Source organism: Curcuma longa, chromosome 8 (assembly GCF_044706935.1).
Source record: "Curcuma longa cultivar G26 ecotype Majalengka, Jawa Barat chromosome 8, ITB_CL_G26_1.1, whole genome shotgun sequence".
In the NCBI taxonomy this organism is placed as follows: Eukaryota; Viridiplantae; Streptophyta; class Magnoliopsida; order Zingiberales; family Zingiberaceae; genus Curcuma; species Curcuma longa.
The window spans coordinates 11,673,720-11,745,808 of NC_133868.1; the positions used below are offsets into that span (position 1 = coordinate 11,673,720).

Sequence of the window (72,089 nt, forward strand, 5' to 3'; positions counted from 1 at the left end):
CGAAAACCTTTTTCGTTGCCAAATAGCAACGAAAATGATTTTCGTTGCAGTTCTGCGACGAACTGGTTTGTTGCAAATCTGCGACGAAAACCATTTTCGTTGCAAATCTTTAATCGATCCCCGAATCGATTACCAGACGTTCTGTAAAAATCGATATGATTTGCAAAGTTGGCGACGAAAATAAATTCGTTGCAAAATTCGTCGCCAATTAGCAACGAAAACCTTTTTCGTTGCCAAATAGCAACGAAAATGATTTTCGTTGCAGTTCTGCGACGAACTGGTTTGTTGCAAATCTGCGACGAAAACCATTTTCGTTGCAAATCTTTAATCGATCCCCGAATCGATTACCAGACGTTCTGTAAAAATCGATCAACCGATCGATTACATTGAGGCTTAATCGATCATCCGATCGATTAAACATTCTGCGACGAAAAAATTTCGTTGCAAAAATTCCCCCAAATTTTTGCCCGGGATAAATTTTCCCCCAAAATTTTTCAATTTGCGACGAATAGATTACTTCGTTGCCAATTTGGCGACGAAAGCTTTAATTCGTTGCCAATTTGGCGACGAAACGTCTAATTCGTTGCCAATTTGGCAACGAATTTGGCGACGAACTAGATTTCGTCGCCAAATACCCTAACTTAACCATTTGCCCCAATCCCCTTTTCTTCCTTCGCGATTTCCCTTCTGCCTTGCCCGCCGCGATTTGCCCCCTTCTCCTCTCCGATCTGTCCTCGTCGATGCCATAGCTGCCGCCGCCCGTCCTTCTCGCCGAAACGCTGGTGGAGAGAGAAGAAGGTCGTCGCTCGAGCCTTCTTCCATTCCTCCTCTCTTCCTCTTCTTGTTCCATCGCTTTCGATCGAAGAGCAGGAGGGGATAGACGCCGAAAAAGGGAGCTATTTTTGGTTCTCTTCCGGAGGGGAAATGGCGAGGCTATCGATCGGAATCCTCGGGCTGACGGAGCTCTTCGTCAGCGCGACGGTGCACCTACTCTTCGGCCTCTACATCTTCAGCGCCGCGCTAGCGTCCGACCTGTCGCAGGCTGTCGCCGACTGCCTGCGGCCTAATGTCTTCAACCTCGGCGCCGGGCAGAGGGAGGCGGAGGGAAGGGGCCAGCCGCCGGTGGTGCTCGAGGGCTCGCCGCCGCCTATCGTGTTGGTGCACGGTATCTTCGGATTCGGAAAGGGGGTAAATGTCTTGATCGGTACTGTGATTTTACCTTTTCTTTCATCGATATCGCATTAACTCTGGCTTTTGTTTGGGTTGCAGCGACTTGGCGGTTTGTCCTACTTCGCCGGGGCGGAGAAGAAGGATGAGCGTGTTCTGGTCCCGGATCTGGGATCCCTAACCAGCATCCATGACAGGTGCTTCTTCTCAAAATCATTGGTTCCGTTGCTTCCCTTCTTTTCGGAAAATCTGAAGAAAAAAATTTGATTTCCCCCTCTTTGGATTTTTAAAACTCGATATACCTTTGGACACAGGGCAAGGGAACTGTTCTATTACTTGAAGGGAGGGCAGGTGGACTACGGAGAGGAGCATAGCAGGATCTCTGGACATTCACAGTTTGGGAAGATTTATGAACAAGGCAAGCTAAAACTGAAATCATGTTTGCTCATCCTTTCTTGCTTGTTTGGATCAATTCCTGTTTGGAAAGAATTCCTTTCTTGCTTGTTTGGATCAATTCCTGTTTTAAAAATGATACTTTCTCTTTTTTATTTTTCGTATACAGGAGAACAACAGATAGTGACGGAGAAGGAAGTAGAGTCTCTGGAGCACGATGATGGATTTTCTTCTATTTGTTGTTACCTCTCTTCATCCTTTTATTATCTGATGATGTATTAGGATTTATATGACTGATGTAGCTGTTTAGACTTTAGGTTTTTATTTGGATTTATTACTTGTTTGTATGATGTTGATATTTGAGATTGATGATTGTATATGGAGTATCGATGTTGATATGATTTACATGGTTTTACATGATTTGGATTGATTTGTAGATTCTATATATATTGTTGATTGTGTGTGCAGGTATATTAATTATAATGTATGTATCCTTCGGGATGAACAACAAATGAATATGGCATGGATTTTTTTTTTTAATTTGCGACGAAATTTGCAATGAAAATCAAATTCGTTGCAAATCTGCGACGAATTTTGCAACGAAAACGTAGTTGTCGCAATAGTATCGTAAGTTACTGTGTATCGATATATTGCGACGAAAATATTTTTCGTTGCAAATTTCGTCGCCAATCGGTGACGAATAAGTTTTCGTTGCCGATTGGCAACGAATTATTTCGTTGCCAATCAGCGACGATAACTTATTCGTTGCCGATTGGCGACGAATAAATTTTCGTTGCCAATCGGCAACGAATAAATTTTCGTCGCCGATTGGCAACGAATAAGTTATCGTCGCTGATTGGCAACGAAATAATTCGTTGCCAATCGGCAACGAAAATTTATTCGTTGCCGATTGGCGACGAAATAATTCGTTGCCAATCGGCAACGAATAAATTTTCGTTGCCAATCGGCGACGAATAAGTTTTCGTTGCCGATTGGCAACGAATTATTTCGTCGCCAATCGGCGATGAATAAATTTTCGTTGCCGATTGGCAACGAATTCGGCGACGAATTAATTTTTTCGTCGCTATTTTTAGCAACGAATCTTGGAAATTCGTTGCAGAATTCTGCGATGAGTATTTGGCAACGAATTTGAATTCGTTGCCAAATTCGTTGCAAAAAAATTTTGCAACGAATTTTTTTGAGAAATTCGTTGCAAAATTCGTTGCAAAACCCTGGTTTTTTTGTAGTGATGGATGACAATTGGTAGTGTTCAATGATTTGGTGGATCGAAAAGCAATGATGTATGGATAAACTCTTGATCCACAGAACGTGGAGGGATCAACTGAAAAGAAGTGTTAGCGAAATGATCTTGGAGGGCAGCATTAGGGAAATCTGGCATCGGTGGGAGGTTGTGGTCTAGGAGATGGTCTAGGTGGAGGTGGTGGAGACTGTGAAGGACCCTCACCAGAGGGGTTGGTTTTTGATTTCTTCCTACTGTTACACAGATCAACCAACACATAAACCCAATCAAGAAAGGTCACGGGACAACCAACAACAACACGGGACAACACAACAATGCCAACATAGGCAAACCAACAAACACAAAAACAACCACAACAAAGATAACATCATGATCAGTATGACTATCATAGCATAAGCAATCAAAATCATGATCAAGGAATTAATAAGGAAGAAGAGTTTTTGAGTCTTACCTAGGTCTAGGTGCCATGGTCAGCGTCGGTGATGAGCAGAGAACAGAGGAAGGAGAAGAATGCCGCAGGAAGAACAACGCCGGGAAGCAGAACCTTGAGAGGAAGAGATCAAAGGAAAAGGAGAGGCGTCGGCGAGGGGAGGGTTTCGGCGAGGGTTTTGAGGGAGGTTTAGGGTTTAAAACGGGTGGGTGAATCGATCACCTACCCAATTTAATGCACCTTAATCGATCAACCGATCGATTAAGTCAACCTTAATCGGCTAATCGATTAAAAGTCATTCTGTTCGAATTTGAGGAAATCACCCGATCGATTAATGCCCGTAATCGATCAGCCGATCGATTACACTTAATCGTAGGCAATCGATTCAATCGATTCTGATCGAATTTGAGGAATGGTTAGCAATCGACCGTAATCGATCAGGCGATCGATTACCCTAGGTCTTAATCGATCAGGTGATCGATTACAATCGGTTCTGTGGATTTCGGCAATCGACCTTTAATCGATCAACTGATCGATTAAGTATGGTCTTAATCGATCCAGTGAATCGATTACGAGTGAATCTGAGAAATTTCTCGTCGCTTTCTCTTAATCGATCAACTGATCGAGATCGTAATCGATTGGTGAATCGATTACGGTCTGTTCTGATCGATTTAGATTGGTAATCGATCAATCGATCGATGAATCGATTACGGTCTGTTCTGTTCGATTCCTAGTGGCTTGTAATCGATCAATGGATCGATTATGAAACTGTAATTTGCTGAAACTTCAGTTCGTATCAGTTTCTGAAATAGGTTGGGTTTCTGATAAATCAGAAACTGGAAGTTTCTAAACCTATCCTAACCATCTAAAACCATAAACACAACCTAAACCAAATTCCATTTGCCAATTTCAGGTTTGTGCTATCCAAGTTATTCGGTTTTGAAAAGTACCGGTTCAAAAACTGACTTTCAGTTTCTGAAAACTCTGAAACTCTGAAATTTCTGAAACTCAGAAAGTTTCTGAAACCTAAACCAAAACCAAAGCTTTGGTTTGTGCCAAAATTCTACCTTCCCAAGTCATGAATAAGGGTTAAATTGAAATAATGCCAAATCAAAGTTTCCAAATCAGTTTCAGAAACTCTCAATCATAACCACAACCTTTATAGTTCTGAAACTCTCTGAACTTAAATTGTATCAGAACATTCTAAACCCAAAATTCTCAATTCTACAATCCATTTCATTCCAAGAAAAATACCTAAGTCAAAACAGATCTCACATTCCAAGAAATTGACCCCATATTCAATATTGAAACTATCTTGGTGTGCCAAATCAAAAAGGAAACTGTCTGAAACTGAAAATCAGTTTCTGAAAATCACTAAATACCTAAACACATCTTCCAGCTCCAGTTTCCTTTGCTCCTACCAACCTATAGTAGACTTTCCTAGGGCAAATTCAAATTCTAAATTCCAAATTCTAAATTGATTCAACTAAAAATCTCTAAGATGTGAATCCTTCATTTTCCAAACATATTGATTCATGTTAGGCCCCTTTTCACACTTTTCTATGGTCCAATTAAGCTTCCTAAGCCAAACTTACATCTTATGTGCCAAACGTGCCAAACATGCGAAATGTGCCAAATGTGCCAAATAACATGTCTTGTGAGCCAAATCAAGCAATGTGAGGTTCAAACACAATAAACAAACCACAAGACTCAAACAAAGCATTCAACTAAATTAGACACATCTCAAAATGATTCCAGCCAAGTTTCCTTGACCGGAATGTACAAGTATGATTTAGAAACCAAATGCACATCAATTATACATTGGTATTCCCCATACTTGATTGATATATCGTCAACCTCATTATTCAAGGGATGCATGATACATTTTGAATAATTTGGTTGATCCTAGCATCTCACCCCATTTCTAGCAATACAAAAATATTTTGTTAAACCTTATAGTTTGTGTGAGATGTCCCCAAGTTACCCAAACAATTTAAATGATCATGAAGGGTTTTTAATTAAAGAAAAACCTATGGTGCGGTGCACATTCCCAACTCCCTTCTTAAAAAGCTAAATTCATTTTCGGGGAGTGGTTTAGTGAAAATATCCGCTAGGTTTGACTTTGACTCAACATGTGAGAGTACAATATCGCCCCTAGCCACATGATCTCTAATAAAGTGATGTCTCACTTCAATGTGTTTGGTCCTTGAATGATGGACCGGATTTTTCGTAAGGTTTATGGTGCTTATGTTGTCACACAACACTTGCACACCCTTGTAGGATAATCCATAATCCTCTAACGTGTGTATCATCCACAACAATTGTGATACACTCTCTCCCATGGCAATATACTCCGCTTCGGTCGTGGAGAGAGCCACACAATGTTGCTTCCGACTTGACCAACTAACTAATGATGATCCTAAAAATTGACAACCCCCACTAGTGCTCTTCCGATCCAACTTGCACCCAGCATAGTCGGAATCGGTATAGCCTATCAAATCAAATGACTCGGTACGGGGGTACCAAAGACCTACCTTAGATGTGCCCTTAAGATATCTCAAAATTCTCTTAACTGCAATTAAATGAGATTCCTTGGCACATACTTGGTATCGAGCGCACATACCCACAGCAAATAATATATCAGGTCGACTAGCTGTGAGGTATAGCAAACTCCCTATCATACTTCGATATTGAGTTAAATCTACGGGTTTCCCACTCTCATCATTATCCAAACGAGTGCTGGTTGCCATAGGAGTGGTTACCTCCTTTGAGTCACTCATTTTGAATTTCTTGAGCATCTCTCGAGTATATTTAGATTGATGCACATAAATCCCTTCTCTTGTTTGTTTGATTTCAAGTCCAAGGAAGAAAGTCAATTCTCCCACTAGACTCATCTCAAACTCACTCTCCATGTGCCCAATAAACTCATTCAAATAGCCCTTATTGTTAGACCCACAAATTATGTCATCAACATAAACTTGGGCTACAAATATATTTTCACTATCTCTCCGTAGAAATAGTGTAGGGTCTATTTGTCCTCTCACAAACCCTTTTTCGATTAAAAATGTTGACAACCTCTCATACCAAGCACGAGGTGCTTGTTTTAGCCCATACAAGGCCTTCTTTAGCTTAAACACGTGGTTTGGAAATTCAGGATTTTCAAACCCCGGTGGTTGTTCAACATAGACCTCTTCCTTAATAAAACCATTTAGAAAGGCTGATTTCACATCCATTTGATAGAGCTTGAAACCTCTATGTGCTGCAAATGCAAGCATCAAACGAATGGACTCTAATCGTGCCACGGGAGCATAAGTCTCATCGTAATCAAGGCCTTCAACTTGACTATAGCCCTTGGCTACTAAACGTGCCTTGTTTCTTACGATTTCTCCCTTATTGTTCAATTTATTTTTGAAGACCCATTTTGTTCCAATAATGGTGGTCTTCTTGGGTCTAGGGACTAAATCCCATACTTGACTCCTCTCAAATTGACCTAACTCATCTTGCATTGCAATAATCCAATCGGGATCATGCAATGCCTCGTCAACTACTCTAGGTTCAATTTCGGAGATCAAAGCGACCTCATTAGCCTCATTCCTAAAGAATGATCTAGTTCTAACCCCATGATGGATATCTCCAACAATTTGGTCTTGGGGATGACTAGAGGCTACCCTAGATTGCCTTGGTGTTGGAGGAGCTTCTTGGATAGTCTCACTAGGCACAGGATCAGGCTGAGGGTCAGACTGTGTTCCTTGTGGCCTAGGCTCATCAATGTCAGAGTCAAGCTCAATATTTCCAACACTTGGACTTTCACCTAATCCTAACCTCCTGAGCTCAAATTGAACTCCTTCTACACCTACTGATTGATCAATTGATTTTGGAATTTCTTCAAATGCCACATCAGATGACTCCTCAACTAATTTTGTTTTCTTGTTGTAAACTCGATACGCTTTGCTGACAAGAGAATACCCGACAAGTATCCCTTCATCAGCTTTCGCGGTGAATTTTCCAAGATGATCCTTGGTGTTTAGAATGAACACCTTACACCCAAACACCCGAAGGTGTCTAACCGTAGCAAGCTGTGTTCACAGCTTCAGCCCATAAGTAGCTCGGTAAAGAGTACTCATTAAGCATGCTTCGTGCAGCCTCTTGTAAGACTCGGTTCTTCCTCTCTACAACACCATTTTGCTGTGGTGTTCTAGGAGTGGAGAACTCATGTCTATATCCTTTTTCTTGACAAAATTCTAAAAACCTATGGTTTTGAAATTCATAAACCATTTTGTAAGGTTTATGGTGCTTATGTTGTCACACAACACTTGCACACCCTTGTAGGATAATCCATAATCCTCTAACGTGTGTATCATCCACAACAATTGTGATACACTCTCTCCCATGGCAATATACTCCGCTTCGGTCGTGGAGAGAGTCACACAATGTTGTTTCCGACTCGACCAACTAACTAATGATGATCCTAAAAATTGACAACCCCCACTAGTGCTCTTCCGATCCAACTTGCACCCAGCATAGTCGGAATCGGTATAGCCTATCAAATCAAATGACTCGGTACGGGGGTACCAAAGACCTACCTTAGATGTGCCCTTAAGGTATCTCAAAATTCTCTTAACTGCAATTAAATGAGATTCCTTGGCACACACTTGGTATCGAGCGCACATACCCACAGCAAATAATATATCAGGTCGACTAGCTGTGAGGTATATTTAGATTGATGCACATAAATCCCTTCTCTTGTTTGTTTGATTTCAAGTCCAAGGAAGAAAGTCAATTCTCCCACTAGACTCATCTCAAACTCACTCTCCATGTGCCCAATAAACTCATTCAAATAGCCCTTATTGTTAGACCCACAAATTATGTCATCAACATAAACTTGGGCTACAAATATATTTTCACTATCTCTCCGTAGAAATAGTGTAGGGTCTATTTGTCCTCTCACAAACCCTTTTTCGATTAAAAATGTTGACAACCTCTCATACCAAGCACGAGGTGCTTGTTTTAGCCCATACAAGGCCTTCTTTAGCTTAAACACGTGGTTTGGAAATTCAGAATTTTCAAACCCCGGTGGTTGTTCAACATAGACCTCTTCCTTAATGAAACCATTTAAGAAGGCTGATTTCACATCCATTTGATAGAGCTTGAAACCTCTATGTGCTGCAAATGCAAGCATCAATCGAATGGACTCCAATCGTGCCACGGGAGCATAAGTCTCATCGTAATCAAGGCCTTCAACTTGACTATAGCCCTTGGCTACTAAGCGTGCCTTGTTTCTTACGATTTCTCCCTTATGGTTCAATTTATTTTTGAAGACCCATTTTGTTCCAATAATGGTGGTCTTCTTGGGTCTAGGGACTAAATCTCATACTTGACTTCTCTCAAATTGACCTAACTCATCTTGCATTGCAATAATCCAATCGGGATCATGTAATGCCTCGTCAACTACTCTAGGTTCAATTTCAGAGATCAAAGCGACCTCATTAGCCTCATTCCTAAAGAATGATCTAGTTCTAACCCCATGATGGATATCTCCAACAATTTGGTCTTGGGGATGACTAGAGGCTACCCTAGTTTGCCTTGGTGTTGGAGGAGCTTCTTGGATAGTCTCACTAGGCACAGGATCAGGCTGAGGGTCAGACTGTGTTCCTTGTGGCCTAGGCTCATCATCAGAGTCTAGCTCAACATTTTCAACACTTGGGCTTTCATCTAATCCTAACCTCCTGAGCTCAAATTGAACTCCTTCTACACCTACTGATTGATCAATTGATTTTGGAATTTCTTCAAATACAACATCAGATGACTCCTCAACTAATTTTGTTTTCTTGTTGTAGACTCGATAGGCTTTGCTGACAAGAGAATACCCGACCAGTATCCCTTCATCAGCTTTTGCAGTGAATTTTCCAAGATGATCCTTGGTGTTTAGAATGAACACCTTACACCCAAACACCCGAAGATGTCTAACTGTAGGTGGTCTTCCAAACCAAAGTTCATATGGAGTCTTTTCTAGAAATTTACGAATAAGGACTCGGTTTTGCACGTAGCAAGCTGTGTTCACAGCTTCAGCCCATAAGTAGCTCGGTAAAGAGTACTCATTAAGCATGCTTCGTGCAGCCTCTTGTAAGACTCGGTTCTTCCTCTCTACAACACCATTTTGCTGTGGTGTTCTAGGAGTGGAGAACTCATGTCTATATCCTTTTTCTTGACAAAATTCTAAAAACCTATGGTTTTGAAATTCACCTCCATGATCACTCCTAATTGTTTTAATTGTTGTTGATTTTTCATTTTCAGTTCTTCTACAAAAAGAAATAAAAATGTCTAAAGTTTGATCCTTATGTTTTAGAAAATAAGTCCAGGTATATCTAGTATAATCATCAACAATCACAAAACAATACCTACTTCCATTTAATGAAATTATGGTACTACAATCAAATAAGTCCATATGCAGTAAATCAAGTGCGGTAGAGGTACTTACAGCGCTTTTACCTTTATGAATCGCTTTTGTTTGCTTACCCATTTGACATGCATCACAAAGTTTTTCTTTTTCATATTTGATGTTTGGTAAATCTCGTACAAGTCCCTTCGTGGCCAATTTTTGAATATTCTTCATGTTCACATGGGCCAATCTCCTATGCCAAAGTTGTGACTCTTCTTCTCGTGACATGAAACACTTAACAGAACCATTAATAGCACTTTTAAATGATACTTGGTAAATGTTATCTACTCTTGTGCCTACTAGTACCGTGTCAAGTGTGTCATTGTGTCTAACTAGACACTGACTTGGATGAAACTCAATTGTGTAACCCGCATCACACAATTGACTGACACTTAGGAGATTAAAGGTCATCCCCTTGACTAGAAGGACATTCTTGATCCTAAGACACTCGGATATTTGAATGTCACCTATTCCTATAACTTTGAGACTTCCATTATTACCAAAAGAAACATTACCTCTACTTTTCTTTTGAAGGGTTGTGAATAGCAATTTGTCCCCGGTCATGTGTTTGGAGCAACCACTATCAACAAACCATGTTGATAGATGCTCCCCCTCAACCAAAGCCTACATAACACGAAAGATGGATGATTTAGGTACCCAAACCTTGGGACCCAATGCATCAACAATGAAAGACTTAGGCACCCATGCCTTGGTCACACCCTTCTTTGTTCCATTAACCCTAGAAACATGTGATGATGATGGGTAGCTAGTTCTAGACATTAATGAAATAAAACTTGATTCCTTAGGTTGGTAACCTATGCCGGCCTTGTTGTAGACCGCTCTTTGGGCATTAAGGATCATGTCCAAAGTTTTAGAGCTAGTTGAAAATTTCCCAAGAAGACTCTTGAGCTTTTCAACTTCACTCTTTAGGGCTTTGTTCTCATCCTCAAGTAATTCAACATGCAAATCATCAATTTCATCAATCTTAGATGTTTTCAATTGTTCTACTTCCAATTTTAAATTCTTTACTTTAACCTTAGATTTTTTAAGCATGGTAGTAAGGCAAGCAATAGTTTTATAGCATTTTTCTAATTGAGGAGAGGTTACCTCTTCATCATCCGAAGATGATGAAGCCGCGGTTGAGCTTGATTCATCCAAGCTTTCGGAATCGGATTGTTCTATCGCCATGAGAGCCACGTTCCTTGTGCTCTTTTCTTCCTTCTCCTCTTCCGATGAGCTTGATGAAGTTTCATCCCACGTTGCCTTCAATGCCTTCTTCTTCTTGGCTTTCTCCTCCTTCTTCTTGAGCTTGGGACACTCGCTCCGGTAGTGTCCTTTCTTGTTACACTCATAACAAGTCACGTTAGATGTATCAAAATTACTATCATTAGTTTTACCTTTACCTTTACCCTTGTATCGTCGACTCTTCCTCATCATCCTTCTCACGAAGTTGGCCATCTCGCTTGATGATGAGGAGTCACTCTCGTCTTCGGATTCGGAAGATGAGGAAACCTCCTTCTTCTTCTCCTTCTTCTTCTTCTTCACATCCTTGCTCTTTTCTCCTGCAACAAGAGCTATACCCTTCTCTTTTTGACCCTTGTTAGCAAGTTCATGCAATTCCATTTCACAAAAAAATTCATCTAACTTAACTATTGAAAGATCCTTGGATACTTTGTAGGCATCCACCATGGATGACCACAAAGCATTCCTTGGAAAGGCTTTTAGAACATACCTTACAAGGTCGCGGTTCTCGACCTTCTCGTCGACGGTGTGCAAGCCATTGAGGATTTCCTTGAAGCGACCATGTAGTTCACTTACCGTTTCACTCTCCTTCATTGAGAGGTTTTGGAGTTGGTTCAAGAATAGATCCCTCTTCGCGATCCGGGAGTCTCGGGTTCCTTCATGAAGCTCGATGAGCTTGTTCCATAGATCCTTTGCGCTTGTGAACGGACCAACCTTGATGAGTTGATCCTTGTTGATGCCGCATTGTAGAGTCACCACCGCCTTGGCATCGGCTTGTCCTTTGCGCGTTTGCTCCGCGGACCATCTTGATGAGTCGAGTTCCTTACCTTCTTCGTCCCTTGGTGGTGTGAAGCCTTCCTTGACGGAGAACCACATGGAGATGTCGGTCTTGAGGTAGTACTCCATGCGGCTTCTCCAATATTGAAAATCAGCTCCGTCGAAGAATGGTGGTCGGTTTGTGCTGAATCCTTCCTTCATGGCCATCTCTTTAACTCTTTAGGGTTGGAATCCTTGCAAAGAGCCCAAGCTCTGATACCACTTGTTGAAGATCGTGAGATGGCTAGAGGGGGGGGGTGAATAGCCTCCTTTCGAAAATCGAACGTTTTTCTCCTACAAAATGTTAGTACGCAGCGGAAAATATAAGAAAAACAAAATAAAAACAAACAATGCAAACACAAGGATATACGAGGTTCGGGGATAACTTGCCCCTACTCCTCGGCGTGTCCGTAAGGTGGACGATCCCTTGATCTTCGGTAGATCACACCCCGGATGAAACCGGCTAAATGATGTCTCCTTCTCGGTGGAGTGACCTCTCCACAACCAATCTCAAAGATAAAATATTAAGCACAGAGATTATAGAAGGAAACTCAAGATTGAGGCAAAAACAAATAAAACTTACAGCACAGCCTCAATAAATGATGGATCAACAACCTCAAGCAGAGCTTCCCGAGAGCAAGCAGGCAACTCCTTGCACCACCTCAGGAGAAAGCTTTCAAGAAGAGCAGAAGAACGCGAGCAAGCGAAGAACTCAACCAGCACAAGCACACACAGCTTAGGGTTTCAGAGAGAGCTCTTCTCTTCTCCTTCCTCTCTTCCTTTTAGCCTCCTTGTTCAACGTTCTCTGAGTCCACTGCACTGATCACCTGAGCCATCCTCTACCAGCTCCACGCTCCTCTCAGCCCACTCACTGATCACCCTGATCATTCCCGTGCAGCTCAGAGCTCGCCGTTGTCTTTTACCTGAAAACAAGGTGAAACCAAAACTCGACAAACCCTGCACAATAGAAAGCAATCCCTTGACTCTTCTTGTTCTTCATCAAATTCAAACTCCACCTGCAAAGCTCAGAGATGATTAGCACAGCAATATCAGACAATCAGAAATCAGAGCAGAAACCTGAACACGATCAGAAATACCTTAATCGATCAAACAATCGATTAAACTTCGTAATTCTTTCCTCAGTAAAGCGTGTAATCGATCAACCAGTCGATTACCCATGCCCTTAATCGATCACCTGATCGATTAAGGCATGGTAATCGATCAGGTGATCGATTACCAGACGCTAACTCGGTTTCTCAATAAAACATGTAATCGATCACCTGATCGATTACAGTTCACCATAATCGATTGCCCAATCGATTATGGTACGTTCTGTGAGTTTTGCGAATTGTCACAGAATGCTCTGGTAATCGATCATCAGATCGATTAACAAACTAACGCTGGTCTCACAGAATGATCTGTAATCGATCACCAGATCGATTAAAGGTCTGTAATCGATCATCAGATCGATTAACCAACTTACCCTTGGTTAATCGATTCACTGATCGATTAAACCAAGCTAAACTTTAAACCCTAAATCAAGACTTGATCAGGTTAACTTGGGTCTCACCCGAGCCAACCGCGCTGGATCACGTAATCAGAGAACAAGCTCCCAAGCCTCCTCTGATACTGATCCGGTCCGAAGACAGGCTACCATGCCTTCTCCGACCATAGTCCGGTACAGAGAACGAGCTACCGAGCCCTCTCTGACCTAGTCCGGAGAACGAGCTACCGAGCCCTCTCCGACTCATCCGGTCCAGAGAACGAGCTACCGAGCCCTCTCTGACCTAGTCCGGAGAACGAGCTACCGAGCCCTCTCCGATCATCCGGTCCAGAGAACGAGCTACCGAGCCCTCTCTGACCTAGTCCGGAGAACGAGCTACCGAGCCCTCTCCGACTCAATCCGGTCCAGAGAACGAGCTACCGAGCCCTCTCTGACCTAATCCGGAGAACGAGCTACCGAGCCCTCTCCGACTCTATCCGGTCCAGAGAACGAGCTACCGAGCCCTCTCTGACCTAATCCGGAGAACGAGCTACCGAGCCCTCTCCGACTCTATCCGGTCCAGAGAACGAGCTACCGAGCCCTCTCTGACCTAATCCGGAGAACGAGCTACCGAGCCCTCTCCGATCTCATTCCGTCATCGATCAATCTGAACTTAATATACAATTAAAATGAACTTAAATCGTTGTCAACATCAAAACAACAATCGGGACAAAACTGCATCAACAGGCTTACATTGAAGGTAACCTCGATTCCAGTAGATAGAATCAATAAACGAGTATGATTTTTCGCGTGGATCTTCTGAAGAGATCCTTTTTCCACTGCGTTTATGCGGTTAAAATTGCTTTAGGCGCATATAGATCCCTACAATGTCAAATACTATTGTCGGGAAGTTTGTTCAATCCATAAATGGATTTCTTGAGCTTGCATACCAAGTGCTTATCATTATTAGAGGAAAATTCTTCTAGTGTTTCATATAAAATTCTTCCTCTAGATCTCTATTAAGAAACACTATTTTCACATCCATCTATTGCAACTCTAAGTCAAAATGTGTAACCAATGCCATAATAATGTGAAAGGAATCCTTCTTCGAGACAAGAGAAAATATCTCTTTGTAGTCGATTCCTTCCCTTTGAGTGAATCCTTTAGCCACACATCTTGCTTTATATCTCTCAATGTTGCTCAATGAGTCCTTTGTTTTGAAGACTCATTTACATCCTATGATTTTTGCACCATTAGGCAACTTGACAAGATCCCAGACTTCATTCAATGCCATAGAATTCAATTCTTCTTTCATATCATCGTATAAAAATTTTGATTCACTACAACTCATGACTTGTGAAAATATTTTAGAGTCTAACATTAAAATTCGATTCTTGTAGATACACAACATAGTCACTAGGTATTGTTGATTTTCTTATTCTAATAGATCTTCTTAAGTTATCCTCTTGAGGAACTTGTTGTTCTATTGGTCAAATAATTTCTTGTTGTTCCTCATTATTAGTTTGATTGACTAGATTTTCATCAACATTTTGTGAAATCTCCTCAATTGATTGTTAACACCCATTTGTGCTTGAAGGGTATGAATGACAACCCAACCATAACTTGAACAAGGTGGCTGATCATTAATGTGATATTTCTCAAAAGCTATCTTGAGAATGATCACTCTCACTAGTAAGTCATTCTCATGTAAGTTTGCATTTCTTGATTCCACAATTCTAGTGCTGTGAGATGGATAGTAAAATTTATATCCTTTGGATTTTCAACATATCCAATGAAATACCCACTTATAGTCATTCGGTCAAGTTTCTTTTCTTGTGGGTTATAAACTCTTACTTCAAATGGACATCCCCAAATGCATATATGTTACAAACTTAGTTTTCAATCTTTCCACAACTCAAATGGCATCTTTGAAATAGCCTTGGTTGGAACTCAATTTAATATCTATCGTTTTAATAGCTTCAGTCCACAAGGATTTAAGAAGTTTGGAGTTGCTACGTATACTCCTAACCATGTCCATTAAAGTTCTCTTTCTTCTCTCAACCATACCATTCTGGTCTGTTGAACCATACATGGTGTATTAGGCAACAATCTCATTTTCTTGAAGAAACTTCACAAATGGACCAAGTGCTTGTCCACTCTTAGTGTAGTTACCATAGTATTTCTACCTTTATCTGTTCTGATGATCTTAATTTGTTTTCCACACTATTTTTATACCTTTGTCTTAAATATCTTAAAGACATTTAATGCTTCACTCTTATTATGAAGCAGGTAAATATACATATATTATGAGTAATTATCAATGAAAGAGATAAAGTATTTCAGATCATGTATATCCATGTCTGGACTACATATATCTGAATGTATGATCTCCAATATTTTAATACTCCTCTTGGCACCCCTTTTGTTGTTGGTCTGCTTTCCCTTTATGCAGTCCACATAAGTCTCAAAAATAACAAAATCTAAAGTACTAGGTACTCAATCATTTACTAATCTTTTAATCCACTTTATGGAGATATGTCCTAATCTCCTATGCTATAAAGTAGAGGAATCCTCATTTATAACACATCTTTTAATATCCATTTGAATATACATAGTGGTATTGTTATTATTTTACAAATATATTGAATAAAGACCTCAATCATTGTACCATTTTCAACAAGATTGGATTTATACAATAAATTCATAGAATTACTTAAAAATCTAAAAGAGTATCCAAATGGTACAAGTCTTTAAATATAAATTAAATTTCTTACAAAATTAGGAATATAAAATATTTTTTCCAATTTCAAAACAAAACCACTATCCAAAATTAAAATGCATGTTCCAATTGCTTCCATATGTGAGCATATCTTATTTCCAAAATAGATGCTCCGCTCACATCCTACTGACTTTCTTAGACTTTGCATACCTTGCAAGGTATTTTTGACATGGATTGTAAAACCAGAATCAATCCACCAAGTGTTATAAATCATACTGACTATATTGGATTCATAACAGACGAATGAGATAGGAATACCTTTCTTTTCAAATCAATCTTTAAATTTGAAACAATCCTTCTTCATGTGCTCCATTTTTTATAGAAGAAACACTTGTATTCATTTTGATGTCAGGTTGAGGTGGAATCTTTCCTTTCCCTTTTCCCTTGACTTTAGCTTGTTGTTGTGGCTTCCCTTGTGCAGTCATAAGAACATTATCACTCATTTCATCTACAACTTTCGTTCCTCTTGTACACATATGATCATTAACTCATTGATTGACCACTTATCCTTATGTGTATTGTAGGAAATTTTGAAAGAACCATATTGATGAGGAAGAGTGTATAAGATATAGTGCACAAGGAAAATTTCAGATATTTCCACCTCGAGTGTCTTCAATCGAGCCACTATATCCCTCGTCTTCATAATGTGCCCTCGTACACCTTTCACTTTAGTGAGCCATAAGAATTTCATTATTAGGGTGCTAGTAAGAGCCTTGTCAAAAGTTGCAAATTGTTCATGAATTGCCTTAAGTAGGTCCTTGACTTTTTCATGCTCCTCAACAGAACCACGAATACCAATAGAGGTTTTGGTCTTTATAAACATTACACAGAGACGATTAGATCACTCCTATTTTTCATGAAGGCCAATCTCATCAGGAATCCTAATTTCATTAAAAACATGTGGTTCATCTTTTCTTATAACATAGTTAATGTCCAACCACCCAAATAAAGGAGAATTCTTTTTGTCCAGACTTTATAGTTGTCACTCTTGAGTTCGGAGATACCACAATGCATATTAAAGAAATTCAAAGATTATGTTGCATAAATTAAATAGATGCTTATTAACTTTTTTTTTTAAAAGAATATGTCATATTTTACCAATGTAAATCATATTTAGAGAAAAATCTAGTGGCATAAAACTTACTCGTGGGCTAAAGTTTTAATTCAATTAAATTTTACTATAACTTTATAATAAAATTATCAAATTATATTTTCTATAACTCTCCTATGGGTAAATTAAGAAAATATAATTTGATGTTTTATTCTAATTAATCATATAAATATAACAAAGATCCATATGGGGTAAAATTTGTTATGTTTATATAATTAATTATAATTTATGTCCATTATGTAATCCTAATCTACTTAATATATAATTTTACATAATTAAGGGTGCTATGGCCAAACCTTAATTATTTAAAATTATATGATTCAATAGATAAAATTTTGACTTTTCTTAATCTTTATATAATAATTATTTATTGACAAATTAATACTTTCCAAGAGTACTCTTAAGAAAGATTGGTAGGGCTTGACCTCTTTAAAAACCAACCTCCTTAGACAGAGCAAGTTACTAGGCAAACTAGTACCTCAAGCATTAACCCAAGATGGGAGCAACAAGACTAGTCTATGAATAACTCCTTCGGATGATGTCTTCTGACATCACCTTATAATTCCTATTAAGCTTAAATATTCAAATAATGAGTCAAAATTTTCAACTTAATTTACATGTATAATTTGTGAGCGTAATATCAAATCATATATATATATATCAAGAAAAAAATTCATAATAATTGAATATCATATGTAACTTTATTCTAAGAAAATATTCATAATTTTGGAATGATAATATTTTCAAATACCAAATTTAGAAATTTCAAAAAAAAAATTCAAACAACCCCTTAAATTGAAAAATCCCCAAGGCTCATAATAGATTATACAGACTTAGGGCCCATAATATAATTTTAAAAAAATTATAGGTTGCGAGATCATGATATCTGATTTCGACCAATGATGACTTATGGCGGTCGATTACCCCAACCAATACGTTGAACATACTTTAATTGACCATTCTTCTCGGTTACCTTCTCTTGAATGGCCAAAAATCAAACCAATTTGTCGGAAAACGGTGGCCAAATTGCACAAGGAAAGTTATGATTTTTTAGATCAATTTTTTTTTACAATAAATTTTGACCAACAGTGCTTAATGGTCAACCCGACGTGTGCTTTCAATCGACAAATCCAAGCGAAGAAAAAGGAAATCATGAACATATTTTTTAAAAAAATTTATTTGATTAAAAATTATATCAAAGCGAAGGTAAAAGTTGCTCTGATAACAACTGTTAGAAATTTAAATCATGCTTTGTATTAAATAAACATGATACTTGAATGCTAAAAATGATTGATTGTTACCTCCAGCCATTGATATTTGAAGAACACTTTGAACGCCACTTTAATCCTGCTTAATACTTTAGAGCTTTCTAAACACTTCAAACTTATAGATGATGCTATTATTCTTAAGGCGTGTATATTTAGGGATCCTAAAGACCACTATTTATAGGAGACTCATTATCATCATTGAGCCAATCCTTAAGATTGTGATAAATCATGACGCCCCCGGGGTATAGCTGAGTTGGTTACGACGTAACAGACTTGCAAAAGAGGACAAGGGTTCGAATCCTGGCGAAGCGAGGCAATACCCCCCTACGTTGTGACCAACTGCAGTTTCTCGATTTACCTCCTCACAGATGGTCGTGGGGTCGCTAAAGTGACGGATTTCACATAATCAATATCCAACCACTCAAATAAAAGAGAATTCTTTTCTTTCAGATTTTATAGTTATCACTCTTGAGTTCGGAGATATTATCACAATGCATATCAAAGAAATTCGCAAGATGTGTTGTATAAATTAAATACATGCTTATTAATTTTTTTTTGAAGAAAATGTCATATTTTACCAATGTAAATCATGTTTAGATAAAAATCTAGTGACATAAAATTTATCTATGGGCTAACATTTGAATTCAATTAGATTTTACTATAACTTTATAATAAAACTATCAAATTATAGTTTCTTTAACTCTTGTGGGAGCAAATATAATTTGATGTTTTATTCTAATTAATCATATAAATATAACAAAGATCCATGTGGTGTAAAATTTATTATATTTATATAATTGATTACAATTTATGCCCATTATGTAATCATAATCTACTTAATGTATAATTTTGCATAATTAAGGGTGCTATGATCAAACCTTAATTATTTAAAATTATACGGTTCACTAGATAACATTTTAACTTTTCTTAATCTTTATATAGTAATTATTTATTAACACAATCAATACTTTCCAAGAGTGCACCCAGGAAGTATTGGTAAGGCTTGACCTCTTTAAAAACTAACCTCCTTAGACAGAGCAATGTTCCCAAGTAGACTAGTACCTCAGGTGTTAGTCAAGGTGGGAGCATCAACAAGACTAGTCTATGAATAATTCTCTTGGATCATATCTTCTGATGTCATCTTATAATTCTTATTAAGCTTAATTATTCTAATGAATCTTCATAAGTCAAAATTTTTAATAATTTGCATGTATAATTTGTGAGCATAACATCAAATCATATGTATATCAAGAAAAATTCACAATAATTGATATATCATATATAAATTTACTCTAAGAAAATAAATATTCATAATTTTGGAAGGATAATATTTTCAAATATCAAATTTAAAATTTTCAAAAAAATTTCAAACAACACCTTAAATTGAAAAATCCCTAGGGCTTATAATCGATTATAAAGACTTAGGGCCCATAATGTATTTTTTTTGAAAATTATAGGTCGTGCGATCATGATATCTGATTTCGACCAACGACGGCTTATGGTGGTCGATTACCCAACTAATACGTTGAGCATACTTTAATTGACCATTCTCCTCGATCACTTTCTCTTAAATGGTTGAAAATCGAACCAATTTGTCAGAAAACAATGATCAAATCATACAAGCAAGTTGCAATTTTTTCAGACCAATTTTTTAAATTGTGTGCTTTCGACTAACAAATTTAGGCAAAGGAAAAAAGAAATCATGAACATATTTTTTAAAAAAATTTATTTGATTAAAAATTATATCAAGGTAAAAGTTGATACTAATTGTTAGAAATTAAAATCATGTGCCACTACAAGAGAGTACATGATCTCGATTTTGTCGAGATTTGATCATGTCCACTGCAACAAGTCTGCTCCACATTAACGAATTCAACCATATCCCGGTGTAACAATTATGCACTCAATAAAAAATATAATATACACATTAATTATGTACTTACCACTTAAATAAAATAAAAAATTATGCATAATTAAAATTTCAACAAATATATATCACTTAATAAGAAATAATTTATAATTAAAATAAAATCTTTACAATACATAATTAAAATTTTAATAAATATACAATGTCAACTTAAGATAAAATTTATAACCAAATAAAATCTTTTCAACAAAAGAGTATTTCTACAGCAGCAGCAGCAGATTAAAACTAAATTAATAATTTAAACATTAAGTGCATTTTTCTTTGCTAGAAAAGACTGCAGAGATTACAGAGGCTAAAATTAAATTTTCTCTAGATCGAGAGTAGGGATAGGAACAGGCTACAGGAGTCGCCGTGGACTCTGCTTATGTAAATCAATAGAAAAGAATGCGATCGATAATCAAGATTTTTGCTGACGTTGAGTTGAGGGTCACCAAGATGGCGCGACGTCATTCTCCAGGCAGGGCGCCGTCCGAACCACCGCGGCGGTGGGCGCCCTGACATGACCCACCATCGACACCTGCAACGCCTCGTCCTCGTACGCCCTCCTCTCCATCTCCGCCGTCCTCATCCTCTTCCGCTGCGCCGTCACCACCGCCACCACCACAAGCCCCAGCAGCACCGAGCTGAAGGCGCCCGCCGCCACACTCACCACCACCACCTTCCACCCGCTCAGCTTCATCTCCATCTCCATCTCCCCTCCACTCCCGCCGATGCCAGCCGACTCGACGACGAGAGCGAAATGTCCCTGGGTTCGCGCCCTGCACACGGTGCCGCCGCGCGTGGCGTTCGATAGGCTCAAGTTGCCGTCCGATTCGAAGAGCGCGCAGAGCACTCTCGACCCCCGCGAGCAGCGTGACAACCCGGAGAAGTCCACCGTGATGGGCCCCCTGGTCGCCAAGATTTCCAGCTCCGGCGGGACGCTGGCGTTGCGCACGCTCGCCGCTCTGTAGAAGAGGAGGCCCAGCACCGGCGAGACCAGGCGGAACCCTGAGATGTTCCTGTAGCCGTCGTAGGCAGAGGAGAGGTCGCCCAAGTTCTGCGCCACCACGACGAGCCTCCTCGAGCGCGGGCGCACGACGACGCCCGGCGCGACCCGGAAATCCCCGACGGCGGCTCCGTGCCGCCGCAAGCTGCCGGTCCTGAAGCGCACGGTGGCCGCCTCGACGCCGGCGACGCTGGGAGGCAGCGAGACGTTGTAGACAACGGCGGTCTTCTGGTGATCGACGAGGTAGGACCGGAAGGCGGAATCCCGGACGATGCGGTCGATGAGGCCGGGGTCCAACTGGAGTTGAAGCGAAGGGGGAGGGACGAGGACCTGGATGAGGAGCAGGAAAAGGAAGCGAGGACCGAGAGGAAGAGCCATTCACGAGGTGGTTCATCAACTCTTGGCTGAGCTAGCTGGCTATATGCATGGTTCACTCACTCACTCATTCGTTCGTTCATTAAGTCTAGCTAGGCTCCGGCAACCATGAACGTGGTGGAGATGGAGCATGATGAGGAGCTAGCAGTGGCGTTCCACTTTTGCAAAGGACATGAGAGGGATGAGGCCGGCGACAACGTGGTTAAGGCCCTTTGAAGAAATTGATTAATGAAACGAGGGCGAAAGCTCTCCTTTTGAGCAAACCAGACAGTTTTGGAGCTCAAACATTATGATAATGGAATGGAATGATTGTGGGCGAGGCATGCCGGCGAGGTTGGTGGTTGTCTTGAGTATTCCTTGCGGGGAATGTTGGGTTGACTAGTAGCATAATCACGTAAGCAGTTCCTCTGTGTTGATTGATGTTTTTGTTTATAATTTGGATGATGCTCATGTTTTTTTTTGTTTTTTTTTTTCAATGTTTTAAAACATGTCCTTATGATTGAGAATTATAAAAAATATCACAGGATATAGGTTGTTAGATTTTTATATTAAAATATTTCTTTTTAAATATGGGAAATCATCCATATTTTAAAATTTATAATCATTCGTGTTTTTTATTTTTTAACATGTAAAAAAAAGAAAGATAGCGTTTGCTTGAATTAAAAAAACTCTTTTAGATAAACAAATTTGAATGTGTTCTGCTTGGAGTGTTGTGTTTAAAAGATCATGATGGTCCGAGCCAACCAGTTTAACGCTTCAAGTCAATTATCAAATTAGCTTGTGTGCTAACAAGATTGATAAAATAAACAAGTGTTATTTGAATTTTGATTGTTATTAATTGATATGGTAGAATTTAGAAGCTTTAGCACTTCTTGGATGTTGGTGGCAAGGCACTCCTCATCTTCTCTATATCGAGTAGAAGAATTTTTACTCAAAGTCAATATAAAGTCAGAGGGTGTCGGTTTAGTCCCGACAAAGATCCTCTGATATTTAAGTAAGATGACGAAAATAAAAAATAATAGAATTATAGTAGATAAATGTATGAAAAAGCAAGTATATCTATTTTCTGATTATCATGCTTCTTTTATAACTTTTATCATGTAACGTCATTCTTTATGATGTGTAAATTCATCTATTGCAATGCGTAAATTCTTTATGACTCTAATTCTTGAGCATTGTAAGCCTCCGAACCTGATTCCTAAGTGCCGTGAGACTCTAAACTTGATTCCCGTTCACCGTAAGACTTCAAACCCACTTCCCGAGCACTGTAAAACTCTGAACTCGCTTCTCAGGCATCGTAAGATTTCAAACCTGATCCCCGACCGCTGTAAGACTACGAACCCGATCCCCGAGCGTCGTAAGACTCCGAACCCATTTTCTGAACACTCGGGTTTGTGTCTCATATAGAAACCCATACGCCAAGCCCAAGTTTTGATGGACGCGTCAGTCAGACAGAATATCACGAAGAGTCTACGAATAAGATCTGCAGTCGAGCATTCATTGGGCTCTTCTGTGCCGAAATCCAAATTCAATTAAAAATCTAAACAACTATGTATTTATCTGGCCTCTTTGCCCCAGAATCTGAATTCAATTAAAACTGAAATAGTTGAGTGTTTAGCGGGTTAATCAGCATAGCGAATCCGATCATACCGCAACTTACTTTATTATCTGTGCTTCCTATAAATCTTTACCCTCAGATAAACTCAAGATCCACGCAACTCGCTTGCACGTTCCGACACATTCCTCTTCTTCTTCAAATATCCCAACCCTAACTTCTCTCGTCCACTGCTTCTCTGTTTAATTTCCATTCTCTGCTTCTTCTCCAACGACCACTCTTCTCCTCCCCTTAGCAAGTACACTTCTTCATTCTACCCATTTTCTTCCCCTATTCCTATGGCCTCTTCTCACCCAAAAATCAAAACCCTCACTATTTCTTCTTCCTGGTTTGAAACTACTGAGAGCAAAATGAACTTGACATTTCTTTTTTCTGTCCATAATAATGAGTACATTGAGGAAGGAATCCAATTGATGCTTACTAAATCCTCAAATCTCTCCCATCAGCCCCCTCCAATATTGCTGCTTTCTTTGTAGGCCAATTCGAAGTGGGGCTTTGTCTTCCAATCCCTTCTATCTATATCCATTTGACTGTCATTTTCAAAATCCATCTAAACCAACTAGCCCGAGTCGCCTCTAACTCCTTTTGAATCTTAGCCAAGACTATCATCATCTTCAAACACATTGACCTCCCATTATTACCCCTTCTGTTTCATTATTTTTATCAACTAAAAATGGAGGAGCCAGGGGTGTTTTATTTCATGGTCCATCCCGACTGTCAATTTTTAACTGATATGTCCTCTTCCCGCAAGGGATGAAAAAACATCTTCTTTGCACACTTGAACTCCCCTCTTCCTCTTTCGTCCACTTGGGTGATGGAACTCCCCCCTCTTCCTAATGTGAAGATCACCCGAGCTCATTGCCACTTTATCTCCACCCTCTGTCTCTGTTCTCCTGAATGATCAACTTCTATCCCACTTAGAACTCTCTCCCTCCAAATCTATTAACCTAGAACCTATAGGTGCTTTATTAATTGTCATTGTTAACATTATTTTGCTCCTAACTTACAACTTTCTTCTTTGCTATAGAAAACATAATGCAACCTAGTCGATCGAGCAAACGTCCATCCCCCACTAGCCTATCATCTGAACCAAGTGTCAAGTCTTCTTCAAAATTTGTCCTACCTTGCATGCGCATGAAACAATATGAACGTTCCCCAACCACTTCTCAACCTTCACAATAACTTTTTGTTGAAAATCCCGAGCTCGAGATAGTGATCGAACAACCTGAACAACCCCCATCATAATTCATATAGATCACATTGACCTGTCTCCTACTACTTTTCCTCCTTTTGACTTGAAAGAAGCTAATCCCATTCTAATTGAGTCTGCTTCTGTCCCCACCTAGTCAGTCTTTTCTTCCGCACCTCGACTACCAACCCGACTCATTCTCAATTAGACTCTTCATGTGAGGACCATCGTACTTTGAGATCCCTATTATCCAAAAGTTTTGAGCCAAAATCTACTTCCCCCAAGACTTTGATAATTTTAGAACAAACACCAATTTTTGACTCAATAATTCCCTAAGTCCATGGTCTCCGTTACCGACATTGTCATCTATTCACCTCCCCAAGAGTTACCTACCCATGTCCTATCTAAAATACAATATTCTGATCCCCGCGAGCATTTTACCCATCAATCCCATGACGAGTTGTGCATACAACACCAAGAAAATCTTTCCCCACAACAGAGCAACTCTACTATGGTCTGAATTTGGTAAGGAATGTCTTGTAAATGATTGCCCTCATTATTATTTTTTTAAAAATTATTTTCTATTTCATAGGCACTGGCGGGTCACTAAGAATTCTTACGTCATTTTAAGATCTTCCAAGCTGGAGCCATCAACCGCCATATTGATTTGGAAAACCATCTAAAACGAGAGCTATCCAAGCAGTGAGCCCAAGAATTGGAATCGAAGAAGCTGATCAAAAAATAAGGGTTTGTCAGGTCCATTTCACTTGGAGCCTAGGATACCTTTCTATTCTTAAAAACCTATCAGTAGAAGTGTCCAAACAAACTACTAATAGCTTTGATTCCTTAGTCTCTCAACTCCGAGATGCCAGTCAACATATAAGCATGTTGGCCCATGGCCTCCTAGAGTCGTCTAAGGAAACAGCTATTGCGAGTGGGAGTTAAAGGAACTCAAGTTGACCGAGGGAGAAAAATGGAAGGTTCAATAAGAACAACTGATCGAGAAGATGGCGACCAAGACCAGAGTCTACTTCTAATTGGGCTTTCAAGAGGTAGTAAAACAATTTAAGGATCAAGAATATACTCTTGCTGGCCAACCTGATAACGTTCTGGACTATGAAGAAGTCTTACTCAATTATCCCCCTAAGGCCTTTGAGGTGATCAAGTCCGATTAAGGCCTTTTAATTTTTTTTATGTAATATTTTTAAATGGGTACTACAACCATGTTTCCTTTCTAAGTATTTATGACGATGCTACCATATCAAACTTCAAAATATTTTCCTAGATCTCCAAACATATAAATTTCTCACAGTTTGCTAGAAGGTATTATATATTAAAATTTAAGTTTTGTCGAGTCCAAATATCCAAAAATTGTAACTGTCGGGATACCAAACGATCTATATATTATCGAGCTTAACATTTTGAAAGAATCACTATGTTCATGATCCAAAAAATAATCAATTTGTTAGCAACAAGGGGAATATTGGATATGTAACCAAACACAACTTAAACGCTTATTGAACACCATTTTGAATTTGAGCCAAAGGTTTGATAGTATCCCCGAGCAAAAATTTGAAAAGTCACTAGCATGGGATTGGTCCTTCAAATGCTTAACTAGAGCCGAACTTAGTATTAAAGACGCAAAAGGTTATTGAATCAATTTAGATTGATAACTGCCCAACCGAGTCCAAGGCTTGGGAGGTTGCCGACCCAGTTTAGACTTAACTTTGTGCAATCGAGACAAAGACTCAGGGTCTACATAATCAGTTTGATTTTATTACGGAATCGAGCCAAGGACTCAAAAAGTTGTTGACTCATGGTCAGGCTTTACTACGCAACCGAGCTAAGGATTGGAAGGTTATTGAGGTAGTCCGAGCTTATCTTTGTGCAATTAAGACAAAGACTCGAAAGACTTGCCGAATCAGTTTGGGCTTTAATACACAATCGAGCTAAGGGCTTGGAAGGTTGCCGACTCAAGGTCGGGCTTTACTATGCAACCAAGACAAGGACTCAGAAGGTTATTGATATAGTCCGAGTTTATCTTTGTGCAACCTAGACAAAGACTCGAAAGGCTTGCCGAATCACTTCGAGCTTTAATAAGCAATCGAGCCAAGGACTCAGAAGGTTGTTGATTCAGGGTTAGGTTTTACAACATAATCAAGCCATGGACTCAAAAGGTTGACGATGCAGTCTAGGCTTATCTTTGCGCAACCAAGTCAAAGACTTAGAAGGCTTGCCAAATCAATTCTGACTTTATTACACAACTGAGCCAAGAACTCAAAAGGTTGCCAACTCAGGGTTGAACTTTACTATGCAATTGAGCCAAGGATTCGGAAGGTTGTCGATGTAGTCCGGGTTTATCATTGCACAACCAAGACAAAGACTAAAAAGGCTTGTCGAAGCAATTTAGACTTTATTACACAACCGAGTCAAGGACTTAGAAGATTGCTGACTCGGAGTCGGGCTTTTTATAATGGACCCTTTCTTTCTTGAACTTTTTCTTGGAATTGGGATTTGCTAAAAACATACAAACACTTTTAGGAATATTAGAACATGAGAAACTGAATGGATGTAATTAACAAATAAGGTCGTAGTTGTATAATATTTCAGGGTCTAGGCAACATTTTCCCTTGATCCCCCTGAAGATAATAAGCTCCTTCAACCACCTTGCTTACCACTTTATACGGACCTTCCCACGTGGACCATAACTTCTTAACTTCTCCTATTGAATTTTCTTTACATAAAACCAAATCCCCGATTTGGAAAGATCGAGGAACCACCGTGGTTGAAGATCCAATTGATACACCGTCAATATACCTCCATCCATACTTGAGCTCCTTCTCGATATTCTCCTATTAAATCCAATTTTGCTCTTTTTTGTTCCACGTTGTTATTTGATTTATAAGTCTATACTCGGGTGCTTTCCACAGTGTTTCGACTAGCAGTATTGCTTCACTTCCATAGACTAAGCTATGAGGAGTCTCCCCTTAGAAGTTTTGATTATGGTTCGATGTGCCCATAAGATCCCGAGCAACTCTTCAACCCAATTTCCCTTAGCCAAATTTAACTTGATCTTCAGTTCTTGCATAATGTCTCTATTAGTAACCTCAACTTGTCTATTAGCCTGAGGATAGGCCACTGAGATTAATGCTTGCTCAATCTTCAATTCTTGACAACCCCTTATCTTATTCCCTTACAACTATTTTCCATTATCACTGATGAGACATATAATGTCTTCCATAAAAATTTGATCACAGTTTCTTCAGTAATTCTTGCCAATAGTTCAGCTTCTACCTATTTATAAAAAATAATCCACAACCACTATTAAGAAATTCTTTTGCAAAGGGGAGGGGGCGTAGGCATAGGCCCTACCAAATCCATCCTCGGGGGGATCTTAACTAGTTGGGCAACATCTCGAGCCATAGTAGGCCAAAGTAACTGACCTTTAATGGTTTGTGAATAAGTGCTTTACTGCCCAAATGAGTTCCAAAACAACCTTCACGGATCTCCTGCAGGATGCACTTGACCTCCTCCGACCCTATACACCTTAGTAAGGGCCAAGGACTTGGAAGGTTGCCGACTTAGGGTAGGGCTTTACTACACAACCAAGCATAGGACTCGGAAGGCTTGTTGAATCAATTTGGGCTTTAATATGCAACTGAGCCAAGGACTCGAAAGGTTGCTGACTCAAGGCCACGGTCTTTACTACACAATCTAGCCAAAGACTCAGAAGGTTGTTGATGCAGTCTGAGCTTATCTTTGTGAAATTGAGACAAAGGCTCAGAAGCCTTGCTGAATCAGTTTGAACTTTGTTACACAATCGAGCCAAGGATTCAGAAGGTTGCTAACTTAGGGTTAGACTTTACTATGCAACCAAGACAAGGACTCGGAAGGTTGCTAACTCAAGGTCAGACTTTATTATGCAATCGAGCCAAGGACTCGAAAGGTTGCTAATGCAAAGTAGATTTATCTTTGCACAATCGAGACGAAGGCTAAGAAGTCTTGTCCAAGCAATTTGGGCTTTATGACGCAACCGAGTCAAGGACTCAGAAGGTTGTCGACTCGATGTCGATCTTTTTATAACAGTCCCTTTCTTTCTTGAACTCTTTCTTGAAATTAGGATTTGCAAAAAACATACAAATGCTTTTAGGAATATTAGTACATGAGAAACTGGATTGATGTAATTAACTAAAATAAGGTTGTAGGTGCATAATATTCCAGGGTCTAGGCAACTTTTTCCCTTGAACATCCTGAAGATAATAGGCTCTTCCAACCACCTTACTTACCGCTTATACGGACCTCGCCACTTGGATCATAACTTCTTGACTTTTCTTGTTGGATTTGCCTTACATAAAACCAGATCCCCGACTTGGTATAATTGAGGAACTACCTTTTGGTTGAAGATTCGACTAATACACCATCGATACACCTCCATCAGTACTTGAGCTACTTCTCGTTGTTCCCCTATTAAATCCAATTTTGCTCTTTTTTGTTCCTCATTGCTATTTGGTTTATAACTCTATACTCAGAGTGCTTCCATAGCTATTTTGGTTGACAATATTTAGACACTGCCTGCCACTTTCATTAATTCCACTGGCCGAGTAGATATTCAATTGTGAACTTAACATGACCTACAAATCTTAACCAGTTGAGCAGCATCCTGAGCTATAGTACGCCAAAAGTAACTGGCCATCAATTCTTCACAAACAAGTGCTTTACTGCTCAAATGGTTTCCACAACAACCTTCACGGTTCTCTCGTAGGATGCACTCGGCCTCCTTCGACCCTAGACACCTTAGTAAGGGGCAACTAAATGATCTCTTGTACAATATTCCCTCAATTAGTAAGAAATATTGAGCATTCTTTTTGAGGGCTAAGGATTGATGTCTGTCCACTAGTAGAGTCCCTTTTCGAAGATAGGTCATCAACTTTGCCTGCTAATCTGATCAACTAATTGGCTCCAACTCTTCTACTTGTATCATCAGTGAAGCATTAGAATCAAAGCGCAGAGGGACCCTTGAAAACTAATCTATTAAAAAACTAGCTAGGTTGGCCAGCCAATCAACCTTGTCATTTTCTTCATGAGAGATATGGTGTAGTACAACTTATTCATAATTAGACTTTGCTTTCTGATATTGCTCCATACACTTTAACTAATCACTCTTCCTTAAATGAAAATAATTTTATAAACAACTAATTGAGAGTCAAAATATGTTGATTCTAATGCATGAAATTCATGATTACAACTGTAAACACTTACAACAGATGCCTCATCAAGCTTGCACCTCATGTTTTTCATTAGAAGGACGATTACTAGACGAACAATCCTTTATAGATTTTACGAACCAAATCCTTCATGCTCAGATGCTCTTCTCTTGCAAGAAAGCAACATCCCATTTTCTCTCTTTTGTCTTGGACATTTATATATGATGGAGCAATATATGGGGTAAGTGGGCAGTTTTAGAAACTACCCAAGTCTCCCACTACCAATATCTCCCACTCCTCCAAGTCAAGCCATAATATAAGACAGAAGATTAATTAGTCATAAAGACTAATATAAGATCCAATTCATACTTAAGGAAAAATGATTTGTGTGATAGCAAGCACATAGAGCGATCAATGCTAAGAAAGTTGTTACACTCTATATAGCCGCTTTACAAGAAACATCAATATCTTACATTTATCTAGATTAAATTATTTATATCAATAAGAACATCTCTAATCCCTCATAATCACTATTAATCAAGAGAATGTTCAATATCTATAATTAATATAATTATTCACAATCACATTTTATGTACTAAAAAAAATAATTGGTCGACCAATGAATAAATATCAAAGATGTAAATCTAGTTTAATCTTCCTTTTAGTTAGAATTCATTCATTTTAATTAGTTGCTTCTTTAGTAATGTTCCATAAACTGAATCAGCTATAGTTATTAGAATATATGCTAAAGTAGTAGATACTGATTAAAATTTTAAGTAAATAGCTAAATAGTCACTTAGGGTAAAATTGAGATTAACTTATAATCTCAAGGGTCTCACCTAGTAGAGAAGTATTAATCCATTCTCCTACTACCCTTATTGTTGCTACAACACATGTGGTATGAATCACATGCTACGATGCTATTTTCTTTACTACAAAAGAGTGTAGAATCATTGTAACACGCTAGAGGGGTGAATAGCGTGTTGTCGCTTTTCGTTTGTTCATTTTCGTTCTAACAGAAATCAATAAGCAGCGGAATTAAATAGCAGGGGACTCGCAGATTTACTTGGTTTTTAATCCCCCAGGGTTAGTACATCCAAGGCCTATGTACGAGAAGTGTCTATCCACTAGTGGTCTCCTTTCCGAACGTTATTCGGAGGTGGAGAAACCAGTCTTATAGTCTAAGATAATAAAAGTAAATGCAAAGTAAGACAGTAAAAGAAAGAACCAAACAAAGTTGCTACCAATCTGGAAGTCCTGAGCGCCTTGCACTCCTCTTGGATCTTCCCCGGTTGCAAGATCTTGGCTCCGTTCGCATTCCGAATCACCACTAACAAGGAAGGATGACTTCTAGATTGATTTTCTGGTTGTGCACATCGCTCCTCCTTTTATAGCATGCTTAGGTCGACTTGAGTCTATCTCAGGTCGACCCCACTTAGGCACCATCCTCTTTTTTCGCGGTTGGATTGGCTTCAGCCACTTAGGTTGATTGGAGTGACACTCAGGTCGACTGGAGCGACTCAGGTCGACTGGAGCGAAACTCAGGTCGACTGAAACTAGTTTACTTAGTTTTGACCTGAGTTGATCCCGGACTTGGTTCAGTTATCTTTCTTTGCTTTACTTCTGCTTTCTCCCTCTTGCTTCCAGCTCCTGATTCCTGTAAGACAAGCATACAAGTAAACAAAATAACCTAAACCTTATCCTGTGGGTCTAACTTCAAATTTCTACCAAAATCTTGTGTTAGTCTGACGCTCACTGTTCCACTCCGGGAACGCGCCCTTACTCACTCCACTCGGGAGAAGTTTTGCTTCCAGACTTGTTGGACTTCCCACTTAGCCATGATCCTCGGCCCCTAGGAATTTTCTGCTGCGCTCAGTCCTTCAGACCGCCCAGACTTCACCAACCCTCTGGACCTCCTGACCGTACTCGATTGGACTTTGACCATGCTTCCCGATCCTCTTCACACTGCATGGACTTGCACCTGGTACACTCGACCTGCTAAGACTTCTGCCTGATCCTCCAAATCAGGACTTCCCTTTGCCTAGCCTACAACTAGGACTTTCCCTTACCTGATCCTCCAAATCAGGACTTCCATTGCCTAGCTTCACTCACCAAGACTTTCCTTGCCCAATCTTCCAGATCAGAACTTTCACTGCTTAGTCTAATCGACTAGGCCTTCTCGCTAGTCATCTGATTTGAGTAGACTTCTCTCACATCCAAACATCAGGTCCTGTTTGGATCAACCCCTCGGTTAAACTGATCAGACCTAGGTGTATTGTTAAACATCAAAACTCTAGGCAAGATTTAGTGTGTCTTGTACCAACAAAGAGAGTATATTTTTCTTAAACATCGTACAGATTTTGATCTAGACATTCTCAATGCCTAATCTCGAGTTCAACTCATGAGTTCTAATCTGGCTTTTAGCAGGTTTAGTAAATGATGAGTACATTTACTTCGATCATTACTAATTCATAAATGATCTCATCTTGATATAACTATCAAGGCAACCCTAACTTACAGGTATGTCTCCATTCACAACATTATTAGTTGTCCTATAAGCAATGATCTTACCTCTATTTATATTTAACAAATAGAGATGATTGTCCATGTGAGAGGACCAATCTCAACCCACTAACATGTTCACCGAGACTTTCTCTAAATGTAATAATAACTTATACACTAAATAGATCAATTATTTTATTGTCTTTAAATGTGTTATATTCTTCGAAGTCCCAAAGATTTCACATGTCCTTGAAATGACTCTTTAGTCAATGACTTAGTAAAATGATTAGCAAGCATAACACGTGTAGGGATATACTTAAGAATTATCTTTTTCTTATCAATAATATCCCTTATAAAATTATACTTAATAGCTATGTGCTTGTCATTGCTGTGATATTAGGGAACCTTAGAAAAAGTTATAGCAACTTAATTGTCGTAGTATACTATAATAGAACTCCCACTATTCTCAGCAATCTTCAGATGCTTCAGGAACTTTCTTAACCATACTACTTCTTGTACAACCATTGAATATGTAGGATCGAAGTGAGCACTAAAGGAGGGGGTGAATAGCGAGTTTGTTGCTTTTTCATAGATGCAGAAAACTTCACATAACCAGAGTAAGTAAATGCACAACAAAAATAAACTTAACACATTTATTTTTACTTGGTTCATAGCAACTGGCTGCTACTCCAAGGCCCACGGTCCTTGACCATTTACGACGGACAATCCGCTAATAAAGTCTCCTCTTTCAAGAGAGAGTTTCACCTTTTACAAAGTTTAGGATCGGTAAGCTTTTTATCCTAATAAGTTAAGTACAAAAATTAAAGGTAAAAAGTAAATGTTTCCCACAATGTAAATGAGAAGTTTGCTTCATTGTCAGTGCAACTTTCTAGCATTACGATGACGTCTTGAGTGCTTTAGTCGCATGTAGAACATATGTTGAAGTTGCGTGATTGAGTGCTCTAGGGTTTCCCCTTGCAGCTACTTTTATAAGATAATCTGGGCACTAGGAACTCCTTCCAGGTACCTCCACATCATCCTCTCGATCTTCTTCCGATGCTGACTTGGCATCTTCGGGCGCTTATTCCCTTCTGAGTGCCTGGATGCTGACGTGAAGGTTGCCGGATCAGTTTTGACTTCACCGTGCCTTATCCATCTCCGACCGCCTAGTAGCAGAGGTGTCTTGACCACTTCAAGCACGCTACCTCATCAGCCTCGCTGGCTCGATTGACTGAAGTCCAAGCATTGGATCCCTTCAGGGCTCCTAGATTGTCCAGTCCCCTGGATCCAAATAGGGGCGCTTGAAACTCAAAGTTCTAGTCCCTTAATTGCTGTATCACAGAGTTAGTGCAGAACATCTATAGTAGGAAATAGATAGTCTATCAACTGTCTAGTATTGACTTTTAGATTTTCAATGAAATTCTAACTCAGACCGACGCCTACTATTCCCTTCTAGCAAATACGTCCTCACCTACTCTTCTTAGGAAAAATTATATCTACCAACCGTCCAGTCCTCCAGACCTAGTTGGACTTTTGCTCAGCATCCGATCCTCAGCCCCAAGGACTTTCCTCCGTTGGACGTCCGATCTCCTGACTCGCCTAGACTTTTCGCCTAGTGCTTTGATCTGTTAAGTATTCCTGCCCAGTCCTCCTGATCCGAACTTCCTTGCCCGTCCTCCAGACTAGAACTTTCTTACTCAGCCGCAATTAGGACTTCCCTATGCTTCCTGCATACTCATTTCAACTCGTTAATAAACACCACAAGCTTAACTTGAACCCTTTGCCATGATCAAAATTACGATTCGAACACCAACAATCTCTCCCTTTTTGATTATGACAACCTCGATTCAAAGTTAAGTAAAAACACTTTATTTAGAAAATAGCCATTTCAAAAAAATCTCGAGTCATAAAATTAGTCTCCCCTTAATTCAATATCTCCCCTTGAAATTAAAGTATACTTAAAATATTTTAAAAATAATTTTTATCTCTCCCCTTGAACTTGACATAGTTCTTTCATTTTATCAATTTGAGTCTAAGAACCATCCAAGTAGAACTTTAGTGTTTTAACACAGTTAGGTTTGAAAATATTATAAAAATATTTTATAAAATTACTTTACTTTTGAAAATACTTTTAAAGATACTTCTCTTGAAAAAGACTAAGAATAAAATTTTGATAATTTTTTAGAGAAAACTTTGAAATTATGTTCTCTCCCCCCTTTGACATAATAAAAAATATAAAAAATATTGAGGGTGGGGTTTTTTGTAAAAACTTTTAAAGTTTTTTGAAATTTATAAGAAGTTTTGGCAAACTACTTGTAAAAGACATTATCAAATAAAAAAAATTAGATTTGAGTCCAATCATGATGTCTACATAATAAATATAAGAAAGATTAGACATCTATTAATTTATCATTTATTCACATGTCTAACTTATTATTACTAGCTGACTATTATAAAATAACAGTTTTCACTAAGTCAGTCAAGTTAAGATTTCACAATACACAAGAAAATTAAGTCTAATGTGCTTTGTGAGATGCGGGTAGCCTAAACCTATAGGTTCATGCTCTCTACTGAGAGTGTCTAGGCTAAGTCTAGATTTCCTTTATTTTGAAATCATAATTTTAAAAATATATTTCCTAAAAATAGGTTTTTTAAAATCATAAGTAAACAATTTTAAAATTTTTTAAAAATATAAGTACAAGTAGATTTAATATTAGATTTAAAAAATTATGAATTTTAAAAAATTTATAACAGAAAGATAATTTTGACAATTGACCTCTAGTCTATTAAACACATTCCTAATTAGTTAACTTAACAAAATAGATAAGAACTGAATTAATATAAATAAGCGTGAGTCAACCTCAAATATATAAAGTCAACATAATACCAATTGGAATCAAACTACAGTTCAATATAATCGAAAAGAGAAAAACTAATGGGGTCTACTGGAGGTGGAGGAGGGTGGCCCATGTCCCATGATCTGAGCATGTCCATTATCTCAATATGCCTAGTCTGGTTTCGCTCCTCCAAACTCTTATACTGACAAGTCACAGTCTATTGATATGTGGTAACTAACTTGTGCAGGTTGGTGACTGAAGCCTGGTGGCTATCTCCTTAAGTTTGATCACTCTCTGCTCTAGAGTGATAAGAGGTGGAGGTGGAGGAATCTGCAGGAGGTCTGCTAAGTCAATATCATCCTCCTCATCCTCGGCTGCCTGCTCAGGCCGAGGTCGGTTCCCCCATCTCCACGACAAGATCTTATCCTCATCTAGGTGGACCCCAACTAAGGAGATACTAATGTGATGTGTATAGGGTATGCATATATTTTTACTACTTTTATTTGACATCTTTATGCATTTTCATGTTGATACTCTATGTTTATCGCATCCTTTATTCATGCACTAGGTACATTTTCTCTATTTTCTAGTTTGGAGGTCTGCTCTCGTACTTTTGCATTTGCAGGATGGAAATCGGACGTGAAACAAGGCGAAAATAAAGAAGAACAACACAAGCCAAGACTGGACCATGCCTACAAGGCACGATCGTGCCATGCTCTCAGAAGAGCAGCTGCTCCATGCCATGCCACCAAGCATGATCGTACTCTCAACTCAAAAGCAAGCTAGCCGTGCCTACAAGGCACGACCATGCCCCAGAAACAAAGTCTCAGTTGCTGGAGGTCGTGCCTACCTCTTAGAATCAAACCTACTTCGGGTCGTGCCTACCAGGCATGACCGTGCCAGCGAAGAGTTCGGGCTAATTTTTTTCAGCCGTTCCACGAAACACGTCGTGTCGTTCCATGAAACACGACCATGTCGTGCCAGGAGCCTATTTAAACATCTTTTTGAAACCCTTTTGAGGGGGAGCCGTCAGAGGACAACAAGGAGGCGCTGTAACCACGTTCTGAAGGAGAATTCGCCATCACATCCATCTTCCCGAGGCTACTCCGCCGCTTCCATCCACCGACGACGAGGAGATCACAATTCAAGGAAGACCCGCACATATTGATAAGTCCTTTTTCCTTTTCTTTCTTGGATTTTGGAACAAAGATGAATTCTTCCTCTTCCTTCTCGAATTGTATTCCCTCCGTCATGGAGTAGATCTCTTAGATTCTAGGATGTAGGAGGAATTGAGATGTAATGGATGATTGTATTCGATGGATTTGTATTTGCTATCTTCTATGACATGCTTATACTTTGTTATATGAAATTGTGTCTCGTGCGTATTTGGTGATATTTTGAAGGCTTGATTTCATATGGATGGGAGTGAATTACAGTTTATAGGAAATCTTAGGATCGTATGACCGGGGTGCCTTGTGACAGGAGGTGAACCTTTTTAATTGAACTTTTCGAGGAGATTCTTAAACTGTAACAAATTCTCATGAGGGATAACTAACAGTTATTGATTACTAGAAAGAGGTCCTTAATTGGGTACTCAGTGACAGAGGGTAGGATACCAATAGTATTGCCGGAGTGTCCGGTGACAACGGGAGAGTTATAAAATCGGGCTATTTAGGTATCATCTCGAACTAGTGATCATAACATTAGAGATTCATGATTTAATTCTGATGAAACTTGACAAGGTCTAATTGGGTAGCTTGGTTAGAATCCCTACATTGATATAAACATTGAGGAATAGCAAAACATCCATGATACTATCAGCCATAATTCTCAAGGAATTTGAAATCCTAGGATCGTTTTCCATACCTGCCATATAGTTGATTCCCTTTCGTTCGAGGATTAGGTCCTTCAGTTCTCCTTCTTTCTCACCCCAACACCAAAACCCATTCGTTTCGCAACTCTTTTTGTGCTAGTCTAGTGATTAATTCCATGGTCCTCTGTGGATTCGATAATTTTTTATTACTTGACGACAACCGTACTCTTGTGGGAGCCTATCAAGTTTTTAGCGCCGTTGCCGGGGACTGTGCGCTATTTTTCATTAGACTTTTACATTTAGAGTCTTTCCACCACATTCTTTCTTCCATTCATTCACTTTCTATTCTATTTAAATTCTTTTCTGAAAGCATAATAACATTTTCTTTTGGTGTGCATGCGTAGGTCCAAACAAGCAGAGTTTCCTTTCGATCTAGAAATCGAAAGAACCTTGCGAAGGAGGCTTCAATTTCAGAGGTTGGACACACAAGAACATACACCAGAAACGATGGCTAACAAACCTTTGAAGGACTATGTTGCACCTTATGCGAGAGGAGTGTCATCCAGCATCGCCCGTCCAACCATAGAAGCAAATAATTTCGAGATCAAGCCTGCATTTATCTCCATGATCCAGCAGAATCAATTTGGGGGCGGACCAAACGAGGACCCCAATCTACATTTGAAAAACTTTTCAGATAATTGCAGCACCATGAGAATTAACGGAGTTGGTTTGGACACAGTTAGACTCATGCTATTCAAATTCTCACTCAGAGATAGGGCAAGATCTTGGCTTGCCTCTCTTCCACCGAACAACATCACTACTTGGGAACAATGCGAACAAGTTTTTCTCAACAAATTCTATCCCCCAAGTAAGACAACCCACATGCGCAACATGATTTCAAGCTTCACGCAATTGGATGGTGAATCTTTATTTGAAGCTTGGGACCGATTCAAAGGGATGTTGAGACAGTGCCCACACCACGGATTGGAAAAATGGCTTGTCCTTCACACATTCTACAATGGGATCAACTATCAAACGAAGGTATATTTGGATTCCGCTGCAGGAGGTGCCTTAATGAACAAGAGCTTGGAGGAAGCCGAAGACATAATTGAGAGTGTGGCCCTCAACCATCACCAATGGGCTACCGAGAGAGGTAATCATGCAAAAACTCCTGGAAAGTACGAGGTGGACACTCTTACTCTGTTAACTGCACAGATGGATGCCCTCAACAAGAGATTTGATAATATGAACGTCAACAAGGTTAATGCGGTATCCATATCATGTGAACTTTGTGGAGATTCAAGTCATACAAAGGAGATGTGCCAAGTGGGATTATTTCAAGCGCAGGTCGCTCAATTTGAATAATGTGATGCCATTGGTACATTCAATCAAAGAAACAACCCATACTCAAATACATATAATCCAGGTTGGAGGAATCACCCAAACTTCTCTTATCGCAACAACCAAGGGTCGTCCTATCAATCTGCGCCGAAGCAAAATGAAGAGATGTCAGACACCCAGAAAATTCTGAAGATGTTGGAGGAGCAGAGGACAGAGAGCCGACAAATGTTCACTCAACTTCAAGGTGATATGGTAAAGATCAATGAAAAATTAGATGACCATGACAAGAGGTTGAAGATGCAAGAAACGCAAATGACACAGCTCAGTTCTTCTCTTTCATCAAGGCAAGTGGGTGCACTTCCAGGAAAGCCAGACTTCAACCCTATGGAGCACTGCAAGGCTATTGAGCTGAGGAGCAGACGGATCTTGAAGGGCAAGGAGCCTCAAGGGACTGCTCCTTTGGAGGGTATTTCATGCACGACAGCCGCCGAGCAACCTCCTTCCTCTACACCGATTGTTGAAGACAAATTGGAAGAAGTTGAGACCGCTACACCCGCTGAGGAACCATCAAAGAAGACTTTAGTGTGCAACATACCTTTCCCCCAGAGGCTCATGTACAAACAAAAAGATGCTGAGTTCGAGAAGTTATACAACCTAGTCAAAGACATCACTTTGGACATTCCCCTTCTCGACGCTCTTGTCGAGATGCCTCAGTTCGCCAAATTTATCAAGGGGCTAATGTCAACCAAAAAGATAACAGAGGCCAAGCATACTATAGCTCTAACGAAGGAAGTCAGCGCAATAATTCTCAACAACAAACTTCCTCCCAAACTCAAAGATCCAGGAAGCTTTACCATCCCGTGCAAAATTGGTATGATGACTATTGGTAGGACATTCTGTGACTTAGGAGCAAGCGTCAGTATAATCCCCTATACGACAAGTGTGAAATGTGGGCATACGGATCTCAAACTCACCACCATGGCCATCCAACTAGCAGATCATTCTTGTAGATATCCGATGGGTATAGTGGAGGATGTGCCGGTAGAAGTTGGAGGATTCACTATTCCTACCGATTTCGTTGTGCTTGACATGGAAGAGGATCCGTCAATTCTGATTATTTTGGGGAGGCCATTCTTAGCCACTGTAGGGGCAAAAATTGACGTGAAGAATCACAAGCTGTCCTGTTGGATCGAGATCGCGCTAGAGGGGGGGTGAATAGCGCTCGCGGCTATTTCGTTCGTTTCGGAATCGTACGAGTAAAACAAACGCAGCGGAATAAAAAAAAAAAAAAGACACAGAGACACCAAGATTTACTTGGTTCGGAGCCTTGAGCGACTCCTACTCCAAGGCCCGCGATCGTTGATCGCTTTCGATGGGCAACAACTATAATATCTTTATAAAATAAGTAATACAAGAATTATACCAATGCTATAATAAATGAAAACCTTGAAATGGTCTTTGAGGCAGCACGTTTGTCGAAGCAAGGCAGAACAGGTTGTTGAAGCTTTTTTGGCAGCACGTTGAAGAAGAAAGCAATGAGCTTCTGTTGGCAGCACGTTTAAGGAAGAAGGATTTGAAAAATTCATTTATTTGTTCGCTGCTGCCACCCTTGCTTTTATAATGGGTTCATTTGCCTTGAAGCTCTCCACGTCGGTGCCTTTTTGCTTTATAATGCAAAGTTCAAATTAATCCATAAACATTGCAATCCAAATCATTAATAGGTTTGCATACACGTTAAATCCACCAATCCATGCATCCTTGCACGCATTGCATCCATCAACCTTGCATGCATGAACCATAATCCATGGTAAACCTTGCATCCATGCAATCAGTAAACCATGATCTACAATGAACCATGCATGCTAAACCATGCATGCATCCACGGTAAACCATGCATCAAGGTTTATCCTGCTAAACATTTATCCCGGTAAACCTTGCATCCATGCGTGGATCTTTTGCAGGGCGTTCAAGGCGCCTCGGACACTGTTCATCCGAAGCAAATGTTGCATTTTGGTCCCTGCAAAATATGTTAATCCCAAAACAAACCTGCAACACAAAGTTAGGACATAAATATATAAAAAAAATATCGACAGCCTTCGGACTGTCCGGGTCTGACTTCGGATTTCCGTCCGGAAATCCTAGGTCGACCCGACGCCTACTGTTCCCTCTACGGGGAACGCGTCCTCACCTACTCCCCTCAGGAGAGATTACCTGATGCCAGTACGATCCTCCAGATCGACTGGACTTTTGCTCGGCGCTCGATGCTCCCGGACTTTCTGCTGGACTTCCGCTTCCCGGCTGGTCCAGTCTTCCACCTGGTTCGCGACACCAGGACTTTCCACCTAGGGTTACCACCCCCTAGGACTTTTGCCTGAAGCACTCGACCCACCAAGACTTTCCGCATAGGGTTACCACCCCCTATGACCTAGGGTTACCACCCCCTAGGGTTTTCCCCTTGCCTAACCGCAGCTAGGACTTTTGCCTAAGTACACTTAGGACTTTCCTGCAAACTCATTCAAACCGTTAGATCACAAATGGACTTAACTTTGAATCCCTTTGCCATAATCAAAACTTAGGTTCGATCGTCGGATGCTTCCCGCACCAACAATCTCCCCCTTTTTGATTATGGCAATCAAAATTCAAAGTTAAGTAAAAATGCAAATAAACATTCATAAGCACAAGCATAAGCACAAGCATAAATCATAAATCATCATTAACTCAAGATAAGCATAGCTCCCCCTTAATATGAACTTCCCTTTTTAATTTATTTTGAATTTTTTTTTATTCTCCCCCTTTGCCATATATCAAAAATAAGTTTGAATAATTCTTAACTTTTCAAATAGACAACTCAAAAGCAACTTGATTTTGCTAACAAAGATAGTGTAAGTGCAAAGTTGTTTTAAAGAAAAACATCACCAACTATTTTTGCTAGAAAAATATTGTTCTTTGGAGCTTAGCAAAATCAAACATAACGTCATTAACTAGATCAATTTTGAAAACTTGAATTTTTAAAGAGGGATAAATTCAAAAAAAATATTTTTATAATTAATTTTTATTGTAAAATTCTTAGCTAAAAATAAATTTTTAAAGAAATATTTTTCTTTCAACTTAAAAAAATTGACTTAGAAATAAAATTTTAGCCAATTTTGAAACTTAGAATTCTTTAAAAAAATACTTAGCTAATTTTCAAAAATTTATAGGAATATTTTAGTCAATTTTGAGAAGTTTTTCAAACAATGAGTTAAAAGGATTTGAAAGATTTAAGTTTGAAAATGCTTCTGAAAAATAGTTTAAAATTTTCATAATACTTTAAGGCAAAGGAGAAGCAAACCTTAATGTCCAATAGATTGCTAATGTTGTTTTAGTAAGGTATCAGAGCCCTAAAGTCCAAGCATGAGTAAGTCCTTAAAAATTATAAAATCAAGCACTTTAACTTTTTGCCCACATGTCTAACCATTAGGTACTAGCTGTTTGCCTATGGAGCAACAGTTTTCACTTGGTTAGTCAAATTAAGTCAATTGATCCAGTTAGATTTGACTAAATCTGGATGACTTTAACTTGATTAATGTTTGTTTGGTATTTAACGCCCAGATTCATATTGATGCACAGATATAAGCATTCTTGAATCCAGGCTGTACCCTATGCATCTCACACCATTCTAAGTTTTTCAAGCACAAGCAAGGTAAGCCTAGGTGTTTGTGAGATGCTCTGGCTGAAACTAGGGGAACATGATATCTAAGGTTAAGACTTAGGCTAAGTCCAAATTTTGAAAATCTAATAAAACAGGGATTTTGAAAACAATATTTTCCTAGAATTGTTAAAATGATTTGAAAACAAATAAATGAATTTGAAAATCTTGAGTTGAAAAATAGAATTTGAAAACAAATAAATGAATTTGAAAATCTTGAGTTGAAAAATAGAAAGCAGATTTGAAAAACAAGATCTATTCTACCCAACACATTCCTATTTGTCTTCTAAGTGCACTGAACTCAAGTTCAGGTAAGGGTTTTGTGAAAATGTCAGCTAGGTTTGATTTGGACTCAACATGGTTAAGTACAATCTCACCCTTTGCTACATGATCCCTTACAAAGTGATGTCTTACTTCTATGTGTTTAGTCCTAGAGTGGTGAATTGGATTTTTGGTTAGGTTAATAGAACTAATATTATCAATAAAGATTTTTGTGTTGTTATATTTAAGTTGATAATCTTTTAGGGTATTCATCATCCACAAAAGTTGGGAGGCACATTCTCCTAGGGCTATGTATTCAGCTTCAGTAGTGGATAAGGCAACACAGTGTTGCTTTCTGCTTGACCAACTTACTAGGCACTGACCTAGAATTTGGCAGCCACCACTTGTGCTTTTTCTATCTAGTTACACCCGGCATAGTCTGAATCAGAGTAGCCAACAAGATCAAAGGTGCAGGTTCTAGGGTACCATAGACCTACATTTAAGGTTCCCTTAATATACCTTAGTATCCTTTTAACATGTGTTAGATGTGATTCTTTTGCGCAGGACTGGTATCTTGCGCACATACCTACTGCAAATAATATATCTGGTCGACTTGCAGTTAGGTAGAGTAGGCTTCCTATTGCACTCCTATAGTACTTTGGGTCTACTGGTTTTCCTTCTGGGTCAGAGTCAATGTTGATGTTAGTGGCCATTGGGGTATTTATTATTTTTGAATTTTCCATGCCAAATTTTTTAATTAGTTCCTTAGCATATTTAGTTTGATAAATGTAGATTCCATCTTTGGTTTGTTTTATTTGTAAGCCTAAGAAAAAGTTAAGTTCTCCAACCATACTCATTTCAAATTCATTTTCCATTAATTTAACAAATTCTTTTAAGAATTTAGAGTTGGTTGAGCCAAAAATTATGTCATCAACATAGATCTGGGCTATGAAGATGTCTTTTTCTATAGTTTTTACAAATAATGTTGGATCTATTTGACCTTGGTTAAAACCCTTGGACATTAAGTAATTAGATAACCGTTCATACCATGCCCTAGGGGCTTGTTTAAGTCCATATAAAGCCTTTTTTAGTTTGAATACATGGTTTGGGTAGTCTAAGTCCTCAAACCCGGGGGGTTGGCTTACATAGACCTCTTCTTTAATAAACCCATTTAAAAAGGCTGATTTGACATCCATTTGGTGTAGTCTAAATCCTTTATGTGCTGCATAAGCCAGTAGCATCCTAATGGATTCAAGTCTAGCTACTGGTGCATAGGTTTCATCATAGTCTAGGCCTTCAACTTGACTAAACCCTTTGGCTACTAGTCTAGCTTTATTTCTTATTATTTCTCCCTGATCATCCAGCTTATTTCTAAAAACCCATTTGGTGTCTATTATTGATTTATCTATGGGTTTAGGTACAAGATCCCAGACTTGGTTTCTTTCAAATTGTGCTAATTCATCCTGCATTGCTATAATCCAGTCTGGGTCAGGTAGAGCTTCTTCTATAGTCTTGGGTTCAATTTTAGAAATAAGGGCGATCTGACTAAGGTTTCTGTAAGAGGATCTAGTTCTGACTCCTAGGTTTGGGTCACCCAAAATTTGGTCAGGTGGGTGAGAAGTACTTACTCTAGTTGGTCTTATGTTTGGGTCAGAAACTGGTTCCTCTGGATTATTAAGGTTATGTTGAATTTCATCATCTGCTCTAGTGCTTGGATTAATATTTTCATTTAAATTAGATAGAGTATGTTCTTCATCAAAGATTACATTAGTTGTTTCTTCAACTTTTAGGGTGTTTTGGTTATAGACTCTATAGGCTCTACTAGTTGTGGAGTACCCTAAAAAGATTCCTTGGTTAGATTTGGGTGTAAATTTTCCTAAGTAATCTTTAGTATTTAAAATATGAACTTTACAACCAAATACTTTTAAATAGTTTAAGTTGGGAATTTTATTATAGTATAGTTCATAGGGAGTTTTATTGTGAAGTTTGTTAATTAGAATTCTATTTTGAATATAGTTAGCTGTATTTATGGCTTCGGCCCAAAATTGATGACTTAGATTGTACTCATTTAGCATGGTTCTAGCGGCTTCTTGTAGGGTTCTATTTTTACGTTCCACTAGACCGTTTTGTTGGGGGGTTCTAGGACATGAAAATTCATGTTGATATCCATTGATTTTACAGAATTGGGTAAACCTATGATTTTCAAATTCCCCCCCGTGATCACTTCTTATTCTTTTAATTTTAGTATCTTTTTCATTTTCTATTAATTTGCAAAAATTACTAAATATTTCATAGGTTTCATCTTTTGTTTTTAGGAATTTTACCCAGGTGAATCTAGAGTAGTCATCAATTATAACTAAGCAATACTGGTTCTTGCTTAGTGACTTGGCTCCATGTGAATCAAACAGGTCTAGGTGAAGAAGCTCAAGTAAAGATTTACTTCTTTCTAGATTGGTTGACTTGTGAGTTGACCTGGTTTGTTTTCCTTGTTGACAAGCATTACAGATTGAGTTTTCAATAAATTTTAATTTGGGCAAACCTCTAACTAGACCATTATGACTCATTTTTGAAATGAGTCTAGTGTGAGTATGACCCAATCTTCTGTGCCACAACTCAGTTTCCTCTTGTTGTGTTAGAAAACACTTTATTGAGGATGTGGTTAAATCAATTGTGTAGATATTATTTTTCCTAAGTCCCTTAAGTGTGATTTCAGGATTTTCAATATTTTTAACTAAACAACTAGATTTATCAAAGGTTACTAAATATCCACTATCACACAATTGACTTATACTTAGAAGATTAAAATTGAAATTTTCAACTAGTAGAACTTTTCGAATAACAAAATCGGAACTAAGTTCAATATTACCTTTTCCTATTACCTTAAGTTTACCGTCGTTGCCGAATGCAACTGATCCTAGGTTCTTTAGTTTGAGCTTAGTAAACTTCAACCTATCTCCAGTCATATGTCTGGAGCATCCACTGTCTAACATCCATTGATCCAATTCCTATAAAGTAGTTAAATTGGAGTTTGATGGATTCAGTTAAATTGACAGTTCGATTGAAGTAAGCTTTTGAACAAGTAATTTTAATTTTTTTAATTTTTTTTTGAAAATTAATTAAGTTTTTTTTTTGAAAAAAATTATTGATCCTTAATTAATTTGAATTTAATTAATTTAGAATTTGAATTTGTATTTTAAATTTAAGATTTAATTTGAATTTCAAATTTTGGATTTTAATTTGAATTTTAAAGATTAATTGAATTTTAAAATTGATCCTTAATCATCTCACCCGATCTAAATTAGCAATCAAGGAATCCTATGATATTGTGAGATGAATTAGATTTAATTTTTAGGGTTAAATTTAACTTTTTGTTAGATTCAGGTTTGGCTTTGGGCGCAGCAAAAAGGCATTCTCCGGATAACTTCTAAGCTCTGGTGAGTCGCGGGGACCTCATTAGAGTAACCATGCCTTCGAAGTTTCCAGATAGTCCAATCCACTGAACTTAATACCACTCCTTGGTCTAACTAGTTAGGATCCATTTAAGGGTAGCTTCGGTCAGTTCCACTTGGCCAAATGCACCAGTTCGAAGCCATATCTTACTAGACATGCGATGCCCAAGCTTCCCTAACGTACTATCATCCAAAAATTTCACCAGTACCGTGAGTCAAGTTAAACTTGTCCCTTAATTCTAACCTTAATTACCCTGCCGGGTAGTTTACTTTAGAGGTGCCAGCTATTCTGGATCCTCTTTCTATGTTTTTAGATTTATTTTAATTTAATTTTTGAATTGAATTTTTAATTAAGTTTAATTTGAATTTTTAATTTTAATTCTGAATTTTTGAATTTTGAATTTTTTAATTTTTTGAATTTTGAATTTTAATTTAATTTTTTTGAATTTTAATTTTAATTTTTGAATTTTGAATTTTAATTTTTTTTTGAATTTTGAATTTTATTATTTTTTGAATTTTTTTTGAATTTCGAATTTTTTGAATTTTAATTATTTTTTGAATTTAATTTTTTGAATTTTGAAATTTTGAATTTTAAATTTTGAATTTTAATTTTAATTTTTTGAATTTCGAATTTTAATTATTTTTGAATTTCGAATTTTAATTATTTTTTTGAATTTTGAATTTTAAATTTTTTGAATTTCGAATTTTAATTTTTTTTTGAATTTTGAATTTTAATTTTTATTTTTTGAATTTCGAATTTTAATTATTTTTTGAATTTGAATTTTTTGAATTTTGAATTTTAATTTTAAATTTTTTGAATTTCGAATTTTAATTATTTTTTGAATTTCGAATTTTAATTTTTTTTTTGAATTTTAATTTTGAATTTTGAATTTTGAATTTTTTTTAATTTTGAATTTTGAATTTTAATTTTTGAATTTTGAATTTTAATTATTTTTTGAATTTTGAATTTTAATTATTTTTTTTTGAATTTTGAATTTTAATTATTTTTTGAATTTCGAATTTTAATTTAATTTTAAATTTTGAATTTTAATTTTAATTTTTTTGAATTTCGAATTTTAATTATTTTTTGAATTTTGAATTTTAATTTAATTTTGAATTTTAATTGTTTTTCTTTTGACTCCCCCTGGATCATAGCCACGATATGGTCTATCGAGGTAATGTATTTGATCCTTAGGAACCCAAATTTGACCAAGTCCAACTTGATTAATCAATTTGGACTTGGGTACCCATGCTTGGACCATTTTTCTATTTTCTCTTTGTACAAGTGATAAATATGATTTATATTTTTGCTTTGGTTTAAACCCTAGACCAGTTCTATTGTAGATTGCCTTTTGAGTTCCAAGAATTAGATCTAAATTCTTGGATCCTAAAGAAAATCGTTCTAGTGTTAACTTCAAATCCTTGATCTGATTTTTCAGATTGGAATTTTCTTCCTCAAGTTTTTGGACTTGAGTTGAATTTCCAATCTGAACTAGTTCAGGTAAGGACTCAGAGTTAGTCACTTCTTTAAGGACAGTTATTTCCTTTTGAAGTGACTTGACTTTAAGGTTCGACTTAGCTAGTTTGTGCAATAAGTAATTAACTAAATTATTAAGACGACTTACAGCGGGTTCTGGCCCTTCGGAAACGGATACGGATCCGTGGCTTTGTTCGGACTCGGCCTCCGACTCGTTCTCGCTCTCGGACAGATCAATCTGGTCCCGGGCCATCAATGCAAGCAAACTCGTCTGATCGAGTTCGTCGTCGTCGTCTTCTGAGGAGGATTCGTCCCAGGTCGCCTTTAGGGCCTTCTTCCTTCTCTGCTTCTTTGCATCCTTCTGATTTGGGCAGTTGGTTTTGATGTGCCCCTTCTGGTTGCATCCATAGCAGATTACTTCGAATTTGCCCTTTGAATTGGGCTGGGCCTCCTTGGATTGTACTGCCTTCTTCAGGTCTCTTTTGTTGAAGCCTTTCTTTTTCTTGTAAAGTTTCTTCACGATGTTCACGAGCTCGGTTGTTAGTTCGTCTTCATCTTCTGAGTCGGGTTCGTCTTCCGATTCCAGTTCAGTTTTACGCCGAGATCTTGATTCGCGTGTTCGACTGGTACCTGCAAGCAAAGCAATACCTTTCTCGGAAGGCTGTGCATTAGTCTGCTCATGAAGTTCAAACTCACAAAACAATTCATCTAATTTTAAAGAAGATAAATCCTTGGAGACTTTGTAGGCATCTACCATTGATGCCCACAATGTGCTCCTTGGAAATGAATTTAGTGCATACCTTATGACGTCCCGATTTTCTATCTTCTGCCCGATTCCGTGGAGGGAGTTGAGGATATCTTGAATTCTTGCGTGTAGTGAACTTGCCGTCTCACCTTCCTGCATTTTCAGATTATACAATTTATTAAGTAATAAATCTCTTTTACTTACCTTTGTATCGGATGTGCCCTCGTGGAGTTCTATCAGTTTCTCCCACAGCTCCTTTGCGAAGAAAATGGACCGACTCTGATTGAGCTCCTCCTTTGTAAGACCGCATTGGAGGGTGCAAGGTAGCTTTGGCATTTGCTTCCACCTTCTTGATTAATGCTAGTTCCCAGTTCTCGCAGGGTGTTGGTTTGCCATCTCGTCGGTTGGTAGTCGTAATCCAGTCTTGATGATCATCCAGGTTTCAAACTGGATCTTCAGGTATGTTTCCATCCGTCCCTTCCAGTAACCAAAATCTTCTCCGGTGAAGAGCGGGGGACGGACAGTGCTGTAACCCTCTTGTTGGGCCATTAAAACCTTGCACGACAAAAACAACGAAAAACTGTTCCAAGACTAAGTCTTGGATTAGTAGTGCGGGAATTAAGAATAAGATAAACGAACTCGAGTGGTGTTGCACCGACTTCGAGCAAAACCGATTCGCAAAAAAAATTAGAGTATAGCTAAAAAGCTAATTCTAATTTGACTCCGAAAAAAAAAAAAATACCACGAAAAATTGTTTTGAATGGTGATTGCACCGATTCAAAACTACCCCGCTCTGATACCAATTGTTGGATCGAGAGCGCTAGAGGGGGGGTGAATAGCGCTCGCGGCTATTTCGTTCGTTTCGGAATCGTACGAGTAAAACAAACGCAGCGGAATAAAAAAATAAAACAAAGACACAGAGACACCAAGATTTACTTGGTTCGGAGCCTTGAGCGACTCCTACTCCAAGGCCCGCGATCGTTGATCGCTTTCGATGGGCAACAACTATAATATCGAAAAATGGTTACAACAAGTATTATAACAACAAATAATAAATGAAAACCTTGGACAAACAATTAAAAAGAAGCATGAAGAAGGAAATCGGAAGGCGTTGTTGGCAGCACGTTGAAGAACTTTGGAAATCAGCTTGTTTGTTGGCAGCACGTTAAAGAAGAAGGCTCTCTTTAAGAAAAGATTAATTCTTTTTCATCGCTGCTGCCACCCTTGCTTTTATAAGGTGTTTTAAAGCTTTAAGCTCTCCACGTCGCCCCCAAGATCCGGTTTGCAAGCATGGATCAGCGCAGACTGCACTTATCTATCCACGTTTGAATGCAGATAACCTTGCATCCACAGCAATCCACGTGGATGCCATGCATCCACGGTAAATCATTGCATCAATCCACGGATCAGACCATGCATCCATGTAAACCACATCCATCATTAGCAATCCAATGGCAAATCATGCATCCATAAAAACATTGCATCCAATCCATGGTAATTTGCATTATCCACAATAAACCATGCAAACCATCATTTGATACATTTTATCCATGCAGTAAACCATGCATGCATCCACTTGGTAACCATGCATCAAGGTTTTCCATGATCCCCTTGGTTTATCCACGGTAAACCTTGCATCCACGCGTGGATCTATGCAGGGCGTTCAAATCCTCGGACACTGTTCCAACCCTGCACAAAATGTTGCATTTTGGTCCCTGCAAAATATGTTATCCCAAACACAAACCTGCAACACAAAGTTAGGACATAAAAAAAAGAGATATCGACAGCCTTCGGACTGTCCGGGTCTGACTTCGGATTTCCGTCCGGAAATCCTAGGTCGACCCGACGCCTACTGTTCCCTCTTACGGGGAACGCGTCCTCACCTACTCCCCTCAGGAGAGATTACCTGATGCCAGTACGATCCTCCAGATCGACTGGACTTTTGCTCGGCGCTCGATGCTCCCGGACTTTCTGCTGGACTTCCGCTTCCCGGCTGGTCCAGTCTTCCACCTGGTTCGCGACACCAGGACTTTCCACCTAGGGTTACCACCCCCTAGGACTTTTGCCTGAAGCACTCGACCCACCAAGACTTTCCGCATAGGGTTACCACCCCCTATGACCTAGGGTTACCACCCCCTAGGGTTTTCCCCTTGCCTAACCGCAGCTAGGACTTTTGCCTAAGTACACTTAGGACTTTCCTGCAAACTCATTCAAACCGTTAGATCACAAATGGACTTAACTTTGAATCCCTTTGCCATAATCAAAACTTAGGTTCGATCGTCGGATGCTTCCCGCACCAACACTAGGTCGTGTCTACTTGGCACGACCGTGTCTCCTCCACAGAACAGCACCAGGACATGATCGTGCCATCAGGCACGACCGTGTCTCTTCCTGCGCAGAGTTACTTTTTGAGGTTGTGTCATGAGACACGGCCGTGTCTCATAAACAGGATGCCAACTTTTACAAGCTGTGTCTCCAAACACGACCATGCCTTCTCATCAGTGACACACCCGTTTGAAGCCGTGTCTCCCAAACACGACTGTGTTCCCTTCACAGAGCCACAACTTCTTGAGGCCATGCCACTTGGGCACGGCCGTGCCTCTTCCATAGATCCACGCTTTCAACAGGCCGTGCCACCTAGGCATGGGCGTGTCTTGCCCACAGAAAGTTGCCTTTTGCAGGTCGTGCCTCGTCTGCAATAAAACGACACACGACTGTGCGTGCCCTAATTTCACGCGGCGTGCCCTAACCTCACATGGCCGCGTCTCTTCACCTTCAAACCTCTTTTCCTCTCCTCTTCCCAATCCATTCCCTTTTTCTTTCTCCCTTATTCACAAAGGCTCACCTAGGTTTTCCTTGCACTTGAAGAATGTTGAAGAAGATCAAAAAGAAGAAGGAAACAAGGAAGGAAATTAAACACTATCAAAAGGAGGGGGGACTTCACACAAAGGTAACGAATCGCGATATGGTATTATTTTTGACGATATGGAACATAGATTAAGATTTAATGCTTTGGCTGATCACAAAATTTCTTGCACTAAATACCTAGATTGGCATGATTTAAAATTGCTTGGCTTAGATAATGATATTAATTTGTTATTAGAGAGAGTAGGATGGATGAATTTCATGACCATGGATTACCCCACATACCCTAGGTTATTTTTGAAATTTCTTAGTACCATTGTGATTGAAAGCAAACGTGAAAATAGAAAAATTAGCTTTAGATTGCTTAATAAAAATTACACATGGACTTTTAATGATTTCAACGCTACCTTTGATCTACCATATGGTGGTACTAGAGAAATACCCAATGATTTTTACCCAAATTATCTATGGTATCAATTAGGAGGTAAAGATGGGTTTCATCCTTCTTCATCTAGAGTTTCTTGTGTGGCTAATCCCGTGTTTAGATATATGCTCTTATTGATGAAACACACTATATTTGGAAGGGGAGAAAATAATAAAGTGGTATGTCGGGATGAACTTCTTTGTTTGGGGGCTATGATGGGAGAATATCATATTGATACTGGATATCATTTCTTAATTCACTTGATAAACATGTCACTCCCACATTTTTCAAGCCCTATTATTCTGGGAGGATTAGTCACTAGAGTAGCATTGATACTAGGATTGGATCTAGAGGGACTCGAGACAGTAAAGGAAAATTCTAAGATTGACATTGACTACTGTATAGCAATGAAATTGATTCAACGAGATGATGATGGGTATAGTTTGTTTCTGAATGATCAACATCATCTAAAACTACCTAATATCCCATTGACAAATATTTTGGAGACAAGGAAATTGGGCAATGACGAATGCCATGAAGTTCCCAATACCAACAAGTGTCACTCGTATATCTAGAACATTTACAAAAAGATCCTCTTCAAATACATTTGATTTTTCAACCTTTCATTCAATCCTTGACACTTTGCATACCGATCATAACTCTATTAAAAATCTTTTGGAACAACAAGGAAAATATTAGTGAAGATCAATTTAATCAATTGAAACAATTGTTCATTAAGGATGAAAATCTATTTAGGATGGCCAAGGAATTCATGGTAAAACAAAAGGAAGAATGGGAAAGGAGAGAGGATTTTAAAGACATGATGAAAGGGATTGGGGAACAAATTGATAACATGTACCAATTTCATGCATATTTAAGGAGAACTAGAGAATGATTTGATAACTTTCCATTTATGAAATTGCCTAATCTTCCAAAATTCCCTCCATTATCCTCTTTGTTCCCAAAAGAATTAAAACTCTGGGAAGAAGCACCTGAACTAGATACCTTTAGATATGCCTCCTCTACCAGAAAAATGGGAAGACATTACACTAGAAGAATGGGAGAACATACACCCAGAGCTGAGGCAAGAAATTTTACGTGGGCATTGGGTAGATGTACCACTTCACACAAGTCAGGGAAGATGATAAATAAACTAAGTCTGGGGGAGGAGCATGCATTGTAGATAAATTTTGATTTTTGTAATTTACTTTGAATTTTGCTTTGAATTTTATTTTAGTAGTTCATGGTAGATAGCATGTCAATAATCACCAACATCATCTTAGGAGTTTATCCTTTTGTAAAAATGCTAGCACTTCTTTTCTAGATGATTGTTTTGATACTTCGTGGCTAGTATTCTAAGTGCTATGTCTTTTCCTATCTACCATAACAGGAAGTGAGCTAGCATATCTTGAGAAAGTTGAGACATGGCCTAGTCTAAGGATCTCTTTCACTTATGCCTAATCTAGGAGGTGGATTAATTCTGAAATTAGTCATGATTCATGAGACCGGACTAGTACTAGTGTTTCCAAGGTGACCTCTCAACTGCATTTTGGTTACTGGATAAACTCAATCATGAAAGCTCATTTGAAAAAATCTTAAACCCTAAAAATATTTCTGTAATGGTTGAAACTCCTTATGTTCTCTAATTTCAAACTTTGCTAAAAAAAAGATTAAAAATAGTGTCGTGAGTGGAAACTTGTCTAGATACCCCTTTGAGATCAGTAAGGGTTACTGGAGAAATATCTATCATGTTTCTCTTGATTTTGAGTATTCCTTTGAGACCTTGTGTAGACCGGTGCAAAGCAAGAGGGATGACCCTAGCCTGTGGCAGGTAAGTTTCTAAGGCCAGGAATATTTAGGAACACGGTAGCATGACGACTTGACTTTAAGTAGGATTTTGATACCAAATGGACCAAGGCCACTTTTGCACTGAGCACGGAGAACTTATTCTTAGCCCTTATCTTAATGATTTTGAGTATCATGCTCACCATTATTAGGTTTGATAGGATTGGATTGATGTGCTATGAATTATGATGCTGCTATGTATTTTTACTTGAATCTAGAGGCATGTTTTACTTGAGGACAAGCAAAAGTTTAAGTCTGGGGGTGTGATATGTGTAGGGTATGCATATATTTTTACTACTTTTATTGAACATCTTTATGCATTTTCATGTTGATACTCTATGTTTATCGCATCCTTTATTCATGCACTAGGCACATTTTCTCTATTTTCTAGTTCGGAGGTCTGCTCTCGTACTTTTGCATTTACAGGATGGAAATCGGTGCGAAACAAGGCAGAATGAAGGAAGAACAACACAAGCCAAGAAGGGGTCGTGCCTACAAGGCACGGCCGTGCCCCAGAAATAGATGATCACCATCCTTAGGCCGTGCCTATTAGGCACGGACGTGCCCTAGAAACAGAGACCCTGCTTGGTGTGGCCGTGCCTACCAAGAATGGCTGTGCCTCCTTTCCAGAGCAGTAGCCTTCTCTGGCCGTGCCTACCAGGCACCGCCGTGCCAGCGAGGAGTCAACACTGAGTTTTTCGGTCGTTCCATAAAACACAGCCATGTCGTTCCACCAAATATGGCCGTGTCAGCCGTGGAAACTTCCCCCGATCTTTTTGGTCACCGTGAGACATGGCCATGCCTCTCCGATCTTTTCGGTCGTGCCACGAGACATGGCCATGTCTCCCCTAGAAGCCTATTTAAATAACTTTTTGGAACCCTTTTGAGGGGAGCCATCAGAGGACGACAAGGAGCGCCGTAACCACGTTCCAAGGGAGAATTCGCCGTCACATCCATCTTTCCAAGGCTACTCTGCCGCTTCCATCCACCGCCGACGAGGAGATCACAATTCAAGGAAGGTTGCACATATTGATAAGTCCTTTTTCCTTTTTTTCCTTAGATTTGAGAACGATGATGAATTCTTCTTCTTCCTTCTTGAATTATATCCCCTCCGTTATGGAGTAGATCTCTTTGATTCTAGGACGCAGGAGAAATTGAGATGTAACGATTGATTGTACTCGATGGATTTGTATTTGTTATCTTCTATGACATGTTTATGCTTTGTTATATGAAATTGTGTCTTGTGCGTATTTGGTAATATTTTGAAGACTTAATTTCATATGGATAGGAGTGAATTGCGATTTATAGGAAATCATAGGATCGTATGATCGGGGTGCCTTGTGACAGGAGATGAACCTTTTTAATTGGACTTTCCGAAGAGATTCTTAAGCTGTGACAAATTCTCATGAGGGATAACTAACGATTATTGTTTACTAGAAAGAGATCCTTAATTGGGTACTCAATGACAGAGGGTGGGATACCAGTAGTATTATCGGAGTGCCCGGTGACAACGGAAGAGCTATAGGACCGGGCTATCTAGGTGTCATCTCGAACTAGTAATTATAACATTAGAAATTCATGATTTAATTCCGATGAAGCCTGAAAAGGTCTAATTGGACAACTTGGTTAGGATCCCTACATTGATATAAACATTGAGAAATAGCAAAACATCTATGATACTATCAGCCATAACTCTCAAGGACTCCAAAATCCTAGGATCATTTTCTCATACCTGCCATATAGTTAATTCCTTTTTGTTCGAGGATTATGTTCTTCAGTTCTCCTTCTTTCTTAGCCCAACACCAAAATCATTTTGTTCACAACTTTTTTTGTGCTAGTCTAGTGATTAATTCTATGATCCCTGTGGATTCGATAACTTTTTATTTCTTGATGACAATCTAAAGAATGTACTCTTGCGGGAGCCTATCAGGCTCCCTTCCTATGCCATCCTTCTCGTTCGCTTACGTCTTCTGCCAAGGTTCGTTATCTGGATATTACGTGTGATCTCCTAAGTCTCCATACATTTAGACATAGATGTCAAATGTAACCGGACCTGATTTCAGACTTATTTAACTCCGCATCAAATCTCCATACTAGGGTACTAACAGATCCTTTCTTCATCGAAAAATTATTCAAGAATAAAGAAAAAGAGGAGGAAACATAATTTTAAGATTCTTATTATTTTCTATATATTTGAAAATTATTGAGAGTAAAAGTATGTTTTTTTACTACATATCCTATTGTGAAAACCATTTTGCTTAAAATTTTGGTTAATAAAGTTTATGCAAACATAAAGCCTGATTTATTTGCATACTCATGAAGTAACATTTACAACCCTAAGGATGTCTTTAAGCTTTTGCTTATGTTCAATCCATTGTCAAGTCCATTGGCATGTATCAATTGCAGCAGAAGGTAATAACCCTCACCCCAAGGGCTCTTCTAAGATTACTTCACGCGATCTGAAAGAGAAGTAAATCATGAAGGATTTTGTTCAGCACAACGGCCCTCTACATAGGAGGTCAGTGAACCAGTGAGGTATTCCAAACACATGCTAGATATCAACTCCATAATCTATTACAATAATACCACATGCATGTACTAACTGTGTCAGCCCATGAGGGCCATAAGCTTGTACCAATGCTTGTCTTCAAGATGGTTTCAAATTTCAAATGTTGAAATACCAAAATCCTAAACAAATAAAGTAATTAGTCATTTAGATATTTTTCATAGCCGTAGCCATGTATACATAATTTGATTTATATTTTAATAATCATTTTTCATAATTATCATCTCTTATTTGTAAACCCTCCACAAATAAATTACAGAAAGATGAAGACATCTCAGATATCCATCATCCTCACATTAAGACATATTTTCAAAATATTATTACATGTTATAAGTTTATCATTTATTCTAGTGTAATCAATATTATAAATAAAATTTAGTTATTAATGCAAATGAACTATTTTGAATCTTTAACTAAACTTTTTTAGTTCTTTAAAGATAATTAACAATAAGGCTTTTACTTGCTAAAAACATCCTTTGCACCCAAATAAAATCTCTAGAAATTATATTTATAAAAGAAGGTTACCTTTTCTCTTCTTCAATAAAAGATGAAATCCGTTACTCTAGCGATCTCACACGATCCATTCCATGATTATTTGTGAAAAAATAAATTAAAAAATTATAATGAATCACAAAATTACCTTAAGAGAGAGAGAGAGAGGAGGGGGTATAAAGAGAGAGAAGAGGATGTTTTTTGTTCTCTCACAGTTGTAAAGCCTATATTGCCACAACCTACATATAGCTGCTAGGAACCACTAGGTCAACTGAGACTTTTTCAAAACAGGTGACCCTCTATTCACCTAATCAAGCAAAGTTTTCTTTTTCTATAAAAGGAGAGAGTTCATGATAAATTTTGCCAAAAGAAAATAATATATTATTGAATGATGTAGCCAATTAGTAAGAAAGAAAAAGAGGTGAAGAAGAAAAGGAACACAGCAAAAAAAAAAAAATATCATATCTTTGCTAATAGACCGTGAGGCAATCATTACTTGGGTTCTGTCTCGTAATACATAGCCAAGTTTTGTTCTTTCTATCACATCAAATACTTTGAATCACTATGTGATTTTGCTTTGTAATCATATGATATTCAATTCATCATACTTTAATTATTACTGTTGATGATTCTCTGATGCCTATTACTCAATTTGATTCACCTGAAACTTCTCAATTATGTTAATGATTCTTATCTTGAACTAGATTATCCATGAACTTAATTTTCATAGGGCAACCATGTGATCTTGGATTGGATGTAATTTTTTTACACTCTAGTATCATTGTGTAGAGAATACATTGATTAGGCAAATCGTTAGAAATGGAGAAGATATCGGTCATATGTTTGAATCAAAATAATCGTGCCTACCGTTGCTAATTATCTCAACTAATGCTGCTATTATATCAAGTTCATAGCCTTTAGGTTTGGAATTATCGTTTTGGTCATGTCTTGTACATTCTTTGGCTTCTAACAGTAAATTTGGAACAATCGAATCTTCTAACTTGCATTTCTAGCCATCTTGCTAAACAATTCAAAATGATAAACTTGGAATTATTATATTACCATTTAAAATATAATAATTCAATTACTTTTAAAGCTTTTGATCCCATATGTATATTCTAATAGTTAGGATTCTTTAGCAATTTAGATTATAGGTGGATATTAAATTATTATTATTATTATTATTTAATGCATCATTAACCTCAGGTACTTAATATCAGTTTTGCCAATGATTAAAATATAAATGTGTAAAGAACTAAAACTTTTTTTTTGAAAATATTACTTTTCAAAATGATAAAATTGAATGGAAATCTTTGATGCTGCTTCATTGCTTCTTTTGTTCCTAAAAGAAACTTTAGGGAAAGCTATTTTAATCATTAATTGTTTGTTCCATCAACAGAATCTTATCACCATCGACTTATTACTAATTTATCATCATATATACAAATTGGAGTAGAGGTGAATTGCTTGGTTTAACTTCCTAAACTATGAAACAGTAGTTGCAACGAAATGAATTATTGTTCAGATAATCATTCTGCCTTAAACTAATTACATATTTTAGCTAGCCAACATTAGCTACATTTTCTATGGGAGTCTTCCTCCGTAAGCGGCTAACTTATCCTTTGGAGCTAGACCTAGCTAATATAATAATTCTAGATGCTTCTTTCTTCTTCTAGTAGATTCTAATTAGCCAAATAATCTACCACTCAGTTTTCTCTTGGTAAAGATTCAAATTCCTCATGTATAGACCACTGAATTCGGATTCGGGTATTAGTTTGTGATTGGAGTACAGTTGACTTCGAAGGTAAAAGCTAGATTAATTGCGTAGTGTTCATGGCTCAGTATTTTATGTTTTGGTTACTTGCTTAACTATCGAATATGCACTAGTTGAGTGTTTTTGCCCCAATTAATTTTAGTTTAGCTATATCTACCTTAGCCAAACACCTCCATGTTTAATTACAGGTACTTGTAGGAAGGTTCATGACCTTTCCTTGACTCGTAAAGAGTTTCATCTCTTTCTTGGTGGGGGTTTGTGGTTTGTTAATAGGATGGCTTCCCCCCAAGTTCTAGGGTAATCATAAACTCATTAACATAGCGTCTATCATCTCTTAGGTCTATAGTTTGTGCATTTTGTAACATTGTTAGATTGAGGTGAGTAGTGGAGGATCTAATCATGCGCTTGAGGGAGATTAATAGCATTTATGAATTTTCGAGGTGATAGATTGAATAATAAAACATACTAACTTTTAAACATATAGTGGAAATTTAAATTATCTTCTAATAAGCAAAAATCAAACATTAACGAGTTACACAATACTTGAATAGATTTAGTATTCAAGGATCAATAGAATTAGCACAATGAGTATGTAAAAATTAATAGAGTATTTAGCACAATAAACATGCAAGAATCAATAGAGTATTTAGCACAATACACATGCAAGATCAAAAGTATGTAACATTAAACTAAAAATCAATTCTTATTTATAAGCTCTTCTTTCTAAAAAAAAATCTCTAGATGTGGAGAAACCCGTTAAAAAGAATCTAAAAATTAAAGTACAAATACATACACAATTTATGGTAGCTAAAATAAAGGAAATATTTATTAGTCCTAGTTGAAGTTGAAGTTCGCAAGCATAGTATGTCAACACATGAGCACAAGAATAACACACTTTGAAAGTAGTAACAGAGATTTAACATGTGTTTTATCTTCGAAATAAGAGTCTCGAGCCTCCTTTTATAGAGCCCATGTCGATGTTGACATGGCACTATTCCAGTTGATGGAAATCACTCCGATAGCCTAGACCTTACTGACTTGGCGGCAAACTCTATCTCGTCAATAACATTTTCTACGATCTTCAATCGCCTAAACTCCTTCTTGGTGCCTAGAGTGTAGTCAAACTCCGATCTTGACCATGCCCTTCTGATCACTAGATCTCATCATCTTCGATCACGTGGAAGCATTCTCAAGTCACTCAGACATCGAGGTCGACTCGCTCCTCACTCCAGTCGCTTGGAATTTCTTAACTTCACCAGTCAAGGTTTATTCTAGTCAATCACCCAAACTCTCTTTTGGTCACTTAGAACCATCGAAATAGCTTCTCTACAATATAACACGTAATGAGTAAAAGTAGTATTAAAATTGATTCACATACCTTAGTTAGATGCTCAGCTCTCAACTAACTCATCTAGACTTGGTTGTCAAACTCTCAACTCCCAACTGACTTGGTTGGACTTGTCAAGATCTCAGCTCCTAGCTAACTCCCTTAGACTTGCTTCACCTAGTTTCTAATTAGGTATTCCTTACCTAGTTTTCAACTAGGTCTTTGATGTGTGTGAATCATACATCTATTTTAGGTTTTATTTAATTAACATACATTTACTAAATTACATAAGCATAATTTGTGTGAATTTCTAGTATTTACATTCATTTTATCTTTTTAGCTCAGATAACTATGGTTTGTATTTTATATTGATAGGAGACGAAGATCTTGGCATGGGAACATGTTTGGAGATGAAAAGCCAAAGGAAACACATTGCAGCATGATCCACAGCCTGCTCGTGGCACTTGCCACGCTAGTAGATCATCCATGAAGATAGAATTGGTATCGAAGCATCGATCAAAACTTCCAACAAGAAACACGGCCAGGTCATGCCACCTTCTATGGCCATGTTTCATCCTAAAGCTTGACAAGGACATCACTAGTACGATCCACTGTCAGACTGCAACACCTGTCATCATTATGGATTGTGAGGATTTTCAAGATGGCGCTTCCCTTATTTTTAGAAAACACTACAAGAAAAAAAGGATTTCCCGACGGTTTAAAATTCGTTTAGCGGCGGTTTGGAACCGCCGCAAAATCATTTCTCGGCGGTTTACCAAACCGCCGCTGATACCGGTGTCGTTAAACCATTTAGCGGCGGTTTTAGAGAACTGCTGGAATAACCGCCACTAAAATAGATTTCCCGGCGGTTGTTTTTGCGGCGGTTCGAAATATTTCTCGGCGGTTGTTTTTGCGGCGGTTCGAAATATTTCCCGGCGGTTTATTTAGTGGCGGTTAGAAATGATTTTTCGGCGGTTGTTTTTGCGGCGGTTCGAGATAATTTCCCGGCGGTTCTTTTAACGGCAGTTAGAAATGATTTCCCGGCGGTTATTTTTTACGGAGGTTTAAAATAATTTCCCAGCGGTTCTTTTACCGGCGGTTCGAAATAATTTCCCGGCGGTTTGCTAAAACTGCCGCGAAATGGTTTCCCGGCGGTTTGCTAAAACTGCCGCGAAATGGTTTCCCGGCGGTTTGCTAAAACTGCCACAAAATAATTTCCTGGCAGTTTAAGCTTTGAGTGTGCAATTACAGAATTTTCAGCCTGCGATAGTTTTTATAAATAAATACAAAAATTAAACCAAAAATTGTAATAAATAGAAAATTTTACTTGCATTAATTTCTTACAAAACTAGTAAACAAATATCAATCATTACACATGGATATCAAAGTTGTCAGATGTCAAATACAATGAATTTAGGTTACAAAAAAATTGAAACTTTGTTTGGTTACAAAAAAACTGAGAAATCTCTCTAGCTTTCTCAGATGTCAAATCCTAGAAATAGATCCCTCTCTTTTCCTTCAACCAGGTTGCAAATTCGTTGTTTTTTGAAAAGTAGTCATCTTTGGAGCGCTCTTCAAACTTGTAAAGTAGGCATGTCTGCACAAGTACAAAAAAAAAATTAGAAGAGACAAACTAAATCTTGTCACTCATGCTAGATTCAATACTACACAAAATTATGTACATAAAAAAAAAGGCAGAATGCTTAACAGACAACACAAAGCTGGCCTAAAGTTTGATTCAATATTTCACTTAGACACACTTTATCAACCTCAATGATTTTAATGGAACCAAAAAAGAAAGTGTAAAACATCTACCTGCAGACATGATATTAACTTGTTACAGAATAAAAAAAGGTGTTACCAGATCATATTACAATATCAACAACAGGATAACATGACCTTATACTGGCAATCTGGCACCAGATAATTGACCATGCTTCCAAACTATCCCCCATCAAACTATTAAGAGAGCATTAACAATGTAGATAAATAAAAAATTCATTGACTGAAAAGTGCCACCCAGAGACAATCAATAATCCACAAGTATGTACTTTATCAGGATATAGTAGCATAAATAGGCAAAATGATGAAAAGAAAAGGAGAATGGAACTTGCAAGTACATCCCGTGTTTCATAGTCAACCAAAGGAAAGAGAGTATCTTGCTCATTCAATAATACTAATAGAATTTAAGTTAAACAATTTGACAAGTATAGATTTATATAACAATTGTTATATAAAATACAAATAATTTTGTAAAAGTAAAATCAAGAAAGTCCAAAATTGGTACTTATTCAAAATTATTAGACAATCTCCTATGGCGCCAACAAACAACTGAATAATTCCATGGACTTCAAAGAATATAAACCCTGCAACAAGACAAAGCATGCCCTCTCTAAATCTTAAAAATCCTTGTGACAAAGTAAAACTCTAAAACATAACACCATAAATCTCTCTAAGCATTTCATACTAAACCCTCTAAGCAAAAGTTTTGAATATATGCCCTTCAATTTATTCGAACTTTTTGCCTTACTCAAATCCATCAAAATAAAGTACACCACAAGGACACAACATGAGTGTAAGTAAATTATTATACCTTTCTCGGCCTTTTGGCTAAGATCAAGTGTTGCAGAAGAGTGTAAGTAAATTATTAGTCTCTAAAAAATATAGTAGCAAAAACTAATAATACCTCTTAAAGGAGATTTTGATGGCGTCAACTTTTGTACTGGTGGCATTTCCTATATTTCGGACGGAGACGTGAAAGAACCTGGAATGAAACAAAAGCAAGCAAAGACCAACCTCAAAATAAAAGCAAAGAAAAATGTAAAACATTATCATTTATAAAATTTGCACAACCACCAAGGTATGAAGAAAAAACAAAAGAATAAACAAGCAGAACGTTATCATTTATAAGATTTGAAATGGCACAATGCATATTTAACAAAAAGTACGTTAAATTGATTTCTAACTAAATTCCCTATATAGCTAATTTTGCAAGGAAATACAGTAAATTGATTTCTGAGCCGAAGTGATATTCATTGATCTATTGCTAATCAGATGAAAACATACCTAAGCTATAATGCAATCTAGCTACTAATTTAATTTGGACTACGGTTGGAATGATCAGCAAGTTGTTGAGCATCATGACTAGCCGAGGAAGATGGTCTTGCACCTTGTGAGAGTGCAGGTGCACTCCCTTCATCTGGGGCCTAAAATTAAAAACACTGATTGAATATAAAAAATTAAAAGTAATTTTAACACCATTAACATACATACCATCACACTAATCAAAGTGGCCAATTCAGGTGGCAAATTGCTTCCTTGCATTTGCAGAATATATTTAACAGCTCCCTCAAATGCTTGTCTTCTTGATCTTTCTGTTTCAATTATTGATTCCAAATTCTGTACTTTTACTCGAGAAGCTTCTAATTTAGATTCCAAATCTTGTACTTTTGTCCATATCTAATTCAATAATAGATAATTAAATTAAAAGCACGCTATAGTAGGGAGACTAAAAGGAACGAGTAAGTGACTGATAGAATCCCTAACAGGACCATCGAATATGTTATGCGTTAATGAAATAATAATATAAATAGCAAGAAAAAAGTTATTTAACTTCTGAATAAGATAGCTGTGTCGTTCTGGGTGTTTTCCATAGTCCAAGATTAAACATCAAATAAGAAGTTGCAAGATAGATTAGTTATGGAAAGAGCAAATATGGCCAGTGCTCTATTTTAAACCAATAAATTGTCATTATGGACTAAAGCACATTATTGCATAAGTAGAGTCTTATTCATGAAAATATTGTCTATTTCTAATGTGAAAGTAAGATTAAAATTGTTTAATCACCATCCATCTCCTACACAAGTGGCCCCTAAACTAATCCCTCATTCGATTACCCTAACTCAATCTAAATCAACCGAACCTTCAATTAGAGGCATTGGCAAATTCCAAACCTTCAACAGATCATTTCAACTTGATTCTATAACATAGCAAGAACCAAAATCAAGCCCAAACACTCACCTCAAGATCCAAGCCTTGAAAGCCCTAGCTCTGTGTTCCCTTTTCTTCTTGCTGTCGTAACCCCAAACCAACACCAACCAGATTCGGAACACAACAAGCTGTGGGGACAAAGCAATCAACATCCAAGGGAAACCAAGTATTCCAAACAAAAACTCATCCCTAAATCACGAAAATCCAAACCTACCTCAAAATCCAATCAGTCCAAGCCCTAGCGTCGTTCCCCCCAAGCTGCTGCCGTCCGATTTCGAGAACCCTCCCACTGACTGATCAACTCCAAACCAAGCTCTACAAATCCGGCAGCACCAGATCTGAGATCAATAAACCCTAAGTCTCAAGAACCCTAGAAATTCGAGGATTTTCCAACTTACCGAGTCTCCCTCTTCCTCTGCGGTTTGCCGCCGTCTACAACCTTCTTCACCTCGCGAGTCGAACACCTTCCGGCGAGGTCGTCGGTGGTTCCTCCTTCGCCTTAGCAGCCCCTCCCGTCGGCGTCAGCAGCGAGAAAGGCACGAACAAAGGAGCGCTATAGAGAATAGGGGATTTTATCGCAAGGGGAGGAAGAGTTTTCGGCGCTGTAGCTTCCCACCGAGAACCGGGTTTTTCTTTTAAACCCACGTTAACGGGTTGGGGTTTAGTCTAGGATCGATTAGTCTAGACCATTAACCATATAACCCTAATTGTATTAACCCATTAATACTACTTAATTTACTAAATAGTTTAGGGTTTAATTTAACTAAATCCCTAAACAATCTTCCATAAATTCCTTCCATTAAGGTTAACTTTTATTTACGATTAAATCCTAAATTTATTTCGGATAATAGCGGCGGTTTTAGAACTGCCGCTAAATACCCGTCGCTAAAAATTTGTTTTTGCGGCGGTTAATTGAAACCGTCGGGAAAACAGCTAATAGCTGCGGTTTTAAGAACCGCCGCTAAAAATTTGTTTTCGCGGCGGTTAATTGAAACCGCCAGGAAAACGGATAATAGCGGCGGTTTTAAGAACCGCCGCTAAATAACTGCCGCAAAATCGTGATTTTTTAGTAGTGACATTAATTAAACAAATAACACCTAAAAAAAGAGGCTCATTGTTTTACTTAGTTTACAACCCACGAGTTGCTAGTCCAAGAATTATACAAGTATGTCTACTATCTTCTCCTCTTCGAAAATGTGTTGGAGACGGAGAAGCCTCTTATTACGATTGAGCACAAAAGTAGATTGTTAAAGAATAGAAGAATAGAAAGTATTTGAATGCGTTGTATATGTTCTTTGAGCTTGAGTCATATATATAGACTCCATCTCGATCTAACCATTGTACTGAAGTGGCACATTCTAGTTACTCAGAAGACTTCCAATTGCCCAAAACTTGCTAATGTGTCTTCAAGCTTTCATCTACTTCGACAATGGCTTTGGACAACTCAGCGACCTCCAATGGCCTGGAAACTTCTTTCGTTTTCACAACAAGTCTGGATGACTCAACGGCAACCTTCAGCCACCTAGAATACTTCTGATCACTTGAAAAATGGTCAACCTCTATACTTAACCATTCATTGATCTTGCATTTTTTGATCGCCTAAACATTAGGTCTCCTGGACCTAGTTTCAGTCACCTTGAGCAAACTTTCTTTCGACTTCTCGTCCCTCCAATGCACCAAGCCCTTCCGCTCACTCCTCGTGCATCCTTCTCGTTCTACCAAAGTAATCTTTCTTAGCTCCTCATACCTTTAATGCACTAATTAAGTTTGTTGACTCCTTTCCTATGTCATCCTTCTCGCTCGCTTGTATCTTCTACCAAGGTTTCACCGTCTCTGATGCTCCTAATCCATTGAGTACTTATGTATTCTCATAAGTCTCTGTACACTTAAACACACATATAAGAAACATAACAAGGCTTAACTTAAACTTATTTGACAATACATCAAAATACCACTTAGGATTGTAACACCTGTCAAGGTTCTAAAACTATAAAAAGAGGTAAAGGGTGGTGGTTACAAGGCATAGGGTGACGGCGGGATCAAGAGGATCTCCCGGTCCTATGATTGTGGATCGAGGAGGAGGTCGTATCGAAGACCTCAGAGGAGCTACAACATTAATGGCTAGTATTTCTAATATTATGGAGTAATCTTCTTAATTTTAGTATTAGGAAGTAGTCCGATGTTGAGTTGACACTTATAGTTTGTTGTTCTTCTCTTTTATCTCATGATGTATTTGATTCTTGATTCAATTTTAGTATGCTTAATATGTTAACGGTGCTAGTGTGTATTATCATATATTCGCGTATGTTTGCATGATCAAAGATTAGGGAAAAGTCCGAGAGGTAAACCTTAGCCTAGGATCTAGCATATAAATGTACTTTGCGATTATTAGAGAATTGTTCTATGAATGATCTCGTAGATAATTCCTTATGGCTGTCGACTGATAACATTAATCGAGCTGCCCAATCAAGTTGAAATTATTTTGTACGCAACCTCACGAGCAATAGTTGACTGGGACCTTATATCGTTGACTAATAGCATTGGTCGAACTACCCAATTGAGCTAAAAGCATTCTATAAGCAACTTCATGAGCACTTGTCGATTAGGACCTTGTAGCATTTGATTGATGATAATTAGTCAAATCCCTCAATCGAGCTAAAAATGTTTTATGTGCAACTTTCAACCTAGTAGTCAACTGAAGTAGTCCTTAAGTTGAATGTTAGTCACGAGATTCATTTTCTCTGCTCACATCGATGCTGTTTGCTCGAGAATGATGGTGAAAAAACTTAAATTCGCTACTACTCTTCATGAAATAATGTGAATAACTCGAAATCTAGTACAATCCTAAGTTATCCAATGCTAGATTCAACAAATATAAATTGATTAGTTATTCCAAAGTGGAATCACTACAAAATTGATACATATGTTTCATATTGTCGAAATCTAATCCTTATGCTTTAAAGATGATAATAAACTAATTCTAAGCTCTAATACATTTTAAATCAATACGATACATTGAAACAAAATCAAATGATGCATCATAGAATCTAGTTATCATTATCTACAAGACAAATGAAAACTAAAATAATGGTTAACCAAGGGGTTGACATGAATTCAGAGTTAATGTCATTATTCCTTACTTGTCGCCGAAAGAGTTCCTACAAATGCAACGGAGTCATCTACAAGAATCAAGTAACAATCGGAGTCTCGTCTTAATGGGGAAGAGAGGAGAGGAAGGAGGAGAGTCAACAAATCACAATATGCCCAAATGGATTTTTGACTTCGATCTTCCTTGTGTATCCAAGTCTATCCCGCAGTGACCATGCACTATAAAATTCATAATCCGTTTAATAGCCTGTTAATATTAATAAACTGGATTATTGAATCTAAATATGCAATTTACATCCAATAACTTAAACCCTCTATCATGCATCATCATGTATTAGATTACTTAATGGAATTTAATTCTTAATGGTAATCATTGTATGCTATTAATTAATTCATGTATTAGTCCACCTACATAGACTTAATCCTTAGTTTGTACAAATATATTTCTTAGGATGATTATGTCGGCGTCAAAATAATTAAGAGTATAGTGTGCTAATTGCTGTGTGTAAAAATTTTAAGTATAGTAATAGAGTTGATAGTTTGGTGGTTCGGACAATGGAATGTGGTTTAGCGTGGATATTTCAGTAAATAGTATGAGCGAAAGAATATTTTTGAAATTCTAGTATATAATTTGATTATTTATAAAGTTGGATGTGTGATTTGAATATTTTTAAATTTAGACACGTGATTCATTAACTCGTATATATATGAACATACGTTACTACACCTATTTAACACTTCAAATTATCTTTTTAATGTCATAATAGTACCGAATCATAATTTGTAAGAAAAAGTCAAATATCGTTAGGAATATAATATTGTTGCAAATATCATTAGTAATATGATTCTATGCTATATTGCTTTATTGATGCCAAGGCAGCTTTAGGATAACATTTTATTGGAGTCCATTATTTTTAATATGTTAAATATATTTTTATATATATTTGATAAGAGAATGAAAAAAATAAAATCTATATGATAAAAAAAATTTTCTCATTCTCTGATTAAACTTTAAATTTCATAAAGATGGCATTATGATTTCAACAGATATAATCATAATGGACACTTTCTTAATATTTTAAATTTATTTTTAATTTTATATATTATTTTATAAGATATAATCTATCCCTCTTCAATATCTCTCAACTCTAGCATTCTCTCTTTATGTTTTTTTCTTTATTGATGACGCTTTCTCTTCTAATTGATAATAACATGAATTAAAATTTTTTTATCCATATTATTCCAATTAATACATCGTGGATAATCAAGTCACTGGTTCATGAATTATTGACGTACATACTCCTCAAAAATAGCTATCAAAAAAGACGAAGAGATCTGAAAAACATTCAAAAAGAGAGTTAAAATGACATAGGATAGGTCCCGGCAAACCACTTCGACGTTCAAGTTAGGATTTTACATGAGGAAAATATTTAATGACTTAAAAAAATTAGAGTTGATGTGTGCATATCTATGCCCACGGACATGGGCAACCTTTTTATAATAGTTGATCTTTGAAATATTAATATTCATTTAGAAAATATTCTAAGATATCCATTTCAATTTAGAAAGATTTTATTTGTTCTTATCCTTTGGGGATATTTTCTCATGTTTTCGGAAGAGACAGTTGTAAGGCAAAGTCGCGGGCTCAAGACTCGATGTTCTAGGCCAGTTGTAAGGCAAAGTTATGAGCTTGGTGCTTCATATTTCAGGTCTGTCGTAAGGTAAAGTCACGAGCTCGGAGCTCAGTGTTTCAGGTCTGTCGTAAAGCAAAGTCGCGAGCTCAAGGCTCAGTGTTCCAAGTCTGTCATAAGACAAAGTTGTGAGCTCGGGGCTTGGTGTTCCAGGCTTATCATAAGGCAAAGTCGTGAGCTAGGAGCTCGGTGTTCCAAGTCAATCGTAACACAAAGTCGCGAGCTCGGGACTTCATGTTCCAGGCCTGTCATAAGGTAAAGTCATGAGCTCAGAACTCGGTGTTCCAGCCCTGTCATAAGGCAAAGTCGCAAGCTCGGGGTTTGGTGCTCCAGGCCTGTCATAAGGTAAAATCATGAGCTCGGAGCTCGGTGTTCTAAGCTTGTCGTAAGGCAAAGTCACGAGCTCGGGGCTCGGTGTTTTAGGCCTGTCGTAAGGCAAAGTTTCGAGCTCGGAGCTCGATGTACCAGGCCTATCATAAAGCAAAGTCGCAAGCTCGGGACTCAGTATTTCAGGTCTGTCATAAGGCAAAGTCTCGAGCTCGGGGCTCGATATTCTAGGCCTGTCATAATACAAAGTCGCAAGCTCGGGACTTGGTGTTCTAGGTCTGTCATAAGACAAAGTCACAAACTCGAAGCTCAGTGTTCTAGGCCTATCATAAGGTAAATTTGCGAGCTTGGGGCTAGGTGTTTCAGGCTTGTCGTAAGGCAAAGTCGTAAGCTCAGAGCTCGGTATTCCAGGCCTGTCGTAAAACAAGTCATGAGCTCGAGGCTCAGTGTTCAAGCCTATCGTAAGGTAAAGTTACGAGAGCTCGGGGCTCGGTGTTTTAAGCCTGTCATAAAACAAAGTCGTAAGCTTGGAATTTAGTGTTCCAGTCCTGTCATAAGATAAAGTCGCGAGCTCGGGGCTTGATGTTCTAGGCTTGTTGTAAGACAAAGTCGCGAGCTCGGAGCTCAGTGTTCCATACTTGTCATAAGGTAAAGTCACGAGCTCGGGTCTCGGTGTTCCAGGCCTATCGTATAGCAAAGTTTCGAGCTCGGGTCTCGATGTTCCAGGCCTGTCATAAGGTAAAGTCACGAGCTCGGAGCTTAGTGATTTAGGCATGTTGCAAGGCAAAGTCACGAGCTCGGGGCTTGGTGTTCTAGGCATGTCGTAAAGTAAAATCGCGAGCTCGGGGCTCTGTGTTCCAGGCCTATCATAAGGCAAAGTCGCAAGCTCAGGGCTCGGTGTTCCAGGCCTATCGAAATGCAAAGTTGCAAGCTCAGTGTTCTAGGCCTATTGTAAGACAAAGTCGCAAGATCGGGGCTCGGTGTTCCAGGATTGTCGTAAGACAAAATCATGATATTAGGGCTCAGTGTTTCAGGCATGTCGTAAGGCAAAATCACGAGCTTAGGGCTCGACGTTCCAGGCCTGTCATAAGATAAAATTGCGAGCTTGGAACTTGTTGTTCCAGGCCTGTCATAAGCCAAAGTCGCAAGCTCGGGGCTCGGTGTTCCAGGTCTATCGTAAGGCAAAGTCGCGAGCTCGGGACTCAATGTTCTAATCTTGTCTTAAGGGAAAGTCACAAGCTCGGGGCTCGGTGTTCCAGACTTGTTGTAAAGTAAAGTCGTGAGCTTGGGGCTCGATGTTTTAGGCCTTTCGTAAGGCAAAGTCATGTGCTTGGACCTCAGTGTTCCAGGCCTATTGTAAGGCAAAGTCGCAAGCTCAGGGCTTGGTGTTCCCGACCTATCATAAGGCAAAGTTGCGAGCTCAGAGCTTGGTGTTCTAGGCCTTTTGTAAGGTAAAGCCGCGAGCTTGGGACTTGGTATTCTAGGCCTCTTGTAAGGTAAAGTCGCGAGCTTAGAGTTCAGTATTTCAGGCCTATCTTAAGGCAAAGTCGCGAGCTTGGGGCTCGGTGTTTCAGGTTTGTCATAAGGTAAAGTCGCGAGCTCGAGGATCGGTGTTCCAGGTCTGTCATAAGGTAAAGTCGCGAGCTCGGGACTCGGTGTTCCAAGCCTATCGTAAGGCAAAGTCACGAGCTCAGAGCTCGGTGTTCCAAGCCTGTTGTAAGGTAAAGTTGCGAACTCGGGGCTTGGTGCTCTAATCCTTTCATAAGGCAAAATCGCGAGCTCAGGGCTCGGTGTTCCAAGCATGTCGTAAGGCAAAGTCGCAAGCTCAGGGCTCGGGGCTTGGGGCTCGGTGTTCCAAGTCCGTCGTAAGGTAAAGTCGTGAGCTCGAGGCTCAGTATTTCAGACTTGTTGTAAGGCAAAGTCACGAGTTTGGAGTTCGGTGTTCCAAGCCTGTCGTAAGGCAAAGTCGCGAGCTTGAAGCTCGGTGTTCCAAGCCTATCTTAAGACAAAGTTTCAAGCTTGAGGCTCGGTGTTCTAGGTCTATCATAAGATAAAGTCATGAGCTCGAAGCTCGGTATTAAGTGTACAAGATAACAAAATAGAAAAACTTATGTTATTTCATCATAAAGTAGGCATACAAAATTAATTAAGCAAATATATACGGAATTAGATTCTATTTAAGTACGATAAGGTTTGAGAAATGTAGCGTTCCAAGGTATATTGATCTCTTTTCCTTTGGTATCTTCTAAATAATAAGATCCACCATTGAGTCGTTAAGCAACTCAATAAGGCCCTTCCCATTAAGGCTTTAATTTTCTGACATAGCCTACTGGTTTTATTTTTTTACCAGATGAAATCTTCTACTTGAAAAGAGAGAAGAATAACTCACTTGTTGTAGGTCTGGCACATTCACTGGTGATATGAAGTAACTCTGATTGCTGCTAACTTTCTAGTTTCAGTAATGAGGTCGAGTTTTGTACGTCATTTATTGGGGTTGTCATCTCCATAGGTGCTGATCCAAGCTGATTCCTCCCCAATCTCCACAAGCACTACTACCTCTCCTCTATATACGAGATGAAAAGGAGTCATCCGTATACTATCTCTTGGGGTGGTTCTGTATGCCCATAGAATACCGGGTAATTCATCCACCTAATTACCTTGTACCTGATCTAACTTTATCTTGAGACCTTTGACAAGCTCTCTATTAACCACTTCTGCTTGTCTGTTACTTTGTAGATATGCTACGGAAGTGAAGGCTTGTAAAATCCCTAATTCTTGGCACCATTCTTGCAGCTTGCATCCTTGAAACTGTCATCTATTATCGGATACTAACTTGCGAAGGATTCTATACCGACAAATGATATTTTACCACAGAAATTTCAAAATAGCTTCTTCGGTGATCCTGGCCAATGGTTCACCTTTAACCCATTTGGAGAAGTAATTGACGGCTACTAGGAGAAACTTTTTCTAATTAGATCCTATCGGGTAAGGACTAACAATATCCATTCTTCATTGATCAAAGGAGCAAGAGGTAGTGGCAGTTTTTAACAACTCTGTCGGATGATGAGGAAGATTCTGATGTCTTTGACAATTTAGCCAAGTACTAGTCATCCGAATTGTATCAATTTATAAAGTGGGTTAGAAATATCCAACTAACAATACTTTTTGAGTTAGAGTTCTGCCTCCTATATTTCACAAATACTTTGATGAATTTCTTGCCTAACATACTCGGCCTCACTAGTACTGAGACACTTGAGTAGAGGTCGGGAGAAGACTCGTTTGTACAAGATGTCTCCTAACAAAGTGAATCTAGCTACATGCCTTTTGAGAATTTTAGCTTGATCGGATTCGGATGGCAAGGTTCCATTTTTAAGAAAGGCGATGATGGGAACCCTTCAATCAGTAGGTTCGCTTGTTTCTATGACCCTATCAATGTGGGCTATAAATTGATCATGTACTACGGACTCTTCTTGTTCCCAATTAATTAAAGCACTAGCTAATCGAGCTAGCTCATTTGCTTTTTAATTTTCAACTTGAGGTATTCTCTGAATAATACCTTTCTAGAAAGCAACCATTAGCTTCTCAAAGGCCTTGGTATACCTTCGGAGCCTATCATTACAAATTTTAAAAGCTCCTTCTATCTGCTAGGTAGATAGTTGAGAGTCTGAATAGATAACTATCTGAGTTGCTCCTACATGTCTAGTTGCTTGCAACTCGACAAGTAAGGCTTCATACTCGGCCTCATTATTAGAGGCTTTAAAATAGAGTTTTATAGCCATCTGTAACATATCTCCTTTAGAAGAACATGATAAGATTCTACCCCACTTCCCTTTTTGGTGTATGATCCATCAACAAAGATTTTCCATGTTTCGTGCTCATTCAT

General features: G+C 38.3%; 2 protein-coding genes, 1 long non-coding RNA gene and 1 pseudogene across 3 annotated transcripts; 2 read left to right on the forward strand and 2 right to left on the reverse strand.

Annotated features, from left to right (window-relative positions):
- The first annotated feature begins 212 nt into the window (after positions 1-212).
- Positions 213-2,020, forward strand: LOC141833562 (uncharacterized). The gene is made up of 3 exons (XR_012602222.1): positions 213-1,364; positions 1,482-1,585; positions 1,730-2,020. It is a non-coding gene; the product is annotated as an uncharacterized LOC141833562 (long non-coding RNA).
- Positions 2,021-20,743: 18,723 nt separating this feature from the next.
- LOC141832886 (uncharacterized) lies at positions 20,744-21,679 on the reverse strand. Its single transcript, XM_074720245.1, has one exon. The coding sequence runs from the start codon at positions 21,677-21,679 to the stop codon at positions 20,744-20,746; it is 936 nt and encodes a 311-aa protein (XP_074576346.1).
- Positions 21,680-37,712: 16,033 nt separating this feature from the next.
- Positions 37,713-37,822, reverse strand: LOC141834234 (small nucleolar RNA R71; annotated as a pseudogene).
- Positions 37,823-38,342: 520 nt separating this feature from the next.
- Positions 38,343-39,392, forward strand: LOC141834035 (uncharacterized). Its single transcript, XM_074721494.1, has one exon. It carries the CDS (start codon positions 38,343-38,345, stop codon positions 39,390-39,392), a length of 1,050 nt encoding a protein of 349 aa, XP_074577595.1.
- The last annotated feature ends 32,697 nt before the right edge of the window (positions 39,393-72,089 follow it).

Coding starts and splice junctions, on each gene's coding strand:
- LOC141832886 (XM_074720245.1), bottom strand. CDS start 21,679: ATGGCTCTTCCTCTCGGTCCTCGCTTCCTTTTCCTGCTCCTCATCCAG.
- LOC141834035 (XM_074721494.1), top strand. CDS start 38,343: ATGTCAGACACCCAGAAAATTCTGAAGATGTTGGAGGAGCAGAGGACA.